Raw genomic sequence first — 72,089 nt, forward strand, 5'->3', positions numbered from 1 at the left:
CAAATGTGAATGGTCTGGAAAGGTATGAGCATTGGTGCTTCTACCATATTTCTTAGACCAGGGGCTCCCAAACCTTTTTGCTTCGTGACCCACTATTTGAGGCGTCTTCAGTCGCTAATTTCCTACAATTCTACACATTTTGACATGGCTAAAGCTGTGTTCTTATGCTCCAAACATAACACAATCAATGGTGGCTTGATTGCCTAGCTTTTATTTGGTTGATTTGTCAGTTCTCAAATATTATAGGCTATTATTTAAAAATATATAGGCCCATTATCTTCTCTACATACTTTATATCTGGTTTTAGTTGTTTAAGTTTACACTGAAAGCATTTTTCCATCCTAAAAATGTATTTAAAAAAAAAGGTATTAGAGTTTTTTGTTGTTGCAATGCACAAAAATTGTCATCCCGACCCACAGTTTGGGAACCACTGGCCTAGACTATACCTTACATATCTGCAAACATTGAAGGGTTAGAGCCAAGGGGAATGGGTAGGTAACTAGGTATCATTTAAATGACCATTGAACAGCAGTAAATTTTACAGATTACAACTTTAACTAATATCTGAACTTTGACCCCTATAACCTTTCCCCCCTGTAATATCATCAGCATCCGTGCAGTGGGTACGGCGACGGTGGACATGTGTCTGGTGTCCACGGCCGGAGCAGACGCTTACTACCACATTGGCACGCACTGCTGGGACATCGCTGCCTCCGCTCTCATTGTCAAGGAATCCGACGGAGTGATCATTGACACCGATGGTATATGATGTCTGTGACATTCTGTTCTGTCTTACACTAAACAGAATGGATGCTTAAATAATTTCAGCTTCTTGACTATTTAGAATATTTATTAACCCTTTACCCTCGTGGGAATTGGCCTTTATGGATAGGGCTAAATTGAAATGTTTGTTACAGAAAGAATATCAAAAGCATATTCATAACCATTGTAGCAATTTAAAGGAAACAGTTTGGAGATCATGGAAAAATTATTACACCATGTGGGTACACAACAGTTCACCTGACAAGACTGAATCCAAACATTACACTGTTGATTTTATGTGCATTTTACATTTACTGCCGCATTAACGAAATCTGAATATCATCTGGATACATTCAGTAACATGATGAGAATATTCCTGGACAATGTGTTGTAGGTGCAACATAAGACAAGAGAATGACAAGGGTTTGAGACAGAGGACTAACTGGTGTCTCCAAGTGGACACACACACACACACACACACACACACACACACACACACACACACACACACACACACACACCTACCTCTCCAAAGTGTGCACAGTTCCTAAGCAAATTCAATGCACTTTTATGACTCAACTTATAGAACGCTCTTAGAAAAAAGGGTTCCAAAGGGGTTCTTCGGCTGTCCCCATAGGAAACCCCTTTTTGGTTCCACATAGAACCTTTTTTGGTTCCAGGTAGAACTCTTTTGGGTTCCATGTAGTACCCTCTGTGTAAAGGGTTCTACATGGAACTCAAAAGGGTTCTACCTGGAACCAAAAAAGGTTCTCATATGGGGACAGCTGAAGAACCCTTTTAGATTCTAGATAGCACCTTTTTTTCCTAAGAGTGTACTTGTTTGAGCTCTCCTAGCTGTGCCGTTGAGGAACTAGAGTAAGCTGGTAGTTGTTTCATTTGGAACACAATCACCGCCATCACACAATTACTGTTGTTGTATACGCAATCCCCCAAAAAACAGTCCATTATAAATCATAATCTGTGTCAGGTGGGCATCATTTGAAAGCTTGTTCTGTTGCCAACACGACTAGCTAAGTTATAAAAATATGATCTTACAGTGTTAGGCTTTCACAAGGCATTTAAGAGAAACTGATTGTTTGGTGCTCACAGCAAGGAGTCATGAAATCAAATCAAATTTTATTGGTCGCATACACATGGTTAGCAGATGTTAATGCGAGTGTAGCGAAATGCTTGTGCATCTAGTTCCAACAGTGCAGTATTATCTAACATGTAATCTAACAATTCCCCAACAACTACCTAATACACACAAATCTAAAGGGGTGAATGAGAATATGTACATATAAATATATGGATGAGCGATGGCCGAACGGCATAGGCAATGTGCAATAGATGGTATAAAATACAGTATATATGTAAACATTATTAAAATGGCATTATTTAAAGTGACTAGTGATCCATTTATTAAAGTGGCCAGTGATTGGGTCCCAATGTAGGCAGCAGCTTCTCTGAGTTAGTGATTGCTGTTTAGCAGTCTGATGGCCTTGAGATAGAAGCTGTTATTGAGTCTCTTGATGCACCTGTACTGACCTCGCCTTCTGGATGGTAGCGGTGTGAACAGGCAGTGGCTCGGGTGGTTGTTGTCCTTGATGATCTTTTTGGCCTTCCTGTCACATCGGGTGCTGTAGGTGTCATGGAGGGCAGGTAGTTTGCCCCCGGTGATTCGTTGTGCAGACTGCACCACCCTCTGGAGAGCCTTGTCGTTGAGGGCGGTGCAGTTGCCGTACCAGGCTGTGATACAGCCCGACAGGATGCTCTCGATTGTGCATCTGTAAATCTTTCTTAGGGTTTTGGGTGACAAGACAAATTTCTTCAGCCTCCTGAGGTTGTATAGGTGCTGTTGCGCCTTCTTCTGTGTGGGTGGACTATTTCAGTTTGTCTGTGATGTGTACGCCGAGGAACTTAAAACTTTCCACCTTCTCCACTGCTGTCCCTTCGATGTGGATAGGGGGGTGCACCCTCTGCTGTTTCCTGAAGTCCACAATCATCTCCTTTGTTTTGTTGACGTTGAGTGAGAGGTTGTTTTCCTGACACCACACTCCGAGTGTCCTCACCTCCTCCCTGTAGGTTGTCTCGTCGTTGTTGGTAATCAAGCCCACTAATGTTGTGTCATCTGCAAACTTGATGATTGAGTTGGAGGCGTGCATGGCCACGCAGTCATGGGTGAACAGGGAGTACAGGAGGGGTCTGAGCACGCACCCTTGTGGGGCCCCAGTGTTGAGGGTCAGAGAAGTGGAGATGTTGTCTCCTACCTTCACCACCTGGGGGCGGCCCGTCAAAGTCCAGGACCCAGTTGCACAGGGCGGGGTTGAGACCCAGGGCCTCCAGCTTGATAATGAGTTTGGAGGGTACTATGGTGTTGAATGCTGAGCTGTAGTCAATGAACAGCATTTTTACATAGGTGTTCCTCTTGTCCAGATGGGATAGGGCAGTGTGCAGTATTGCATCATCTGTGGACCTGTTGGTGCGGTATGCAAACTGAAGTGGGTCTAGGGTGGCTGGTAAGGTGGAGGTGATATGGTTCTTGACTAGTCTCTCAAAGCACTTCATGATGACAGAAGTGAGTGCTACGGGGCGGTAGTCATTTAAATCAAATCAAATCTTCTTGTCACATGCGCCGAATACAACAGGTGTGTGGACCTTACAGTGAAATGCTTACTTACAAGCACTTAACCAACAATGCAGTTTTAAGAAAATGCCTAAAAAAAGTAAGAGATAAGAAAAACAAATAATTAAAGAGCAGCAGTAAATAACAATAGCGGGGCTATATACAGGGGATACTGGTATATTTAATTCAGTTATCTTTGCCTTCTTGGGTACAGGAACAACGGTGGCCATCTTGAAGCATGTGGGGACAGCAGACTGGGATAGGGAGCGGTTGAATATGTCCGTAAACACACCAGCCACCTAGTATGCGCATGCTCTGAGGATGGGGCTAGGGATGCCGTCTGGGCCAGCAGCCTTGCGAGGGTTAACACGTTTAAATGTTTTATTCACGGCGGCCATGGAGAAGGAGAGGGGGGGGCCGCAGTCCTTGTTAGCGGGCTGCGACGGTAGCACTGTATTATCCTCAAAGCGAGCAAAGAAGGTGTTTAGTTTGTCTGGAAACGTGACGTCGGTGTTGTGGCTGATTTCCTTTAGACCCTGCTACATACATCTCGTGTCTGAGCTGTTGAATTGTGACTCCACTTTGTCCCTGTACCGGCATTTCGCTTGTTTGATTGCCTTGCGGAGGGAATACCTACACTTTTTATATTCTGCCATATTTACAGACCTCTTTCCATGGTTAAATGCGGTGGTTCGCGCTTTCAGTTTTGCACGAATGCCGCGATCCATCCATGGTTTTTGGTTAGGGTAGGTTTTAATAGTCGCAGTGGGTACAACATCTCCAAGGCACTTCCTTATAAATTCACTCACAGAGACAGCGTATAGGTCGATGTTATTCTCTGAGGCTGACCGGAACATATCCCAGTCCGTGTGATCAAAACAGTCTTGAAGCGTGGATTCCGATTGGTCAGATCAGTGTTGAATGGTTCTAGTCACTGGTACATCCTGTTTGAGTTTCTGCCTATAAGACGGTAAGGAGCAAGATGGCGTCATGGTCAGATTTGCCAAAGGGAGGGCGGGGGAGGGCTTTGTATGCATCATGGAAGTTAGAGTAGCAGTGATCGAGTGTATTAACCCCGCAAGTACTGCAATCAATATGCTGATAGAATTTAGGTTGCCTTGTTAAAATCCCAAGCTACGATAAATGCAGCCTCAGGATATATGGTTTCCAGGTTATATAGAGTCCAGTGTAGTTCCTTGAGGGCCGTCTTGGTGTCTGCCTGAGGGGGAATGTACACAGCTGTGACGATAACTGACGAGAACTCTCAATGATGGCACCGACAGAGAAGGTCGCCTCGCTTTGAGTCCTTAGGAAACTATGCAGTATTTTTTTTTTTATGTATTAGTTCTTACATTGTTACCCCAGGAAATCTTAAGTCTTATTACATACAGCCCGGGAAGAACTATTGGATATAAGAGCGACGTCAACTTACCAACATTACGACCAGGAATACGACTTTCCCGAAGTGGATCCTATGTTTGAACCACCACCCAGGACAATGGATCTAATCCCAGAAGCCGACCCAAGACAACGGCACCGCAGAAGAGGCAGACGGAGCGGCCTTCTGGTCAGGCTCCGTAGATGTGCACATCGCCCACCGCTCCTGAGTATACTACTCGCCAATGTCCAGTCTCTTGACAACAAGGTAGACAAAATTCGAGCCAGGGTGGCCTTCCAGAGAGACATCAGAAATTGTAATATCCTCTGTTTCACAGAAACATGGCTTTCTCGGGATATGTTGTCGGAATCGGTTCAGCCACCGGTCTTCTCCATGCATCGCACCGACAGATAAACACCTCTCTGGGAAGAGGAAGGGTGGGGGTGTATGCTTCATGATTAACGACTCATGGTGTAATCATAACAACATACAGGAACTCAAGTCCTTCTGCTCACCCGTCCTAGAATTCCTTCCAATCAAATGCCGGCCATATTACCTCCCAAGAGCATTCAGGTGCGTGTGCTGCGGCAAATTTTCTTCACAATAAACAAACAGGTTCATTCTATTCAGAACACCCCAGGGTATGGCGCCATGTCATCTGGTAACTGTACATCAAACAGTGATCATTGACACTGGACTGTATATGACATGAGTTTTATGACATGGAAATGTGACGTGCACATTTGGACTCATGGCTTTTGGCTTGCTTGTATGACATCAAAATACATTGAGTCTTCTTAATTTACAGCATCACTCAGACAACATAACATTTGCAAAAGTTGTTCAATTACCAAGAGGGATGGGTAACTTCTTGTCGTGCACGGTGCTCAAATTCAGAATGGCTGTTAGTCAAAACCCATACAGAGCTGTGAAGCACAGAACCTATGGTCTGACGCTATGTATAGCATGTTATTTTTCCAGACACTACATTGCAATTTAGGCAGTTATAAGTTCCCAAATGTGCCATTTTCAACCCAATAATACAGGTATGAGTTTAAAAGGGCTCAGCATACATTACAGACAAAACGACAACAAAAAACGAAACATGCTAGTAAGGTAGTAGGAACTTAGGTGTGTTCAGAAACGCATAGCGCTGTTTAACACTAATGTTACAATGTCAATTCATGAGCCATATCTTTTCGACATCAATGTCAATTGTGAAGATGTTCAGATGTCTCCATCTTGTATCCACTGAAGTGTTACTCCTCTTCATCCCATCAGGCACTGTGTTTGACATGATGTCAAGGAAGGTTATCGCAGCGAACAGCTCGGCCGTAGCCAATCGAAACGCACAGGTGGTCCAGGCCTTCCCCTGTACCCATGACGGCGAGGATCCTAAAGCCAAGTGCACCTGTGGGACACCTAGCAACGGACACAGCGTTCAAAACAGACATTAGGCACGGCACTGCGTTCTCCTATTTTAGCCATTTAACAATGAACCACCATTGTTTTGGAGAGGTGCAACTTTGTGAAATAAAGACCAATTTAATTGAATATACAAATGTGTGGTTTCTCATCCTTGAGGTTATGCTGCCACCTACTGTTTGTATTTTACCTACATGTCTTACCATTGACATTGTGAAACTAAATTGTTATAATAACGTCACTTGGTGCACAATTCAATTAAACCTTCACTACATTTATGCAGTAATGCCATATAATGTCAATCCCATATTGGTCAAATAAAATCACAGAATGGTTTTGGGTACAGTAAAATTCTGCTACCATATTCAGGTAGATTACATTTTTTCAGAATAAATACAGACTCTGTTATAACGTTTAGGCTACACATTGAATTCTCCTTTTGGTTTTCTTTTGGTGAGGCCACCATTTCATTTAATGAATGCATTGATGCCTGCCTATATCAGATGGATGCCGAATCTGATCTCATTACATAAGACAGAGGGGTTAATTAAGGCATAAAAACGAAAGTAGGGTGGTTGATCAGGGTGGATGGATGGACGTGAAATGCAAACGTCTACAGACATGGTCTGTATAAGCATGTTTGGGATGGTCTGGATCGACTTGTACGACAGCGTTTCCCAGTCCCCACCAATATCCAGCAACTTCGCATAGCTTGAAGAGGAGTGGAACAACATTCCACAGGCCACAATCAACATCCTGATCAACTCCATGTGAAGGAGATGTGTCACGCTGCATGAGGTAAATGGTGGTCACACCAGATACTGACTGGTTTTCTGGTCCACGCACCTACCTTTTAATTAAAAAATAAATAAATAATAATCTGTGACCAACTGATGCATATCTGTATTCACAGTCATGTGAAATCCATAGATTAGGGCGTAATGCATTTATTTCAATTGACTGATTTCACTTTATGAACTGTATGAACTCAGTCACATCTTTGGAATTGTTACATTGTTGCGTTTGAAGTTTTGTTCAGTATTGCTAATGCGGTGCATTGGCGTAACACTGGCCAGTAAGCGGCAGCACATACCTGTCATTCGTCTTGTTGGGTAAACTAGTCAAGCATCTGAAGAAGACGATTCAATGCGGAAGTAGTGGCTTATTGACTTTTTCCAGCTCGATCTACTATCGGTGAGATTTTAGTCTCTTTTTTTTTCTCGATCATTCTTATGCTAGTTACAGTCTCTTCTTTCATATTCTGTGCACAGACTAGCTCGATACGTGTTGTGTGTTACATTTACAGATGGAATGGTTATAAATCCTCGCGTATAGCTCGAGAACTGTTAGGCTAAACCAATCTCGGATCAGTACTGTAAATCGTTTTTTAAATGGATAAACAAGGCTTTATCTGAAAACATTTGCAATGCAAACAGTTTTATTATAGAATATCGCTATTTGTTTTAATTATACCATCATTTGCCAATGTACTTTAACATTCATCCCATCAGTATAGGAACAATCCGTAGTTTTTTTCCTGTAGGGTTGCTATTTTTACAAAGGTCATGCTCTTGGAAAATGGAAATAGCAGGAGGATTTGCCTCAGGTTTCATAAAGCTCTTATTCTGATGGAATTGACAGCATGTTCAGCTCCATTGCTACAAGCACATACTGGACCCAGTATTGGGGTAGCTAGTTTATTTGCAAATTTCACCAACATAACCATAGTATGATCGATCAACTTTGAGGTGTTATTTTATCAATGTTTTATGTATTAAGCAAAACCTTTTCACTGTCTGTTCCACAGCATCCTTTTAAGGACATATTTCTTGGATCAAGGCACCCAACCATGACTGACCTTTGGCAGAATGCCATGGACCATGCTGTGGCTCTGGCCAGGAAAGCAGGATCGGTGAGTGTCTGTCTGTCTGTCTGTCTGTCTGACTTTGTGTCTGTCTGTCTGTCTGTCTGTCTGTCTGACTTTGTGTCTGTCTGTCTGTCTGTCTGTCTGTCTGTCTGTCTGTCTGACTTTGTGTCTGTCTGTCTGACTTTGTCTGTCTGTCTGTGTGTCTGTCTGTCTGTCTGACTTTGTGTCTGTCTGACTGAGTTTGTGTTTGAATTTGTGTCTGTCTGTCTGTCTTTGTGTCTGTCTGTCTGAGCGTGTGGTTGTGCTGCTTGTCTTGTGGTTTTTTTCACTGACCTTTTGGTTTCAGACAGAAGTTCCAGCATTCAACTGTGTATCTATCTGCTGCAGCTTGTAAGGGACGCAGTACAGAATGACATGAAGGTTATGTTGAAGAGTTCTTCTGTGGACCTTGTGACTAAAACTGACCAAAAGGTGGAGCAACTCATTATAGACTCTGTGAAGGAGAAATTCCCCACGCACAGGTACAATTACTTACTGTGGCTTTGCTTATATAAAGACATATCCTGGGACACACACACACTGGCACACTCCTTATAGCCTATGAAAAGGAGAAGGATTTTTACAGGTACATTACAGAACCTCCTGATCAGTATCTGGTGGTGTTCAATCAGATGTTATAAAGGTGATATTATACATGGTGTTCAGTAAGTGTTCAATCAGATGTTATAAAGGTGATATTATACATGGTGTTCAGTAAGTGTTCAATCAGATGTTATAAAGGTGATATTATACATGGTGTTCAGTAAGTGTTCAATCAGATGTTATAAAGGTGATATTATACATGGTGTTTCTAGATGATGCAGATATTTTAAAGGTGTTTCTAGATGATGCAGATATTATAAAGGTGTTTCTAAAGGATGCAGTTATTACATTTACATTTAAGTCATTTAGCAGACGCTCTTATCCAGAGCGACTTACAAAATGGTGCATTCACCTTATGATATCCAGTGGAACAACCACTTTACAATAGTGCATCTAAATCTTTTAAGGGGGGGTTAGAAGGATTACTTTATCCTATCCTAGGTATTCCTTAAAGAGGTGGGGTTTCAGGTGTCTCCGGAAGGTGGTGATTGACTCCGCTGTCCTGGCGTCGTGAGGGAGCTTGTTCCACCATTGGGGTGCCAGAGCAGTGAACAGTTTTGACTGGGCTGAGCGGGAACTGTGCTTCCTCAGAGGTAGGGGGGCCAGCAGGCCAGTGGTGGATGAACGCAGTGCCCTTGTTTGGGTGTAGGGCCTGATCAGAGCCTGAAGGTATGGAGGTGCCGTTCCCTTCACAGCTCCGTAGGCAATCACCATGGTCTTGTAGCGGATGCGAGCTTCAACTGGAAGCCAGTGGAGAGAGCGGAGGAGCGGGGTGACGTGAGAGAACTTGGGAAGGTTGAACACCAGACGGGCTGCGGCGTTCTGGATGAGTTGTAGGGGTTTAATGGCACAGGCAGGGAGCCCAGCCAACAGCGAGTTGCAGTAATCCAGACGGGAGATGACAAGTGCCTGGATTAGGACCTGCGCCGCTTCCTGTGTGAGGCAGGGTCGTACTCTGCGAATGTTGTAGAGCATGAATCTACAGGATCGGGTCACCGCCTTGATGTTAGTAGAGAACGACAGGGTGTTGTCCAGGATCACGCCAAGGTTCTTAGCACTCTGGGAGGAGGACACAAGGGAGTTGTCAACCGTGATGGCGAGATCATGGAACGGGCAGTCCTTCCCCGGGAGGAAGAGCAGCTCCGTGTTGCCGAGGTTCAGCTTGAGCTGGTGATCCGTCATCCACACTGATATGTCTGACAGACATGCAGAGATGCGATTCGCCGCCTGGTTATCAGAAGGGGGAAAGGAGAAGATTAATTGTGTGTCGTCTGCATAGCAATGATAGGAGAGACCATGTGAGGATATGACAGAGCCAAGTGACTTGGTGTATAGCGAGAATAGGAGAGGGCCTAGAACAGAGCCCTGGGGGACACCAGTGGTGAGAGCGCATGGTGCGGAGACAGATTCTCGCCACGCCACCTGGTAGGAGCGACCTGTCAGGTAGGACGCAATCCAAGCGTGGGCCGCGCCGGAGATGCCCAACTCGGAGAGGGTGGAGAGGAGGATCTGATGGTTCACAGTATCAAAGGCAGCAGATAGGTCTAGAAGGATGAGAGCAGAGGAGAGAGAGTTAGCTTTAGCAGTGCGGAGAGCCTCCGTGACACAGAGAAGAGCAGTCTCAGTTGAATGCCCAGTCTTGAAACCTGACTGATTAGGATCAAGAAGGTCATTCTGAGAGAGATAGCAGGAGAGCTGGCCAAGGACGGCACGTTCAAGAGTTTTGGAGAGAAAAGAAAGAAGGGATACTGGTCTGTAGTTGTTGACATCGGAGGGATCGAGTGTAGGTTTTTTCAGAAGGGGTGCAACTCTCGCTCTCTTGAAGACGGAAGGGACGTAGCCAGCAGTCAAGGATGAGTTGATGAGCGAGGTGAGGAAGGGGAGAAGGTCTCCGGAAATGGTCTGGAGAAGAGAGGAGGGGATAGGGTCAAGTGGGCAGGTTGTTGGGCGGCCGGCCGTCACAAGATGCGAGATTTCATCTGGAGAGAGAGGGGAGAAAGAGGTCAAAGCACAGGGTAGGGCAGTGTGAGCAGGACCAGCGGTGTCGTTATTATAAAGGTGCATGGTCTTTCTAGATGATGCAGTTATTATAAAGGTGTTTCTAGATGATGCAGTTATTATAAAGGTGTTTCTAGATGATGCAGTTATTATAAAGGTCTTTCTAGATGATGCAGTTATTATAAAGGTGTTTCTAGATGATGCAGTTATTATGAAGGTGTTTCTAGATGATGCAGTTATTATAAAGGTGTTTCTAGATGATGCAGTTATTATAAAGGTGTTTCTAGATGATGCAGTTATTATAAAGGTGTTTCTAGATGATGTAGATATTATAAAGGTGTTTCTAGATGATGCAGTTATTATAAAGGTGTTTCTAGATGATGCAGTTATTATAAAGGTGTTTCTAGATGATGCAGTTATTATAAAGGTGTTTCTAGATGATGCAGTTATTATAAAGGTGTTTCTAGATGATGCAGATATTATAAAGGTGTTTCTAGATGATGCAGGTATTATAAAGGTGTTTCTAGATGATGCAGTTATTATAAAGGTGTTTCTAGATGATGCAGATATTATAAAGGTGTTTCTAGATGATGCAGTTATTATAAAGGTGTTTCTAAATGATGCAGTTATTATAAAGGTGTTTCTAAAGGATGCAGATATTATAAAGGTGTTTCTAGATGATGCAGTTATTATAAAGGTGTTTCTAGATGATGCAGATATTATAAAGGTGTTTCTAGATGATGCAGATATTATAAAGGTGTTTCTAGATGATGCAGATATTATAAAGGTGTTTCTAAAGGATGCAGTTATTATAAAGGTGTTTCTAGATGATGCAGATATTATAAAGGTGTTTCTAGATGATGCAGATATTATAAAGGTGTTTCTAGATGATGCAGTTATTATAAAGGTGTTTCTAAATGATGCAGATATTATAAAGGTGTTTCTAGATGATGCAGTTATTATAAAGGTGTTTCTAGATGATGCAGTTATTATAAAGGTGTTTCTAGATGATGCAGTTATTATAAAGGTGTTTCTAGATGATGCAGATATTATAAAGGTGTTTCTAGATGATGCAGATATTATAAAGGTGTTTCTAGATGATGCAGATATTATAAAGGTGTTTCTAGATGATGCAGTTATTATAAAGGTGTTTCTAAATGATGCAGTTATTATAAAGGTGTTTCTAGATGATGCAGTTATTATAAAGGTGTTTCTAGATGATGCAGATATTATAAAGGTGTTTCTAGATGATGCAGGTATTATAAAGGTGTTTCTAGATGATGCAGTTATTATAAAGGTGTTTGTAGATGATGCAGATATTATAAAGGTGTTTCTAGATGATGCAGTTATTATAAAGGTGTTTCTAAATGATGCAGTTATTATAAAGGTGTTTCTAAAGGATGCAGATATTATAAAGGTGTTTCTAGATGATGCAGATATTATAAAGGTGTTTCTAGATGATGCAGATATTATAAAGGTGTTTCTAGATGATGCAGATATTATAAAGGTGTTTCTAAATGATGCAGATATTATAAAGGTGTTTCTAGATGATGCAGTTATTATAAAGGTGTTTCTAGATGATGCAGTTATTATAAAGGTGTTTCTAGATGATGCAGTTATTATAAAGGTGTTTCTAGATGATGCAGTTATTATAAAGGTGTTTCTAGATGATGCAGTTATTATAAAGGTGTTTCTAGATGATGCAGATATTATAAAGGTGTTTCTAGATGATGCAGGTATTATAAAGGTGTTTCTAGATGATGCAGTTATTATAAAGGTGTTTCTAAATGATGCAGTTATTATAAAGGTGTTTCTAGATGATGCAGTTATTATAAAGGTGTTTCTAGATGATGCAGGTATTATAAAGGTGTTTCTAGATGATGCAGATATTATAAAGGTTTTCTAGATGATGCAGATATTATAAAGGTGTTTCTAGATGATGCAGATATTATAAAGGTGTTTCTAGATGATGCAGTTATTATAAAGGTGTTTCTAGATGATGCAGATATTATAAAGGTGTTTCTAGATGATGCAGGTATTATAAAGGTGTGTGGTGTTTCTAAATGATGCAGACTATGTGGACTTTAATGGAGACAGTTTAGTAGGTAGTGTAACAGAGAGGGGGCGATCTAGACTTGTTCAATAAGAAAAACATTTTGCTACGTCAAATAAAAATGAGCGTTTCAGATTGTCCCACTCTGTTGCAGTCCGTTTCCTTTAGTGCCTTAATGATCTTGCACACAGAGAGCTGAAAAAACACTGGACGAAGCCGCCTCCCGCTTTACATAGAAACAAATGGAGGCGACTGGGGGTTTTCTTTTCCTGTGTGTAAGCGGCTTTATGAACATGACCTTGTTCTCCTTGTGTTGCAGTTTCATAGGCGAGGAGTCGGTGGCTGCTGGAGAGCCCTGTGTTCTAACTGACAACCCGACCTGGATTGTTGACCCGGTAGATGGTACCACTAACTTTGTCCACGGGTAATTTATGAAATTATTGTTATTTTCTCTAAAATGTGATAATCGCTTTGCGTCGATTTTAAATATCTTATCAAACACCTGATTTCCATTTAATCCTATCGTTATTTAGTATGCGCATTTGATCATCTGAACAAAACATTGGTTATCCTATTTAACACCTGTCTTTCTGAAATCCATGGCTTCCACAGATATCCATTTGTTGCCGTGTCTATTGGCTTTGCAGTCAACAGAAAGGCAAGTTTTCCTATTTAATCATTCAGAGTTTTTCTTAGCCTAGAGAACTCACGAGATGTTTCATTCTTCATACTTCATTTAAAATTGCCAAGTTTTCCACCCACACGAGTAAATCTGCAACATAATTATTGTTGACAACAGTACTCTTGAACAATTACGGTAATTTAAAACCAAACTCTTTTTTTTTTTTTGTCCTTGCATTCTGTGTTTCATAAATTAGATTTTTTTTTTTTTTAAATGGTCAACTGACCAGGAAGATCATCTATGTTTAAACCAGAATAATGTTGGAGATCAGTAATGTGTATTTATCACCAGTCATTAAAGGGGCTGTAAAAGTCTCTAAAATGTTATTGGATTTAGATTTCTCTTTTGGTTTTTTGAATTGTGGTCGATTGTGTACCCTAACCTCTTTCACGGTGTATACGGGGGTATTGAATCCCTGTTCAGATTGCCACTGCAACAAGACATTCCTTTCTTGTTTCCCTCAGCTGGAGTTTGGAGTGGTGTACAGCTGCATAGAAGACAAGATGTACACAGCCAGGAAAGGGAAGGGAGCATTCTGCAATGGACAGCTCCTTAATGTGTCGGACCAGAAAGGTTCAGTAGTTAGTTCAGCCAGTGCATCTATAGTGCTCTATAATACTAGTATTACTATGTCTCTCTGAATTCACTACTATTCATATTTTCCTTTACTATAGACCAGTGTTTCCCAATCTTTTATTTGGTGAGAAGCCACATATTTACATTTCCGTACTCCATTTGTGCTGAGTCCAGATTTACATTGTAGCCCTGCATTTAAACTAGTATTTCATTTTTGTTAAAATAAACATTACAATTCATAAGCATTTCAATTCATAAGCATTTGCAACATCTTTAGTACTTAACACAAATTTGTAAGCCTTTATACACATCATCATTCAATTCTGACCTACTTCCCTCCTCACACTCCCCTGCTTACCTTACCTCCCTGTCTCTCTTACCCTGTCTATCCAATAAACCTGAAATAGGAATGTCACTGAAGTGCTGCACTTTCTCATTGCAGAAATCAGCCAGTCTATCATTGCTACTGAGTTTGGTTCCAACAGAGACACAGAGGTGGTTGACAAAATCTTCTCCAGCATGAGGAAGATCCTGTGTTTACCCATCCACGGGTAAGAATGCCCTGGTCACATTTAGAATTACATCCACGGGTAAGAATGCCCTGGTCACATTTAGAATTATATCCACAGGTAAGAATGCCCTGGTCACATTTAGAATTACATCCACGGGTAAGAATGCCCTGGCCACGCTTAGAATTACATCCACGGGTAAGAATGCCCTGGTCACATTTAGAATTACATCCACGGGTAAGAATGCCCTGGCCACGCTTAGAATTATATCCACAGGTAAGAATGCCCTGGTCACATTTAGAATTACATCCACGGGTAAGAATGCCCTGCCACGTCTGGAATGTCATCCACGGGTAAGAATGCCCTGCCACGTCTGGAATGTCATCCACGGGTAAGAATGCCCTGGCCACGCTTTGAATGTCATCCACGGGTAAGAATGCCCTGGCCACGTTTAGAATTACATCCACAGGTAAGAATGCCCTGGCCACATTCCTGAATGGCATACTTCCATACTTCTTAGTAGGCTTTGCGTGGAGGCCAAGTATGTAATAGTTTGCTTGAAAGACTAGGATGGCATACTACATTAGCTGAGAAATGAGTATGGGACCACTCTGCATACTATTCAGGAAGTTTGTTTTCACATTTGGTATCCCAGAATGTATTGTATTGCTAGCGGAAAAACCTTCGTACCATCAGATAAGACTCTGCTCTGTGTGGGTAACTTGATGACACTAACCCTAACTTTGACGCTGGAAAAGCCTTGTGTTAGCAATAGTCTTGTCCAATAAGAAATGCTCGTTTTAGTTGTCCGTTGTAAAACATTTTGTTACGGTAATGAACACAACCTCTCTCTGTCCATCTTCCTAGGATTCGAGGCGTGGGCACAGCAGCCACAAACATGTGTCTGGTGGCGTCGGGTTGCGTGGAGGCCTACTACGAGATAGGGATTCACTGCTGGGACATCGCTGCCGGCGCCATCATAGTCACAGAGGCAGGGGGCGTCCTCATGGATGTAGATGGTACGTCACTATGTATCCCAGATAGCACATAGACCTCTGCCCAACATTTGGGCTCCTGAGTGGCGCAGGCGGTCTAAGACACTGCATCTCAGTGCTAGAGGCGTCACTACAGACCCTGGTTCGATTCCAGGCTGTATCACAACCGGCCGTGATTGGAAGTCCCATAGGGGCGGTGCACAATTGGCCCAGCGTCGTCTGGGTTAGGGTTTGGCCGGTGTAGGCCGTCATTGTAAATAACAATTTGTTTTTAACTGACTTGCCTAGTTAAATAAAGGTTACATAATTATTTGTATTTTTTTAAACATAGGCACCATGAACACATTATTTGTTACTTATATTTTTTTGATATATTCTTTTTACTTCTCTATTTTTTTACTTAACAAATATTTTTTCTTAAAACTACATTGTTGGTTAAGGGCTTGTAAGTAAGCATTTCACTGTAAGGTGCATGTGACAAATACAATTTTGATTTGATTTGATACCTCGGGAAGATGCGGTGTTGACGTCAGTTTGGCAAGATGAATGGCTACTTTCTAAATTGTACAGATCTACATTGCCAGGCAACAATGTTCTATTATGACGTCGCGTCCTCTTCACAATGTGTAAACGCCTCTCCATACTACATATTCCCAGCACATTTTGATGCGTCGCTCAAACGTTTGCGTGTTCTCTAGTAAAATGGGTGGTACCGTGTGGCGCTGACAACATCAAGAAGGTTGTGGGTTCGATTCCGGGATGAAGCACATATACACTTACTGTACTGTGTGTCGCTTTGTATGGAAGTATCTGCTAAGTGGTATTAATCACAGTATATAGTACTATTATGCACAATAGCACTCAAGATCCAATCACAGATCAGTATAGACTTCGATTAGTCCTCAAAAAACAATCGATTACCCAGATGCTGAGATTTGATCAGTTTGTAAAAATGAAAGTATTTTTTTGTTATTGTAATTTAGCAGTTGTATTTTCATCAACAGTTTTACTTTCACTAGTTTTACTTTCATTATCAATAGTTAATGAGATATAAGTTTCTTTACAGCTATAAAAAATGAATTGTTAATTTTTCTAGGTGGACCATTGGACCTCATGTCCAGAAGGGTTGTTGCTGCAAATAACAAGATAATCGCTGAAAGGATTGTCAAAGAGATTGACGCGTTTACCCCTCTGCGAGATGATGCACCTACAGAGACATAAGACTGAACAAGGAAAATTGCTATGTTTTTAGTCATATTCTTAGAAGAAAAAAAAAATGTGTTTTGTATTGCTTGTTTTATTTTTCCAAAGATATCACTGTTCTTGAACAATTCTGGTTATTTAAAAACAACCTTTTTGTCCTAGCATTCTGTGTTTTATACGTTTTTAATTCGTTCATTTTTAAATATTATAATTGTTTTATGTCAACTGACCAGGAAGATAATAATAATGTTTTAAGACAGTGTAATCCTGGAGATTAGTACTGTATATGTATCACCAGTCATGTATGTAAAACATTATTTTTTTTTTTAAATTGAGTTTAGATTTTTCCTTGGTTTTTGAAGTGTACAACTTAAGTATAGCATAGTGAAGAAATGGTCCCACGTTGCTCAGTTGGTAGAGCACGGCGCATTCAATGCCAGGGTTGTGGAGTCGATTCCTAAAAAGTATGAAAATGTATGCACTCACTACTTACTTGTAAGTCGCTCTGGATAAGAGCATCTGCTAAATGACTGAAATGTAAAAACTAAGTAAATTCAAGGTTTAATGCAGCTGAAAAAGGGGCTCTTGTCCAGGAGTGTGATGGGTCCGGATAGAACTATGTCCACTAAATGTTGCACCCTACTGGACTGCATTTTCATTTGAAATGTGCTGTTAAATGTGTATCCACTTGCATAATATAGTTCTGTACTTACTTAAAGCCTACAGTTTTATATAATTTTTTTATTACTTGTTAAAATCATGAATGAGCTTTCATGATGTCTTTATGTTAAGTCTTATAGCCAGGTTTTATACCTAGTACTGACATGCGTCCTCCTTTGTACTGACTGTGTCCACATCCTGTTTGTGCCCACATTTGTAGACGGATGTAGAGGATTAAAAGACACATTGTGACCAGATCCTCCGGAGGTGGTCGGACACGAGTAGTGAATATAATTTTTTTAAAGGAATATCTGTCAAATAATTTGAGTACAGGGAGGGACCATGGAAATCTGGTCACACCGCAGACACAGTGGATGGATGAGAGACACCTTTTAATACCATGTGTGAGCACAATCACAATGTGGACCAGTTCAGGAACAAGGACGCATGTTAGCGCCAGGTGTCAACAGCTTGCTTAGTTACCTGTGGCGGCAAGTAGCCTAGTGGTTAGATCGTTGGCCCAGTAACCGAAAGGTTGCTGGATCAAATCCCCGAGCTGACATGGTAAAAATCTGTTGTTCTTCCCCCTGAACAAGGCAGTTAACCCACTGTTCCCTGGTAGGCTGTCATTGTAAATAAGAATTTGTTCTTAACTGACTTGCCTAGTTACATTAAGGTTACCTTTAAAAAAAAAGAGCAGCGGCTAGCAACTCAGGTCCTCAAAGGCCAACATGTTCTTATGTTCCCAGTCGGCTGTAGACTGTTCATGGCCTTATGTCTTTACTAGTACAGTTATTATTTTGGAAAACTACAAATTGTGTTTCTCATTGGACAAGACCAGGTAGTCCCGCCCCCAGTTTCACTTAATTTCAAAACGTTTTCTCCCTACTGAAACCCACCCTGGGTGGTATTCACTAGACACCAGACAACCCTGCGTGGTATTCACTAGACACTAGACAACCCTGGGTGATGTCAGTAAACACCAGGCAAACCTGGGTGGTATTCACTATTCACCAGACAACCATGGGTGGTATTCACTAGACAAGACAGCCCTGGGTGGTATTCACTTCACCAGACAACCCTGGGTGGTATTCACTAGACACAAGACAACCCTGGGTGGTATTCACTATTTACCAGACAACCCTGGGTGGTATTCACTAGAAACCAGACAACCCTGGGTGGTATTCACTAGACACCAGACAACCCTGGGTGGTATAAAATAGACAACCCTGGGTGGTATTCACTGGACACCAGACAACCCTGGGTGGTAGTCATTAGACACTAGACAACCATGGTTGGTTTTCACTAGACAACCATGGGTGGTATTCACTAGAAACCAGGCAACCCGGTGTGGTATTCACTAGACAACCCTGTGTGGTATTCACTAGACACCATACAACCCTGGGTGGTATTCACTAGAAAACAGACAACCCTGGGTGGTATTCACAAAACACTAGACAACCCTGGGTGGTATTCACTAGACAACCATGGGTGGTATTCACAAGACACTAGACAACCCTGGTTGGAATTCAATAGAAAACCTGGGTGGTATGCAGTAGACAACAGACAACACTGGGTGGTATTCACTAACCACCAGAAAACCCTGGGTGGTATTCATAAAGCACTAGACAACCCTGGTGGTATTCCCTAGACACCATACAACCCTGGGTGGTATTCACTAGACAACCCTGGGTGGAATTCATTAGACACCAGACAACCCTGGTGGTATTCACTAGACACCATACAACCCTGGGTGGTATTCACTAGACAACCCTGGGTGGAATTCATTAGACACCAGACAACCATGGGTGGTATTCATTAGACACTAGATAACCATGGGTGGTATTCACTAGACAACCATGGGTGGTATTCACTAGAGACCAGACAACCATGGGTGGTATTCACTAGAAACCCTATGTGGTATTCACTAGACATCACACAACCCTGGGTGGTATTCACAAAGCACTAGACAACTCTGAGTGGTATTCAATAGACAACCATGGGTGGTATTCATGAGACACTAGACAACCCTGGTTGGAATTCAATAGACAACCTGGGTGGTATGCAGTAGACAACAGACAACACTGGGTGGTATTCACTAACCACCAGTCAACCCTAGGTGGTATTCACAAAGCACTAGACAACCCTGGTGGTATTCACTAGACACCATACAACCCTGGGTGGTATTCACTAGATGCCATACAACCCTGGGTGGTATTCACTAGACAACCCTAGGTGGTATTCACTAGACACCATACTACCCTGAGTGGTATTCACTAGACACCAGACAACCGTGGGTGGTATTCACTAGACACCAGACCACAATGGGTGGTATTCACTAGACAACCCTGGGTGGTATTAAGTTGCTTCCTCATGGCTTTGGAGGCTCTGGGGATATTGTATTGGGGAGAGTGGTGAAGATGTTGTCAAAGTGGCAAGTTACTAAACAAACGAGTTAGCCCATTCTGATGCCAGGGTGGTTACTGTCATGTGGAATTGAAACAGTACCAGCCAAATAAACCAACTTCTTATTTTCCTTGTTGGGGAAACCTGTGGTTGAGACAGAAATATAAGATTCTGAATCATTTGAATGCCTAAGGCAGACACAAGACACTCAAGCTGTGAAACAATGATCTGATTCAGAAACAAACTCTAGTACAACAGCAATCTGCCCACAGGTATTTTTCTGAGCATGAGAACCTCTTTCAGCAAACCTTTTTAATCCACTTTACTGGTGACCTTACTGTAGGAGTTATGACCACTAAAAAAATAATGGCCTTACAACAGTAGTGCCACTACAACAAAACATATTTTTTATATATACAGTACCAGTCAAAGGTTTGGATACACCTACTCATTCCAGGGTTTTTCTTAATTGTTACTATTTTCCACATTGTAAAATAATAGTGAAGACATCAAAACTATGAAAAAACACATATGGAATTAGTCCTGGGAAAACAAATATTTTCTAAACTCAGCAAAAAAATAAATGTCCCTTTTTCAGGACCCTGTCTTTCAAAGATAATTGGTAAAAATCCCCAAAACTTCAGACCATTGTAAAGGGTTTAAACACTGTTTCCCATGCTTGTTCAATGAACCATAAACAATTAATGAACATGCACCTGTGGAACGGTCGTTAAGACACTAACAGCTTACAGACGGTACGCAATTAAGGTCACAGTTATGAAAACTTAGGACATTAAAGAGGCCTTTCTACTGACACTGAAAAACATCAAAAGAAAGATGGCCAGGGTCCCTGCTCATCTGCGTGAACGTGCCTTAGGCATACTGCAAGGAGGCATGAGGACTGCAGATGTGGCAAGGGAAATAAATTGCAATGTCTGTACTGTGAGACTCCTAAGACAGCGCTACAGGGAGACAGGACGGACAGCTGATCGTCCTCGCAGTGACAGACCACGTGTAACAACACCTGCACAGGATCGGTACATCGGAACATCACACCTGCGGGACAGGTACAGGATGGCAACAACAACTGCCCGAGTTACACCAGGAATGCACAATCCCTCCATCAGTGCTCAGACTGTCTGCAATAGGCTGAGAGAGGCTGGACTGAGGGCTTGTAGGCCTGTTGTAAGGCAGGTCCTCACCAGACATCACCGGCAACAACATCGCCTATGGGCACAAACCCACCGTCACTGGACCAGACAGGATTGGCAAAAAGTGCTCTTCACTGACGAGTCGTGGTTTTTGTCTCACATGGGGTGATGGTCGGATTTGCGTTTATCATCGAAGGAATGAGCGTTACACTGAGGCCTGTACTCTGGAACGGGATCGATTTGGAGGTGGAGGATCCGTCATGGTCTGGGGCGGTGTGTCACAGCATCATCGGACTGAGCTTGTTGTCATTGCAGGCAATCTCAATGCTGTGCGTTACAGGGAAGACATCCTCCTCCCTCATGTGGTACCTTTCCTGCAGGCTCATCCTGACATGACCCTTCAGCATGACAATGCCGCCAGCCATATTGCTCGTTCTGTGCGTGATTTCCTGCAAGACAGGAATGTCAGTGTTCTGCCATGGCCAGCGAAGAGCCCGGATCTCAATCACATTGAGCATGTCTGAGACCTGTTGGATTGGAGAGTGAGGGCCATTCCTCCCAGAAATGTCCAGGAACTTGCAGGTGCCTTGGTGGAAGAGCGGGGTAGCATCTCACAGCAAGAACTGGCAAATCTGGTGCAGTCCATGAGGACGAGATGCACTGCAGTACTTAATGCAGCTGGTGGCCACACCAGATACTGACTGTGACCCCCTTCATTCAGGGACACATTCTTCCATTTCTGTTAGTCAGAAACTTGTTCAGTTTATGTCTCATTTGTTGAATCTTGTTATGTTCATGAAAAGTTTGCTGAAAATAAAGGCAGTTGACAGTGAGAGGACATTTCTTTTTTTTTCCCGCTGAGTTTATGTTCATGGTGTTAATCGTTTCTGCAAGCCATCTATGGAAGCCAGAGGGGATGGGTGACTTCCATTCTGTGAGGATACTTTTTTTGGGGGGGGGGGCTGCCACCATTCCAAACATCGGTCTGTTGTTCCTCATAGGACGATCGTAGAACAGTCCGAATAGCCAAAGAGAGCAAGTTCTGGGTCAGGTTCAATGGCCCTCTCATATACCTTTGAATACCAATCAAAGACGTTCACCCCGAAAAATTATGAAGTAGGGGGCAGAGCCAAGAAATATTATGTTAATGAACCCTCCGAGGCTTTACATTGGTCACACAGTGTGGAGACCTGGTCGGTAAACTCTATGTCATTTGGTTTTGGAGTAATGAAGTATATGCATGACTTTGTATCGTATCCATTGATATCTGGCATTGATGTAATAGGAGTGAATTGTAGACAGGGGCTTCTCCCCATAGATTATCTGAGATCTCAATATTTAACTCTTTTCCCCAGGTCTCCTTGAGATGACTAGTAGAGCCCTCTGTATAGTTTTTTATTTAACCTTTTTTTTTTAACTAGGCAAGTCAGTTAAGAACAAATTCTTATTTACAATGACAGCCTAGGAACAGTGGGTTAACTGCCTTGTTCAGGGGCAGAATGACAGATTTTTACCTTGTCAGCGAAGGGATTCGATATAGCAACCTTTCAGTTACTGGGCCGACCAGGGGCGAAAATCTGATATCAACTTTGGGGGGGACAATTACATGAAATTTTCTCAAGAGCAATTCCTGAGGGGGACACCAAAAGTAGTGCTGTAACACATAGCCTACATTGTAATATGGTAAATGTATATTGAGGAACCAAAGAAATAAGGTGTTTGCCGTACTTCTAACTACCGGTACCCAAAACTACACAACTACTCACAACAGCAATACCATTGCCTTTAACAAATCTTAGTTCAGTCACCAGTTTAAGTTGAGAGTTGGGGTATCCATGGCATTTTCGAATTATGTTCCTATTTTACAAGTTAAAAAAATGGAGAACCTTTCATGATGTTGCCAAACAAAGACTCAACAAACTTACCTGAGACTCCCTGTCTCTGCCAGTCTGTCCCTGCATATCTGTCCCCAACTCTGCTGTCTGTGTGCCATCTGTTGCCTGCTCTGCCTAATGACATCATTGTGAAACATTTCAATTAGAATTTCATTTCTTTCTTATGAACATTTTATCAACCAGTCTTTGAGATATTAGGCTACTAGGGTTCTTACTTTGCGTTTTGGTGTACTGAAAAATACTCTGATGTCTTTTATTTTTCTGCCATTTTTCTACCTGGCTGGCTGGCTACACACACACAGTGTGTAGGTTATTTACAGTAGGAGATGGGCTTCTATCATCTTATCTTTTAGCATTCTATTTGGGCTTCGATCTAAAAGGTAGCTAGCAAATATGAAACAGATTAAAATGACAAGAGTTGACAGCTGTGTGAGTTCACTATTTACACAACATATGCTGCAACCTTTTGTAATTTTAATAGTTTGTTTCATATTGGCTGGCTTCCAACAATAGCTGAATTTGCAAAGCTAGCGAGCACCAATTCAGTTTCAGTGGTGTTTGCTATAATCTTTGCTACCCGGGTTAAATAAAATAAATAAATAAAAGTTCCCTTGCGACAATTTAGCTTTTGCAACGAGACCATTAAATATATTTAAGACAATGGTAGAAGAGAGTGTAGTTCTGTTCAGTTTGGACTTCAGTTTATCGCTAACCTTATCACAGGGACTTTGAAGCACTAACTTACATCATCTGCATGCTGATCTCGGAATAAATTGACAATAGCAAAGATTCCATCTTTGACGAGGCCACATAAATGGAATAGGTACTAGCTAGCTTAATAGTTCATATTTGCGCGCTAGTTCTGCATATTCAGCTAGTGTGTGTGTGCGCGATTGACTGGCTTAACCTCACGTCAGTTACGTTCATTGAGTGCCTTTCAGACAGTGGCTACGACCCCTCTGTTACCTTGCCAGTGGATCAAACCATTGTGAGGAAAAGGGTGGGGGGGTCGCAATCTTTTGAAACTTAAAAACGCGCTATTAAGTGTCTATAATCAGCACAATTGCTTTCATTGCGTATTATTAATATTATTGAAATTACATAGTTATGTTTCAGTGATATATTGGGGGGGACAAATCATATTTTTCCCAGGATGGGGGGGTCGTGTCCCCCCCGTCCCCCCCGGGATTTCCGCCCCTGGGCCCGACGGGCTAACCACAAGGTTACCTGCTATAGTTGGAGAAAAGGAGACAGAAACTGTGAGACGAGGTGTTTTGAGTTAGGAGGGCGCTGTAGCAGATCATAAAATGAATGTTGTACAGGGAGGGTTTCAACATTTTGAATTTTCCCTTTGAAATTTATTCTTGAAATTGGAGAGATCTTCCAATTGTGGCCAGTCCCTTCTCCCTCCACTCAACAAACAACTTATCAGTCTGGTTTAAAATTCTTAAAACAACGTTGTTGCCTGTCAGATTGTTTGGGCACTCTGCTTTAGAGAAAAGCATCGCTGGAAGAGAACAATTTGTTGCAGTCTTGACTTCCATATTTATCCACAGGGGGGCAACCTTGTCCAATTTATCTGTGAAACCCAGTTGCTATTACGTTAATGCCCTAGCACTTGCAGCACAGTAATAATGTTTAAAGATGGGTAAGTCTAGGCCACCATTTCCCTTGGGCTTTTACAAGTGGGCTTCACAAATACGATGGGCTTTGTAACCTCAGACAAATGGAATGATTGTCGAGTCCAATGTTTTTAAAAATGAAGAGGTAAGAAAAATTGGAAGATTCTGGCAAAGATAAAGTAACCCGGGAAGAGAAACCATTTTTATGGCATTAATGTGCCCCATCATAGAAAGAGGCAATGTTCTCCAGTTCTCTATGTTTTGTTTTAGCTTTGCAACCAGCACACACTAGTTAACCTTGAGGATGAGCACCAGCACACTGTAGTTAACCTTGAGGATGAGCACCAGCACACTGTAGTTAACCTTGAGGATGAGCACCAGCACACTGTAGTTAACCTTGAGGATGAGCACCAGCACACTGTAGTTAACCTTGAGGATGAGCACCAGCACACTGTAGTTAACCTTGAGGATGAGCACCAGCACACTGTAGTTAACCTTGAGGATCAGCACCAGCACACTGTAGTTAACCTTGAGGATGAGCACCAGCACACTGTAGTTAACCTTGAGGATGAGCACCAGCACACTGTAGTTAACCTTGAGGATGAGCACCAGCACACTGTAGTTAACCTTGAGGATGAGCACCAGCACACTGTAGTTAACCTTGAGGATGAGCACCAGCACACTGTAGTTAACCTTGAGGATGAGCACCAGCACACTGTAGTTGAGCTTGAAGATGAGCTTTGGGTTTCTAGGATTTTTTTTGTCCAAGGTAAGTTAAGTGGTCATGCACCGCTTTAAATTGTATCCTCTCTAGCTCACTTGCTGTAATATTGCCTGAGAGACATATGAGATCACTTTTGCCCCAATTTAATTCTATAGCCAGATAGATTGACAAATGAATTGATTAGCTGTAATAGACTACGGACAGAAGCTACTGGGTCTGAGAGGCAGACTGCATATAACAAAATGTGGCTTTCTATCTACCTTAAGACCTATATATTAGGATAATCCTTATTTTTATCTCTAGGGGTTCAAAGGGCAACAGTGAAGAACAGAATACTGAGTGTGCAACCCTGCAGGACAAATCTATGTAGTTCAATGGGACTGGATTTGTCGCTATCGGTCAGAATAGAAGATGTTGGGCAGGCATAGAGCATATTTTGACCAAGGTGGCAAATGAGTCGCCAAAATCCATACCTAGTGAGTGCTTCGAACATGTATGACCGCTCTATTTGGTCAAATGTTTTTTTGAGCATCTAGCGACATAATAGCCACCTTGGAGACTTTCCCATGATTTTGCATACAGGATGTTATTAAGCAGCCTGCGTACATTAGAAAAAGAGAACCAGTCTGAGATAAACCCTGTCTGATCCGGATGAATAATGGTTGTTACATGCACTTTGGTGATTAACTGCTTTTTTTTTTTCTTTTTTTTTTTTACAGAATTGAGCAGTGCTATTGGTCAATAATTTGCAGGATCTTTTTCCTCTCTGTCTTTTTAAACAGAAGGCAGAGACTGTTATTTTTAACTGTTATTTTTCTGTTGAGTCAGTGATCCTCCTGAGTAAGAGGGGGACCATTAGGGCCTGCAGCCTTTCCAGGTGGGAAAGTTTTTATTGCTTCCATTTTTTTCCCTCTGTTGTGAAATTTGAGTCCAATTTTTTTTATATATTTTTTTTGCGCTATCATCAAGTTTTGGCAGGCTGATGGAATCAAAGAAGGCTGATAAATCAGAACTAGAAGCATCGGATCTGGAACAGTATAGCTCGGAGTGAAACTCTTTAAGGCAGTTGTTTATCTCTTTCGGATCTGTCAGCAACATGTCCACCCCAGACCAGATTTTATGGATCGGTCTATTAGCCTGTGCACCCTTTAGTTGTCTAGCCAACAAACCTTTCTGGTTTGTCCCTTAGTTCAAATAGTTTTTGTCTCAACTTTAACAGGAGGTTACTGACCTGAGAACCAAGAAAATAGTTGTATTCATATTTTACTTTAAAAACAATTGTTGTAGTCGACCTGATAGAGTGAAGTTCTGTATGCCTCTAAAGCTGTTTTTTTATCCAGTCACATGCCATTCCCTTTTTTTTTATGGCAGACTCATATAAAATAATATGACCTCTCATAACCACTTTAAAAGTTTCCCATAGTGTAGATACCACTCCTGTGTCATTAGTCTCGAGGAACTCATTCAACTTGGCTGTCATGCAGTCAATGAATGCTTGGTCTGCGAGCAACTGTAATTCATTTAAAAAAAAAAATTTTAAAGAAAGATTGCGGGACAATATAATTGGACTGTGATCACTTATTAAAATGGTATGGTATTTCAAATTGATCACATTGGGTATCAGTTTGTAATCTATTAGGAAGTAGTCGATTCTAGAATAAGACTTGTGAACATGAGAGTAGAATGAGTGAGTCTTTGTCTGTGGGATGTTGCAGTCTCTAGATGTCCACTAGATTCCTGAATAGGATTAGATTATTCAGAACCTGGACAGAGGTGATATTCTGGTTGAGTACGTGTAGACAGTCTGTCAAGATACGGATCAATTAAAATCGCCTCCAATTATTAGATTACTGGTAAATCTAATCAAAAACAGGAAGAAAGACGTTAAATGGAGCCACAGATGTTCAATAGGGTGACAGGGAAAGACGTTCAGCAACACCACAGATGTTCAATAGGGTGACAGGGAAAGACGTTCAGCAACACCACAGATGTTCAATAGGGTGACAGGGAAAGACGTTCAGCAACACCACAGATGTTCAATAGGGTGACAGGGAAAGACGTTCAGCAACACCACAGATGTTCAATAGGGTGACAGGGAAAGACGTTCAGCAACGCCACAGATGTTCAATAGGGTGACAGGGAAAGACGTTCAACACCACCACAGATGTTCAATAGGGTGACAGGGAAAGACGTTCAGCAACGCCACAGATGTTCAATAGGGTGACAGGGAAAGACGTTCAGCAACACCACAGATGTTCAATAGGGTGACAGGGAAAGACGTTCAGCAACACCACAGATGTTCAATAGGGTGACAGGGAAAGACGTTCAGCAACGCCACAGATGTTCAATAGGGTGACAGGGAAAGACGTTCAACACCACCACAGATGTTCAATAGGGTGACAGGGAAAGACGTTCAGCAACGCCACAGATGTTCAATAGGGTGACAGGGAAAGACATTCAACACCACCACAGATGTTCAATAGGGTGACAGGGAAAGATGTTCAACACCACAGATGTTCAATAGGGTGACAGGGAAAGACGTTCAACAACGCCACAGATGTTCAATAGGGTGACAGGGAAAGACATTCAACAACACCACAGATGTTCAATAGGGTGACAGAGAAAGACGTTCAGCAACACCACAGATGTTCAATAGGGTGACAGGGAAAGACGTTAATATTCACTCATACTACGATGTACCATGCAGATCTGTAGACATGGACGAGAGTTGAAAAGGGATATTTTTACGAGAGGAAATAGCATCACCTCCAGCTTTGGAAGAAAAGGGTAATTGATAAACTTGAGAAATCCAATTGGATCTCAGACGTCTCTGCTCGGTGTCTTTTATGTATGTTTCTTGTAGGAAAATGATGTCAGCACCAAGGGATTTAAAAGTGATTAATACCATACCACTCTTGCGCGTGTGTTTAAGACCGTGCTCGTTCCATGAGGCTACCATGACACCTTTAACATCTGACTCATTCCATTGATCATGTTCTGGCATTTACAGAGCATTCGGTAGGTTTTTCAGACCCCTTTACCTTTTTCACATGTTACGTTACAGCCTTATTTCTAAAATGTATTAAAACGTTTTTTGTTTTTTTTGTCATCAGTCTACACACAATACCCCATAATGACAAAGCAAAAACAGGTTGTTTGAATAAAATAAACAAAACGGAAATATCACATTTACATAAGTATTCAGACCCTTTACTCAGTACTTTTGTGAAGCACCTTTGGCAGCGATTACAGCTTTGAGTCTTCTTTGGTATGACGCTGCAAGCTTGCCACACCTGTATTTGGGGAGTTTCTCCCATTTTTCTCTGCAGATCCTCTCAAGCTCTGTCAGGTTGGATGGGGAGTGTCGCTGCACAGCTATTTTCAGGTCTCTCCAGAGATGTTAGATTGGGTTCAAGTCCGGGCTCTGGCTGGGCCACTCAAGGACATTCAGAGACTTGTCCTGAAGCCCCACTTGCATTGTCTTGACTGTGTGCTTAGGTTCACCTGTTGAAAGGTGAACCTTTGCCCCAGTCTGAGGTCCTGAGCTCTCTGGAGCAGGTTTTCATCAAGGATTTCTCTGCTCTGTTCATCTTTCCCTCGATCCTGACTAGTCTCCCAGTCCCTGCCGCTGAAAAATATCCCAACAACATGATGCTGCCACCACCATGCTTCACCGTAGGGATGGTGCCAGGTTTCCTCCAGATGTGACGCTTGTCATTCAGGCCAGGTTCAATCTTGGTTTCATCAGACCAGAGAATCTTGTTTCTCATGGTCTGAGAGTCTTTAGGTGCCTTTTGGCAAACTCCAAGCGGGCTGTCATGTGCCTTTTACTGAAGAGTGGCTTCCGTCTGGCCACTCTACCAGCCTGCGTAAAGGCCTAATTGGTGGAGTGCTGCAGAGATGGTTGTCCTTCTGGAAGGTTCTCCCATCGCCACAGAGGAAGTATTCAGACCCTTTGCTATGAGACTCGAAATTCAGCTCAGGTGCATTCTGTTTGCATTGATCATCCTTGAGATGTTTCTACAACTTGGAGTCCACCTGTGGTAAAGTCAATTGATTGGACATGATTTGGAAAGGCACACACCTGTCTATATAAGGTCCCACAGATGACAGTGCATGTCAGAGCAAAAACAAGCCATGAGTTCGAAGGAATTGTCCGTAGAGCTCCGAGACAGGATCTGGGGAAGGGTACCAAAACGTTTTTGCAGCATTAAAGGTCCCCAGGAACACAGTGGCCTCCATCATTCTTAAATAGAAGAAGTTTGGAACCACCAAGATTCTTCCTAGAGTTGGCTGCCAGGCCAAACTGAGCAATAGACCAAGGCTCTTCTCCCCCAATTGCTCAGATGTAAATAAGGTATTTATGTTGTTGTTTTTCTCAATAATTAAAAAAATTATTATGTGGTTGTTAAATGTTATTATGTGGTTTTGTGTGTAGATTGATGAGGATTTATTTTTTATTTAATCCATTTTAGAATAAGGCTGTAACGTAACAAAATGTTGAAAAAGTCAAAGGGTCTGACTACTTTCCGAATGCACTGTATATCCAAGGTAATTTCAAATAAAACATCTTAAACATGTACGAATGAAAATAAAACGTAAAACAGACCTAATACTAAGCTAGCAAGCAGTCGAACTTAACAGTCCTCTCCGCGGTTTTTGCTAAACAAATGAATACGTTACCGTTTATGAATAAACATAAAATCCACTGTTTGCTCAGTCAATATCCCAAAACATTTGTGGCGAGTGTTTTCACCCTTTCAGGGGGTGTCGTTTTGACAGCTTGCAGCCTCCTCGGGCTTCGTTTAGACTCTTGTCGTGTCTTCGTCTTTGTGATGGACATGTAGCTTGGCTGGCAAACGCAGACTGTACACCCTGAATTGCAGGAACACCCCAAATTGCGGGCTGTAGTTGCACACTATTGTAATAAACTGCATGCTTTCCCAGTCATAGTGGGAGGACCATACATCATACTATATTAAAGTGTGACTCCAAGTTTACTTCGATATGATGGTTATTATATCAATATTTGCACATAAAAGCATTTCCGCCACCATTTCTTGTATAATTTATTACAAAAAGCTCCCACCTTGTCTAGGATATTTTGTTTTGTTGACATTTTCCAAGTTCACCTCCAAATTTGCTGTTTCCATCAGGCCTGTCGTGAAATGTTTTATCCGACATGTACTTTACTCTCATAAAAAGGTTGGATGGAAACCTGGTTATTGTCTGGAAAAAAGCTTGGTTGATGCCTTACAAATATTGTATAACAGACAAGTTTAAGGAAGTGCACTTTATGATTCTACATAAGATACTGTATATTCATGTAATTCGATGTTGTCCAAGTTTTGGGATGTTGATGATATCTGTGTTTTCTGTAAAAAAATAAATAAATAAGGAAAAAATCTTACGCACGTGTTCTATAAATGTAAATCTGTGCTAGATTTTTTCCAAAACATTGCAGAGTACATTTTCATCTTTTGAAATACTACCCATGTTTTGACATTAAGGATATTGTATTTTACTATTGCAATGATGACAAGACCATAGAAATGATTGTGATTTTTTTTTGTTCTTGTTGCAAAATACTTTATACATAAACCAAAATTACAAATATTTCTGATCGAATTGAATCATCTTGTTAAAACATTATACCTAGTTTATAACAAAAATAATCATTATAATGAGATGTTTGTTAAGTTTTATTTGTTCGCAGGTAGCCTAGTGGTTAGAGCGTTGGTCCAGTAACTAAGAGGTTGTTAGATCAAATCCCCAAGGTAAAAATCTGTTGTTCTGCCCCTGAACAAGGCAGTTAACCCACTGTTCCTAGGCCGTCATGTTCTTAACTGACTTGCCTAGTTAAATAAAACATATTTAAGGTCTCTGGTTGTTTTGTTTTGCTGTAGACGTGTTTGATGTAGTGATGTTTGTTTTGCTGTAGACGTGTTTGATGTAGTGATGTTTGTTTTGCTGTAGACGTGTTTGATGTAGTGATGTTTGTTTTGCTGTAGACGTGTTTGATGTAGTGATGTTTGTTTTGCTGTAGACGTGTTTGATGTAGTGATGTTTGTTTTGCTGTAGACGTGTTTGATGTAGTGATGTTTGTTTTGCTGTAGACGTGTTTGATGTAGTGATGTTTGTTTTGCTGTAGACGTGTTTGATGTAGTGATGTTTGTTTTGCTGTAGACCTGTTTGTTGTAGTGATGTTTGTTTTGCTGTAGACGTGTTTGATGTAGTGATGTTTGTTTTGCTGTAGACGTGTTTGATGTAGTGATGTTTGTTTTGCTGTAGACGTGTTTGATGTAGTGATGTTTGTTTTGCTGTAGATGTGTTTGATGTAGTGATGCAAGTTATTGCTTGATGATCATTTTTATACCGAATATTTGTGCCCGATATTTGGAATTATAATAATAAAAATAAAATGTAAAAGACAGGAAGAGTAGCTAGTTTCTTCTTCGGTGGGGTTTTATGGCGAACTACACTCAAAAAGGTGTATTGCTGCCACCAACTGAACAGGGGTGAAAAACTCACAAACAGTCATTTCCATTACAGGGAAGGGAACATTATCTTAGGCCCCACAAACTACAAAAATAATTAACAAAATGAAATAAATAATATAAATTCCCACTCCTTCAGTCATTTGAAAACTCCAATAACCTGCTCAGGCCTCATCACTTATAAAACACATGATCCTTTGGCTTCTCCCTTCTGCAGACACTTGAAACATGCCTGAAATGCTCTGTCTCTGTAGTTTATATACCTCAACTGCACTTGAGTAGGGAGAGACTCCATATGAAAAAACTAAAGAACAGGTAGACTCTTCTCTTTTCTTCATTCACCCCACGATTCATCCAACGTGCATCAATCACTGCAAGAATATTTTTCATCTCTGCAACATCGACTTCCCATGAGACGCCAGATATCACCCCCTTGAGGGGCGCCCTGTTCCAAAGAGACACACAGGACGCAACACATTCCTTCTGATCCTTAGGAAAAAAAAGCCTGCCTCTCGTGATCCTCACAGCCTTAACTTTACCCAGCTCTCTCCACCAGTTTGGTTATCTCAAATGGATTCTTCAGCATTGGTAAACCGATCAGCGGCTCATCATCAACAAACTGTACTGCTTTTTCTATTTCTTTGAGGTTTATTGGCAGAACCCCCCCCCCCCCCACAGAGTCTCTCTGCACTGCCAAAGCTGACTCTCTCTCCTCTGTTCTCATCCTCATAGATCTTTGTGCTGCCTTTGACACTGTGAACCATCAGATCCTCCTCTTCACCCTCTCAGGGCTGGGCGTCTCAGGCTCTGCACATTGTTGGATTGCATCCTAACTGGCAGGTCGCTCTTACCAGGTGACGTGGAGAGGATCTGTGTCTGCGCCATGTACTCTCACTACTGGTGTCCCCCAGGGCTTGGTTCTAGGCCCTCTCCTCTTCTCTCTATACACAAAGTTACTTGGCTCTGTCATATCCTCACATGGTCTCTCCTATCATTGCTATGCGGATGACACTCAACCACTTTTCTCCTTCCCCCCTTCTGACACCCAGGTGGTGACACGCATCTCTGCGTGCCTGGCAGATATCTCAGCTTGTATGTCGGCCCACCACATCAAGCTCAACCTCAACAATACAGAGCTGCTCTTCCTCCCTGGGAAGGACTGCCCGCTCAAAGATATCTCCATCAAGGTTGATAAATCCACAGTGTCGCCCTCCCAGAGTGCAAAGAACCTTGGCGTGACCCTGGACAACACCCTGTCGTTCTCTGCACACATCAAAGCAGTGACTCGCTCCTGCAGGATCATGCTCTACAAATATCCATATCCAACATATATACATCGTATCCATAGAGTACGAGCCTACCTCACACAGGAAGCGGCGCAGGTCCTAATCCAGGCACATATCCTTTCCCGTCTGGACTACTGTAACTTGCTGTTGGCTGGGCTCCCCCCGCGTGTGCCATCAGAACCCTGAAACTCATTCAGAATGCTGCAGTCCACCTGGCTTTCAACCTTCCCAAGTTCTCCCATGTCACCCCACTCCTCCGCACACTCCACTGGCTTCCAGTTGAAGCTCGCATCCACTACAAGACCATGGTGCTTACCTACTTAACAGCAAAAGGAACTGCCTCTCCTTACCTTTAGGCTATGCTCAAACCCTACACCACCTCAGGTCTCTTGGCCCTCCAAACTCCCGCTCAGCCCAGTTCAAGCACGTCTCTGTCCTAGCACCCCAATGGTGGAACCAGCTTCTCCCTAAAGGTAGGACAGCAGAGTCACTGCACATCTTCTGAAAACATCTGAAACCCTACCTCTTCAAACAGTATGTTAAATAATCCTCTCCTCACCTCTCCTCACCACCACCCCCCCAGCTCTGACTACTGACTTTATTGAGGAAAAATGTACTTTCTATGCCTGTGATATGTGGTTGTCCCACTTAGCTATCTTAAGATGAATGCACTAACTGTAAGTCGCTCTGGATAAGAGCATCTGCTAAATGACTAACATGTCAAAAAATAACATCCCATTCCTTCAGTTCAGTTCAAATCACCTACAGGCTCAGGGGCGTGTGAGAGCAGAACATTCTTTGACAGGATTCCTTGTAAAGCCTCGCCTACCCCAAAAAGCTGCACTCACAATGATGCCAATTTTCTCCGATTTCTTCTCTGTTTGCGCTGTGCAGTTTATGATATTTGCAATAAACGATACAAAGTCCATCTTTTTAACGTGCATTATAATAGGCTATCGGGATTCCCTCGGTAGCCACGAAAATATTCACTGGTGCAGGCTCTACTACCATTGCATCTTCCACACTACTCACTCCTTCCAATCTTCTCACCACCTCCAGATAGGAGACATGCTGGCCAGTATTGCCACCTCTGTCTCCTTCACCTTAACAGCTTAACTTTACATGATATGTGAGAGACTCTTCAGAAAATGATTTGTAAAAATATATAATTTCTTCATTATCCACCATATGGGTCAATCGACGTGCACCGACCACTCCATCCAGCATACGGGTCAATCGACGTGCACCGACCACTCCTTCCACCATACGGGTCAATAGACGTGCACCGACCACTCCATCCACCATACGGGTCAGTCGCCGTGCACCGACCACTCCTTCCACCATACGGGTCAATAGACGTGCACCGACCACTCCTTCCACCATACGGGTCAATAGACGTGCACCGACCACTCCTTCCACCATACGGGTCAATAGACGTGCACCGACCACTCCTTCCACCATACGGGTCAATCGACGTGCACCGACCACTCCATCCACCATACGGGTCAATAGACGTGCACCGAACACTCCACCTACTTCCTTAGGTATTGCATCTGCACACACATCAGGCGCTACCCCAGAGATAACCCCCTTGATAGGTGCTCTGCTTCCAAGATCCACACGCCAAAAAATTATACTCCGATATCTTCTTGAGGCCAAAAAGAAGGCTTCGTCTGCTCCACAGATACACAAAAATATCTGTATAAGACCTCTTCTTGTGTCTCTGACCGACGCCACATCCATCCCAGATTTTCCTCGTCAAACAGATCACCCAGATAACATTGGTCATGGGGTCCCCAACACAATTTCCAATCCTCCTCTGTACGTTTTGCAACCTCAATTGTCCCGGCCATAATTCATCCGACACATTCCCATTCTTATTTTTCGACACTAGATGTCAGTGTGGCATCTCAAAAATCTATCTCCATTTAGGCTATCAATCTTAAATCTATCTTCCTGTTACGCTACTGTACCAAATAGTTTATTTAGCCGGCAGAATGCACAAGCGTTACATATTTTCTGAAGGCCAACATAGATCGTATGAAAATAGTTTAGTGTTTTACTGTCACATGTTCACAATACAGCAGGAGTAAAACAGTACAGCGAAATACTTAACTTGCCAACTCTTTCCCAATAATGCACAATAGAGGTGGTAGTATAGATAAGAAATACAAAAAAAAAAAGTGATATGCAAGAGAAACACGAGAATGCAGTTATATACAGGTCTGATATAGAGGTCTGATATACAAATCAAATCAAATGTTATTGGTCACATACACATGGTTAGCAGATGTTATTGCGAGTGTAGCGAAATGCTTGTGCATCTAGTTCCGGCAGTGCAGCAATATCAAACAAATAATATCTACCAATTCCACAACAAATACCTAATACACACAAATCTAAGTAAAGGAATGGAATAAGAATATATAAATATATGGATGAGCATTTTATAGCGGCATAGGCTAAGATGCAATAGATAGAATAGAATACAGTGTATACATATGAGATGAGTAATGCAAGATAAGTAAATATTTTTTAAGTGACATTATTAAAGTGACTAGTGTTCCATTTATTTAAGTGGCCAATGATTTCAAGTCTGTATGTAGGCAGCAGCCTATCTGTGCTAGTGATGGCAATTTAACAGTCCTTGAGATAGAAGCTGTTTTTCAGTCTCTCGGTCCCAGCTTTGATGCACCTGTACTGACCTCGCCTTCTGGGTGATAGCGGGGTGAACAGGCAGTAGCTCGGGTAGTTGTTGTCCTTGATGATCTCATTGGCCTTCCTGTGACATCGGGTGCTGTAGGTGTCCTGGAGGGCAGGTAGTTTGCCCCCGGTGATGCGTTGTGCAGACCTCACTACCCTCTGGAGAGCCTTGCGGTTGTGGGCGGTGCAGTTGCCGTACCAGGTGGTGACACAGCCCGACAGGATCCTCTCGATTGTGCAACTGTAAATGTTAGTGAGGGTTTTGGGTGACAAGCCACATTTCTTCAGAATCCTGAGGTTGAAGAGGCACTGTTGTGCCTTCTTCACCATACTGTCTGTGTGGGTGGACCATTTCAGTTTGTCAGTGATATGAACACAGAGGAACTTAAAACATTCCACCTTCTCCACTGATGTGGATAGGGGGGTGCTCCCTCTGCTGTTTCCTGAAGTCCACAATCATCTCCATTTTACGTCATTTAGCAGACACTCATATCCAGGGTAACTTACAGTAGTGAATGCATACATTTCATACATTTTTTATCCGTACTGGTCCCCCGTGGGAATCGAACCCACAACCCTGGTGTTGCAAACACCATGCTCTACCAACTGAGCCACACGGGACCACACGGGATCTCCTTTGTTGACGTTGAGTGAGAGGTTATTTTTCTGACACCACACTCCCAGAGCCCTCACCTCCTCCCTGTAGGCTGTATTGTGGTTGTTGGTAACAAGCCCACTAATGTTGTGTCGTCTGCAAACTTGATGATTGAATTGTAGGCGTGCATGGCCACGCAGTCGTGGATGAACAGGGAGTACAGAGGAGGGGGCTGAGCACGCACCCTTGTGGGGCCCCAGTATTGATATACAGGTCTAATATACAGGTCAGTGCAGTGCCAGACCCCTTATTCCAATGTGCAGGGTACTGGAGTGATTGAGGAAGGAATGTACATGTAAACAGAGGTAAAAGTGTCTGGTAGTAGGATAAACACTCAAGGTAATAATATAGTAGCAAAGAATGTTAATCACTATAATCAATCAATCAAATATGTCAGCAGCATATGTGGAGCGTGCACGGTGTGTGTGTGAGTGTCTGTGAGGTGTCAGCATTTGGTGTGGTGAGCGTGTGTGTGTGTGTGTGTGTGTGTGTGTGTGTCGCTGAGTGGTAGAGACCTGAGGATGGGCATAAACAGCATACATGACATCATATTTGTAAGAGTTGTGTTGTAATAATTTAAATTATTTTCAGTCAAATGGAGAAGGTCAATCTTTGCTACAAGATCTTGACTGTGAGGCAACTTAGTATTTTCTGCTCGTCAAACATACACTACATGACCAAAAGTATGTGTGACACCTGCTCATCGAACATCTCATTCAAAATGAATGGGCATTAATATGGAGTTGGTCCCCCCCCCCTTTGCTGCTATAACAGCCTCCACTCTTCTGGGAAGGCTTTCCACTTGATGTTGGAACATTGCTGCAGGGACTTGCTTCCATTGAGCCACGAGCATTAGTCAGGTACTGATGTTGGGCGATTAGGCCTGGCTCGCAGTCGTGTTCCAATTCATCCTAAAGGTGTTCAATGGGGTTGAGGTCAGGGCTCTGTGCAGGCAAGTCAAGTTCATCCACACCGATCTAAACAAATCATTTTTGTATGGACCTCGCTTTGTGCACGGGGGCATTGTCATGCTGAAACAGGAAAGGGCCCTCGCCCAAACTTTTTCCACAAAGTTGGAAGCACAGAATCGTCTATAATGTTATTGTATGCTGTAGAGTTAATATTTCCCTTCTCTGGAACTAAGGGGCCTAGCCCGAATCATGAAAATAGTCCGAGACCATTATTCCTACTCCACCAAACTTTACAGTTGGTACTATGCATTCGGGCAGGTAGCGTTCTCCTGGCATCTGCCAAGCCCAGATTCATCCGTCGGTCTGCCAGATGAAGAAGCGTGATTCATCACTCCAGAGAACGTGTTTCCACTGCTCCAGAGTCCAATGGTGGCGAGCTTTACACCACTCCAGCCGACGCTTGTCATTGCACATGGTGAACTTAGACTTGTGTGCAGCTGCTCGGCCATGGAAACCCATTTCATGAAGCTCCCTACGAACAGTTCTTGTGCTGACGTTGCTTCCAGAGACAGTTTGGAACCCGGTAGTGAGTGTTCCAACCGAGGAACAGACAATTTTTACGTGCTTCATCACTCGGTGGTCACGTTCTTTGAGCTTGTGTGGCATACCACTTTGCAGCTGAGCCGTTGTTGCTCCTAGACATTTCCACTTCACAATAACAGCACTTACAGTTGACAGGGGCAGCTCTAGCAGGGCAGACATTTTACAAACTGAATTGTTGGAAAGGTGGCATCCTATGACGGTGCCACGTTGAAAGTCATTGAGCTCTTCAGTAAGGCCATTCTACTGCCAATGTTTGTCTATGGAGATTGCATGGCTGCGTTCTCGATTTTATACACCTGTCATCAACGGGTGTGGATTAAATAGCCAAATCAACTCATTTGAAGGGGTGTCCACATACTTTTGTATAAATAGTGTATGACGCATCTCATCTGATCGAGGCAGGAAGTCTCATAGAGAGAGTGTCGAGAAAGAAAAGAAAGAGAGAGAGATAGATAGAGAGACGGACCATGAGGAGAATGATTGAAAGAATAAGAGAGAGATATAGAGACGGGGACAGAGTCGATAGAGACGGTAGTGAAACAAATGCATTGTTCACACAGTCGTTAGTGCCCAGACTTGGTGGATCGAGAGAAGCCTGTGTCTACTGCTGATGATACTATCTGCTCAATTGAGTGGGATTAGGATTTTTAGTGTGAAGGTGACTCCCCAAACCCAGGATTACGTCACAAATGGCACCCTCTTAACCACGTAGGACTCTGGTCAAAAGTAGAGCACTATTTAGGAAATAGTGTGCCATAGGGCTCTGGTCAAAAGTAGTGCACTATATAGGGAATAGGGTGCCATAGGGCTCTGGTCAAAAGTAGTGCACTATATAGGGAATATGGTTCCAGTTGGGACAAAACCCAGATATAGAGGGTGAGTTCTGGATGAGATTTCAGACATGAGGATACAGTGAGCAATCCCCAGTAAGCCACAGCTTTGAGAGAAGTCATTTTATCGATCAAATCATGGACAATTGGTGTAATAAAATAACTAATACAATGTTATTTTTGGGGGGGGGTTTCTAGAACGGTTCTGACCAGTGAGGGGTGTGTCCCTTTAACCTAGATTCATCCTCTGAAAACCTCACAGAAAAAAGTCCAGCGATCTTTTCCTGTCACTAGACTTTCCATTTATTTGTTCATTAATCATATACACTGAGGGTACAAAACATTAAAAACACCTGATCTTTCCATGACATAGACCGACCAGGGGAATCCACGTGAAAGCTTTTGATCCCTTATTGATGTCTCTTGTTAAATCCACTTCAATCAGCGTAGATGAAGGGGAGGAGACAGTTTAATGAAGGATTTTTAAGCCTTGAGACAATTGAGACATGGATTGTGTATGTGTGCCTTTCGGAGGGTGAACGGGGAAGACAAAAGATTTAAGTGCCTTTGGAACGGGGTATGGTAGTAGATGCCAGACGCACCGGTTTGAGTGTGTCAAGAACTGCAACGCTGCTGGGTTTTTCACACTCAACAGTTTCCCGTATGTATCAAGAATGGTCCAACACCCGAAGGACATCCAACCAACTTGACACAACTGTGGGAAGCATTGGAGTCAACGTGAGCCAGCATCCCCGTGGAAAGCTTTCGACATTTTGTAGAGTCCGTTCCCCGACGAATTGAGGCTGTTCTGAGGGAAAAAGGTTGCACCTCAATATTAGGAAGGTGTTCGTAATGTCTTCTTCTCTCAGTGTAGACGTAGGATCAACAATACACTCATTATTCATCAGTTGAGTCCTCCACTTTCCACAAGCAACAAGTATTGTATTGATCTGCTATAATGGATTCTTTATTTAACGCAACGGTACTGAAGACAATACAGAACCGTCGGTGTGTATTGGAGCGAAATGGGGGTAATGTGGTAGACACTCTGTACCATCCGCTTGGTGCACTAACAACTAGTACAAATAGGGTTAACCCACTTTGCAGTGGTTTGTAATGCGCATAGCAAATGCCTTGGGACAGGACGTCACTGCCGAACTGTCAGTCCGATATCTCAACCATTACGCCAAAAGGTGGCTGCAGAATTCACATCTGAGAAGCACTGCAGACTAGTGTGCATGGCGACAGGATCAATTCGATTATAATACATTCAATTCAGGAGATTAATTGAAATCGCAATTCGAAAAATTCGAAGTGCCAGTGCTTTTCAATTAGGATTTTTCACGAATTGTAATGGGATTGACCTCTTACTAATCCTAAACATTACTGTATAGGCTTATGTAAATAAACATTACTGTATAGGCTTATGTAAATAAACATTACTGTATAGGCTTATGTAAGTAAACATTACTGTATAGGCTTATGTAAGTAAACATTACTGTATAGGCTTATGTAAATAAACATTACTGTATAGGCTTATGTAAGTAAACATTACTGTATAGGCTTATGTAAGTAAACATTACTGTATAGGCTTATGTAAGTAAACATTACTGTATAGGCTTATGTAAATAAACATTACTGTATAGGCTTATGTAAATAAACATTACTGTATAGGCTTATGTAAGTAAACATTACTGTATAGGCTTATGTAAGTAAACATTACTGTATAGGCTTATGTAAATAAACATTACTGTATAGGCTTATGTAAGTAAACATTACTGTATAGGCTTATGTAAGTAAACATTACTGTATAGGCTTATGTAAATAAACATTACTGTATAGGCTTATGTAAGTAAACAGTATTGTACCTCTTATTCACCTCTTTTTTATTTGATTTATTAGGATCCCAATTAGCCTTTGGCATCAAAGTTTCCAGTAGTGTTGCATGGTTGCATGTAAGACCTCCCACCATGCCGAGTGATGCTCCGTATCCCTCACTGCTATTGGAAGTGAATCACCTGGCTAGACTGTCATGACTTTTTAAAATGTATTTATTTATTTTAACCTTTATTTAACTAGGCAAGTCAGTTATTAAGAACAAATTCTTATTTACAATGACGGCCTACGAAAAGGCAAAAGGCCTCCTGCGGGGACAGGGGCTGGGATTAAAAATAAAATAAAAATATAGGACAAAAACACACATCACGACAAGAGAGACACCACAACACTACATAAAGAGAGACTAAAGACAACACAGCATGGCAGCAACTCATGAAAACACAGCATGGTAGGACCACAACATGGTAGCAACACAACATGACAACAACATGGTAGCAACACAACATGACAACAATATGGCAGCAACACAACATGGTAGCAACACAACATGACAACATCATGGCAGCAACACAACATGACAACAACATGGTAGCAACACAACATGACAACAATATGGCAGCAACACAACATGACAATAACATGGTAGCAACACAACATGGCAGCAGCATGACGGGGCTCCACTCTATCCGTCTCCCGGGTCCAGGGTCCCAGTACACACCCTATTCCCTATACAGTGCACTGTATGTTTGATCCAAAGTATATAGGACATTTAGGACTCATCCCTCATTGTACCACTGACCTAGTTCCAGACAATGAAGAACACCCTCCTCTACACTAACGCTTCTGATGGGGAAACAGGGACCCCACCACAGTGCCCCCCCATCCACCACAGTGCATTCCCCCCGTTAAAACACAGATTGTCCCTGGAGTAAATTTACCCAGCTGTGCATTAGCCGCCGCACTCCACTCGCTCACCCACACACATACAGTACACACTTGAAAACACTTAGGAGAGGCACACACACATGCACAGAGAGAGAGAGAGAGAGAGAGAGAGAGGCACACAGAGAGAGAGAGAGAGAGAGAGAGAGAGAGAGAGAGACACACACACATGCACACAGAGAGAGAGAGAGAGAGAGAGACACACACACATGCACACAGAGAGAGAGAGAGAGAGAGAGAGAGAGCACACACACATGCACACAGAGAGAGAGAGAGAGAGAGAGAGAGGCACACAAATCACTCATCTCTGTGACCACACAGAAAAAAAACACACGAACAGACACACTCACTCCACACATCCCCACACATTGACTGGTCTCAGCTTCGGCATGCAGTGAACTGGGCCACAGCTGCATGCGTACACTCAATGGCAGGTTTATGCTGCCATTGACAATGCCGAAAAATGGCAGGTTCAAACAGCCTGCTGTCGCCTGTGGTCCCCTTTGAAAAGCGTGGCGGTGGCGGAGCCCGAAATCAGAAGTGATGAGGTCCCTTTGTTACACTTAGTGGTTCCCCCCCACATGAGAGACCTCACCATGCTAGAGCACTCCACCCCAATGGACTGAGAGAGAGAGAGAGAGAGAGAGAGAGAGAGAGAGAGAGCTCTGAAAACTCCCACATCTTCAAGGGGTCTTTTTAAATTAGCCAGTGACTAAGAGCTTAGATGCATGGGGCTTGTTATGTTACTGGAGACGGTCCCTGGGCCAACCCAAAGTGAGGTAATTATAGTGTGATACTGGGTGGAGAGACTGTGGCTAATGGGGTGTGGACTGGATGCCGAGCTGAACTGATGAAGGGCTGGGACTGGAAGCTTATTGAGTGTGTGAGCATGCAAATGTACATTTACATTCAAAGACGCATGTGTACACACACAGACACATGTAGACCACACACACACACACTCATACAGACACTCACACAGTCTTGGTCCAGGAGGCTCCACTGTGTATGCTGAATAATTGACATGCGGTACAATTATAACTGAATGCCAGCTAGGGTCATCACAACAGCTGTCACCATTCAAATGGAATCAAATCATTTCTAATTGACGATAGAAAACCCATAGACCCGTTCTGTATGACTGACTTCCACTCTGAAGTTAAAGATTGTATTTAACAGAAGCTCTAAATGCAGCATATAGATACAAATATTACATCTTATTTTAGGTTATTTTAGCACTGGTATAATTGGTCGAATTAGCAGGAAAGAGTTTCTACAAGGAAGTGAGAAAGTTGCTGTTGACCAGTGCTATGCGGCGCTCCTTGTGGACGGGGACTTTAATCCAGGGAAACTTAAATCCGTTTGACCAAATTTCCACCTGCATGTTAAATGTGCAACCAGAGGGGGAAAAAAACTCTAGACCACCTTTACTCCACACATAGAGATGCGTACAAAGCTCTCCCTCGTCCTCCATTTGGCAAATCTGACCATAATTCTATCCTCCTGACCCCTGCTTACAAGCAAATATTTAAGCAGGAAGCACCAGTGACTCGGTCAATAAAAAAAGTCAGATGAAGCAGATGCTAAGCTATAGGAACTGTTTTGCTAGCACAAACTGGAATATGTTCCGGGATTCTTCTGAGGGCATTGAGAAGTACACCACATCAGTCACTGGTTTCATCAGTAAATGCATCGATGATGTCGTCCCCACAGTGACTGTACGTACATACCCCAACCAGAAGCCATGGATTACAGGCAACATCCGCACTGAGCTAAAGGCTAGAGCTGACGCTTTCAAGGAGCGGGACTCTAACCCGGAAGCTTATAAGAAATCCCGTTATTTCCTCCGACAAACCATCAAACAGGCAAAGCATCAATACAGGACTAAGATCGAATCATACTACACCGGCTCTGACGCTCGTCGGATGTGGCAGGTCTTGCAAACTATTACAGGCTACAAAGGGAAGCACAGCCGAGAGCTGCCCAGTGACACGAGCCTACCAGACGAGCTAAATTACTTCTATGCTCGCTGCGAGGCAAGTAACTCTGAAACATGCATGAGAGCATCAGCTGTTCCGGATGACTGTGTGATCACGTTCTCCACAGCCGATGTGAGCAAGACCTTTACACAGGTCAACATTCACAAGGCCGCAGGGCCAGACGGATTACCAGGACGTGGACTCCGAGCATGCGCTGACCAACTGGCAAGTAAGTGTCTTCACTGACATTTTTAACCTCTCCCTGTCTGAGTCTGTAATACCAACATGTTTCAAGCAGACCACCATAGTCCCTGTGCCCAAGAACACTACGGTAACCTGCCTAAATGACTACCGACCCGTAAGCACTCACGTTTGTAGCCATTAAGTGCTTTGAAAGGCTGGTCATGGCTCACATCAACACCATTACCCTAGAAACCCTAGACCCACTCCAATTTGCATACCGCCCTAACAGATTCACAGATGATACAATCTCTATTGCACTCCACACTGCCCTTTCTCACCTGGACAAAAGGAACACCTATGTGAGAATGCTATTTATTGACTACAGCTCATCGTTCAACACCATAGTGCCCTCAAAGCTCATCACTAAGCTAAGGACCCTGGGACTAAACACCTCCCTCTGCAACTGGATCCTGGACTTCCTGGCGGCCGCCCCCAGGTGTTAACGGTAGGTAATAACACATCCGCCACGGTGATCCTCAACACGGGGGCCCCTCAGGGGTGCGTGCTCAGTCCCCTCTTGTACTCCCTGTTCACTCATGAATGCACAACCAGGCACAACTCCAACACCATCATTAAATTTGCAGATGACACAACAGTGGTAGGCCTGATCACCGACAACAATGAGACAGCCTATAGGGAGGAGGTCAGAGATCTGGCCGTGTGATGCCAGGACAACAACCTCTCCCTCAACGTGATCAAGACAAAGGAGATGATTGTGGACTAAGGGAAAAGGAGGACTGAGCACACCCCCATTCTCATCGACGGGGCTGTAGTGGAGCAGGCTGAGAGCTTCAAGTTCCTTGGTGTCCACATCACCAACAAACTAACATGGTCCAAATGTTAAAACTGCATTGTTGGTTAAGGGCTTGTAAGTAAGCATTTCCCTGTAAGGTCTACAACTGTTGTATTTGGCGCATGTGACAAATAAAAGTTGATTTGATATTCAGTAACCAGTACTACAGTATGTGGTTGATATTCAGTAATCAGTACTACAATATGTGGTTGATATTCAGTAACCAGTACTACAATATGTGGTTGATATTCAGTAACCAGTACTACAATATGTGGTTGATATTCAGTAACCAGTACTACAGTATGTGGTTGATATTCAGTAACCAGTACTACAGTATTTGGTTGATATTCAGTAACCAGTACTATATGGTATTTTATTTATTAAGCGCTTTGAAATGCATCTCCTGTAAGAAATGTGCTCTATAAATAAAGTTTACTTAATTGATTGTTTGACTCATGGTTGAGTGTGGACAGGTGTGTGGGCTGAGTTGTTAATTGTCTAATGCGTTTTAGCTAGCGTACATAAAAGCAATCTATCACGGCACTTCAGCAACTATACTAAATGACTGGTCTAGTATGTGTGACTATACAGTACAGTATGTATTTATATTGGACAGTGGGTTTGCAGGTGTTAAACTAGGCTATTAAATGACTGAGGGGTATACTAGCCAGTTTCAGTTAGCTTCAAATTCCAGTTTAGGCTTCATCCGTACTATGACGGAGTGTGTTGCTCGTCCGCCTGCCGCTAACTCTAGCAGGCTTGTAACTGCGTGTGCACGTCGCACGTGGCTAGTAGAACACAAAACTCTTTATTGAGACAATGCTGAAACATCAGCCCATGGGCGAAACAGTGCCGCATTTTCATTTTTTGCCAAAATCAACATGAAAGAAACGTTTTCTTGCAAGTTCAGCAGGCTATGCTGTTAAATAATCTATTAGAAGTGCAGTTTTTTTCATTTATTAACGTTAAGGCTGTCTTTGATCTGATTTAATTACGCTTATCAATGCACAAACACCTTTTTCCCCACCTATCGATACAATTATTTTATATAAATTTCACATGCATCCTTCCATTACTAAATGTGTAACGCGATAGATATTTTAAATTGACTATTTTTAACAACGAAAAAACATTTGATTAATAAAATATTTAATCAGTCGTCATCCTCAAATGAATGATCTTTGCGAGAGAGAGGGAGGGAATCTGATTTAATTCATTCAGGGTAAGTGGAGCGAGCACTGAGTTAGCCTGCCGTTGAGCAGGTTGAATCTGAAGGATTTGTTGCTGTAGAAACGTACCTGGCTAAAAGGTGAGCCACTTTCGTATGACCGGTTATACCGAGTTGAACTCAGAATTGACCAAAGTTACCTCGTTAACTGCTAAAACCTGCCTCGTAGTATAGGGCTCTGGTTTAACATGTGTGTGTGTTGCTATATGTGTTTATATTGGAGTATTGGGTTTGCTGGTGCATTCCATGGTGATGTGGGTAAGGGCTAAAGTGAGCTTGTCAGATCCACTCCGGGCCTGTGGAGTTAAACTCCTAATGGGCTTTGTCATATGCTAATGATAGCCCACAGCCAGGGCAGGCCCTGCCCACAGCTGCTGCACTCTGACTGGGAGGACCGGGACGGGAGGGAGGGGGAAGGGGGGGGTCTCCCTTTGCCTCTCATCACCCAGGCTGCGTTCCAAGTCGCACCCTATATTTAGTCTATTTAGTGCACTGCCCAATAGTCAAACGCAGTGAACAATGTAGGGAATAGGGTGCCATCTGGGATGGAGCCTCCGCTGGTGGACAGGAAGAAGGGATTTTTATCTTACCTTTATTTAACAAGTCTGTTCAGAACAAATTCTTATTTTACAATGATGGTCTACCCGTCCCTTAACCCGGACGACGCTGTCACAATTTTGCACCACCCTATGGGACTCCCAATCACTGCTGGTTGTAATACAGCCCGGGATCAAACCAGGGTCTGTAGTGATGCCTCTAGCACTGAGACGCAGTGCCTCAGACCGCTGCGCCACTCGGGAGCACTTGACTGATCCATGATGATTAATCCTTGTCGTTTATTGACAGCCGATTGGCATCCCTCCTGACCGTGGCGATGCGTCTCTGTCCGCAGACAAAAAGAGTAGTCAGTCCAGACATTTACCTGAATAAACACTCCGTCATTCTGGACCTCACACGTTACACCTTCACGTGTGCAGGGTACAGAGCAGATTATCCCTGCTGAAATGAGATCTTGTCTTCTTTTGAACATTGATGCCAGCACAGAGCAAAGCTATGTTTTCCAGAAGAAGAAAAAAACTGACTGCTATCTTCTCGTGTATCTTCTTGTCTAATAGATTTTTACTATCCATTACACCTCTGATCTGCCCATTAATGCATTCAACTGTGTAAAGATGGTTGGTTGAAATGAACACTCCTCCTTATGAACACTCCCCCTTATGAACACTCCCCCTTATGAACACTCCTCCTTATGAACACTCCCCCTTATGAACACTCCTCCTTATGAACACTCCCCCTTATGAACACTCCTCCTTATGAGCACTCCCCCTTATGAACACTCCCCCTTATGAACACGCCTCCTTATGAACACTCCTCCTTATGAACACTCCCCCTTATGAACACTCCTCCTTATGAACACTCCCCCTTATGAACACATCCTTATGAACACTCTACCTCATGAACACTCTTCCTTATGAACACTCCTCCTTATGAACACTCCCCCTTATGAACACTCCTCCTTATGAACACTCCTTCTTATGAACACTCCTTCTTATGAACACTCCTTCTTATGAACACATCCTCTGTATAAACACTCATCCTTATGAACACTCCTCTGTATGAACACATCCTTATGAACACTCCTCCTTATGAACACATCCTCCTTATGAACACTCCTCCTTATGAACACATCCTTATGGATACATCCTTATGAACACATCCTCATGGATACATCCTAATGAACACTCCTTCTTATGAACACATCCTTATGAACACTCCTCCTTATGAACACTCCTCCTTATGAACACTCCCCCTTATGAACACTCCTCCTTATGAACACTCCTTCTTATGAACACTCCTCCTTATGAACACTCCTCCTTATGAACACTCCCCCTTATGAACACTCCCCCTTATGAACACATCCTTATGAACACTCCTCCTTATGAACACTCCTCTTTATGAACACTCATCCTAATGAACACTCCTCTTTATGAACACTCTTCTTTATGAACACTCATCCTAATGAACACTCCTCTTTATGAACACTCCCCCTCATGAACACATTCTTATGAACACTCCTCCTTATGAACATATCCTCCTTATGAACACTCCTCCTTATGAACTCCTTCTTATGAACACTCCTTCTTATGAACACATCCTCTGTATAAACACTCATCCTTATGAACACTCCTCTGTATGAACACATCCTTATGAACACTCCTCCTTATGAACACATCCTCCTTATGAACACTCCTCCTTATGAACACATCCTTATGGATACATCCTTATGAACACATCCTCATGGATACATCCTAATGAACACTCCTTCTTATGAACACATCCTTATGAACACTCCTCCTTATGAACACTCCTCCTTATGAACACTCCCCCTTATGAACACTCCTCCTTATGAACACTCCTTCTTATGAACACTCCTCCTTATGAACACTCCTCCTTATGAACACTCCCCCTTATGAACACTCCCCTTATGAACACATCCTTATGAACACTCCTCCTTATGAACACTCCTCTTTATGAACACTCATCCTAATGAACACTCCTCTTTATGAACACTCTTCTTTATGAACACTCATCCTAATGAACACTCCTCTTTATGAACACTCCCCCTCATGAACACATTCTTATGAACACTCCTCCTTATGAACATATCCTCCTTATGAACACTCCTCCTTATGAACACATTCTTATGAACACTCCTCCTTATGAACACATCCTCATGAACACTCCTCTTTATGAACACATTCTTATAAACACATCGTAATGAACACTCCTCCTTATGAACACCCCTCCTTATGACCACTCCTCCTTATGAACACATCCTCATGAACACATCCTTATGAACACACCTCCTATGAACACTCCTCTTTATGAACCCTCTTCCTTATGAACACATCCTCCTTATGAACACTCCTCATTAAAACACTCCTCATTACAAACACTACTCCTTATGAACACTCCTCCTTATGAACACATCCATCTTATGTGCACTCCTTCTTATGAACACTCATCCTTATGAACACATCCTCCTTATGAACACTCCTTCTTATGAACACATAGGGTGTTGATAAGGAGGAGTGACACATTTAATGGGTGGCAGGTAGCCTAGCGGTTAGGAGCATTGGGCAAATAACTGAAAGGTTGCTGGTACAAAACCCAGAGCTGTCTAGGTAATACATCTGTCGATGTGCCTTTGAGCAAGACACTTAACCCTAATTATGACTGAAATGTAACGTGAGTGTACTTTTGTATGTATGATACTGAGTATTCTGTGTGTGGTGTGTTTTTAATCTAGACAACGTTTGTGTGATGTGTATGTTTTTATTGATTCTATGGAACCCAGGACTCTGACAGCACTGACAGCATTTACCTTGCATCACACCTGATTTAAAGAGATAGGTCACCTTTTTTTAAGTTCACTATCTCTTTAAATCTTCTTTTGTATCCTTTCTCTTTGTGGTATGTTGAGTTGTCACTTTGAAGGCACTGAAACCTAAGCTGTCTGAAAGAGGCTTGAACACCACAGCTTGAGGCCTAGGTATTATCCAGTGCAATAAGAAATTAAAACATGGCAGCTTCTTCTGAGTCTACACAATAGGCCTGGATCTTCTTCTGAGTGTAAACCATAGGCCTATATCTTCTTCTGAGTGTAAACAATAGGCCTAGATTTTATTCTTAGTGTAAACAATAGGCCTAGTTCTTCTGAGATTAAACAATAGGCCTAGATCTTCTTCTGAGTGTTAACAATAGGCCTAGCTAGATCTTCTTCTTAGTATAAACAATAGGCCTAGATTTTCTTCTGAGTGTTAACAATAGGCCTAGATCTTCTTCTTAGTGTAAACAATAGGCCTAGATCTTCCTCTGAGTGTAAACAATAGGCCTAGATATTTTTCTTAGTGTAAACAATAGGCCTAGATCTTCTTCTGAGTGTAAACAATAGGCCTAGATCTTCTTCTGAGTGTTAACAATAGGCCTAGATCTTCTTCTTAGTGTAAACAATAGGCCTAGATTTTCTTCTTAGTGTAAACAATAGGCCTAGATCTTCTTCTGAGTGTAAACAATAGGCCTAGATCTTCTTCTGAGTGTTAACAATAGGCCTAGATCTTCTTCTTAGTATAAACAATAGGCCTAGGTCTTCTTCTGAGTGTAAACAATAGGCCTAGATCTTCTTAGTGTAAAAAATAGGCCTACATTTTCTTCTTAGTGTAAACAATAGGCCTAGATCTTCTTCTGAGTGTAAACAATAGGCCTATATTTTCTTCTTCTGAGTGTAAACAATAGGTCTAGTTCTTCTTCTGAGTGTAAACAATAGGCCTAGATTTTCTTCTTAGTGTAAAAAATAGGCCTATATTTTCTTCTTAGTGTAAACAATAGGCCTATATTTTCTTCTTAGTGTAAACAATAGGCCTATATTTTCTTCTTAGTGTAAACAATAGGCCTAGATCTTCTTCTGAGTGTAAACAATAGGCCTAGATCTTCTTCTGAGTGTAAACAATAGGTCTAGATCTTGTTCTGAGTGTAAACAATAGGCCTAGATGTTTTCACAATACAGATCCTCTGACACAGTAGACTCATGGTCATGTTCAGTAGTGCATATCGTAGCAAAACCTTTTATCAAGGTTCTTATTGGACAGCTCCAGGTACTCCCTCTCTTCTCCAGTCAGTTTTTTCCTTTCAGTGACTGAACACAATCCAGGTGTCTGTTCAACTAGCCTTTTGAGTCAGTGAGCCAGGAAATTGGTGTTGTTCTCTGACTGCAACTCTAAACGGCACTTTTCAATGCTTTCTTACAAAAGCCTTTTGAGGTCAAGGTACTTGCATTGGCGAGTTATATGTTTTATTTATTTTTTATTTCACCTTTATATACCCAGGTAGGCCAGTTGAGAACAAGTTCTCATTTACAACTGCGACCTGGCCAAGATAAAGCAAAGCAGTGCCATAAAAACAACATCACAGAGTTACACATGGGATAAACAAACGTACAGTCAATAACACAATAAAAGAAATCTATGTACAGTGTGTGCAAATGTAGTAAGATTAGGTAGACTTTAAAAGGTAGACAAAAAATAGAGCTAAGGAAATAAACACACACAAACAAACATTACTAGTTTATACAACACTGTCTCGCTCTCTCTCCGTGGACACTCTGTCAATATGAAATCTCTCTCGGTTCCATTCTGGAATGTGCTTTGTCTTCTGTGGTCAATTCCATTCATAGATCCACCACAACAAATTTCTATCATGAATACTGAAAACCAAATGAATTAAAAACTCAATAGTTTCATGAGTTATTCACATTATTTATAAATGATAGAAATCCACAAAGGCATATTCAACAATGCAGTCTATCTGAAAACTAACCTCACGTCCAGCCGGTGTGTCTGAACTACACATTCACCCCCCCCCCCCCCCCCAGCCCCCCTACCTCCGCAAAATGAAAGCAATGGTCAATCCATTCTCCTTGGACAGGGTTGCGGGGTGAATTGATTTAGTAATCCATTTTAATTGGAGACGCTCTCCCTCTTCATGCTTGGCTTGCACGGACTCGCGTTCTATCTCCCATTTTTTTAACAGCCGCGAAAGAATGGGAGACGAGAGGTTAAACAGATGCTTTATAAATCTGGTGGATTTTAAAGCATTTCTATCAATCAAACTGGTGCTGGTGGAGCCAGGTGGTGGTTGTGTTCACATTAAGTGATCATACAGCAGGATACCAAAGGGAAAAAATGGACTGAAACAGAGAGGGGCTACCTGGGGCATGTTCAGCGGGACGCAACCTTTTGGAGCATTCAGATAGAAATAGGCTATGTAGAACAACCATGCCTCTCTCAAATGTCGAATAAGGAATCACATCTGCTCTATTCATGGCATTTCTATATGCATCGTTCGACAACGTTTGGCAACTGAACGTGGCCCTGGACCAATAAGAAACACACATTTTTGTTTTCCAAATGAATACGACACCACTGAATGGTATTATTAAGGCCTCTTGTTGTTTTGTAGAGAGCAAGTGCCTCACTGCTTAACAGTCTGACCTAGAACAGAGTGGAAGGAGCCCGTTTCATCATTCATTTAATCATTTCAATTAGAATCAATGACAAGCGATACACTTCTTGGTAATTGAGTGGACACAAGAGTGCCTTTCAAGTCATACCACTTCAGCAGACTTAACGTTTTTCCCCGTTTGAGCTTCTATCCCACACTAACACATGCTGAACATGTTCTGCTGGCAGTGTTACCTGCTAGACCAGACCCAGACACATGACTTGACCATTTGTGGAGGTGACAAAAGTGGAGGGACAGTCTCACACTTTTCAATAATGATTTGGCAGACTGTTTATTTGTTCAACAGTGTGACCAGTAGGTGACCAGTAGGTTATATATAGACAGCCATGGTCATTTCTTACTTTTCTCATTTCTCACTTTGATTGATCACCGTTCATCAAGGCCAGGGGAAACTATCATGTATTTGACTTGATCCTCGTAACCTCTCTCCTCAAAATGTCATAGGGAAGTAAGAAGAGGAAACAACAAGGAAAGGAGAATACAAGGAAATGGGACGCAAGAAATGGAGGAGAATGGACTATTGACATTCACCCCAGGTAAGATGCTTTCACCTTTCTAGTCCTTTTTGATCAACACTCAACTTATGTTGCTGACCAGAAATCACTACTCTCTCCTCTTCTATCCTATCATCTCTCCCTTCTGCTCAATCCTTCTCCTTCCTGTCTCCTGATTCTGCCTCTTTCAACCCTACTCTCCTCCCTTTCCGCATCCTATGACTTGCACTGTCCCCTTTCCTCCCGGCCCGGCTCGGCCCTCCCCTCCTGCTCTGTGGCTGAATGACATTGCGAGCTTACAGAACAGGGCTGCGGGCAGCTGAGCAAAAAGAAGGAAAACTAAACTTCTAAGGGGACCTATCATCCTTTCACTCCCTCCTCTCTACCTTCTCTTCTTCTGTATCTGCTGCTAAAGACACTTTTTATCACTCTAAATGTCAAGCTTCTTCTTCTAAATCCTAAGAAACTCTTTTCCACCTTCTCTCTCCTTAATCCTCCACCATTCCCCCTCCCTCCTCCCTCTCTGCAGACTTTGTCGACCACTTTGAAAAGAAGGTTGACGACATCCACTCCTCATTCATTCAACCTATTGAGTCCACTGGTCCCACTCACACAGAACTAACCTACGCCTTGACCGCTTTCTCCCCTTTCTCTCCAGATGACATCCTACGACTATTGAGGTCTGGCTGCCCGACAACCTGCCCGCTCGACCCCATCCCCTCCTCCCTTCTTCAGACCATCTCTGGAGACCTTCTCCCATTCCTCACGTCCCTCATCAACTCATCCCTGGCTGCATCCCCTCTGACTTCAAAAATGGCCCGAGTCTCTCCCCTCCTCAAGAAACCAACACTCAGCACATCTGACATCAAAAACTATAGACCTGTATCCCTTCGTTCTTTTCTTTCCAAAACAATTGAGCATTGATCTGAGCACTGTGTCAGAACGATCTTCTTGACCCTAACCAGTCAGGTTTCAAGACGGGTCACTCAACCGAGACTGCTCTTCTCTGTGTTATGGAGGCTCTCGGCACTGCCAAAGCTGACTCTCTCTCCTCTGTTCTCATCATCCTAGATCTATCCACTGCCTTCTGACAACGTGAACCATCAGATCCTCCTCTTCACCCTCTCAGGGCTGGACATCTCAGGCTCTGCACACTGTTGGATTGCATCCTACCTGGCAATATGCTCCTACCAGGTGACGTGTAGAGGATCTGTGTCTGCACCATGTATTCTCACTTCTGGTGTCCCCCAGGGCTTAGTTCTAGGCCCTCTCCTCTTCTCTCTATACACCAAGTCACTTTGCTCAGTCATGTCCTCACATGGTCTCTCCTATCAATGCTATGCGGATGACACTCAACTACTTTTCTCCTTCCCCCATTCTGCCAGGCACGCATCTTTGCTGTTTAGTTCATTCACAAACTTCATCTGAAAGTTTAAGTATTGATTATTTTAAACCCAAGAACATGTTTTAGAACAGTAAGAAATATGAAGTATGAAATATGCTAACATGATTTCCATTGCTAGCTAGATAGCTAGCTAAAACAGTTTCCTAGTAACAAACATCTTAAGAAGATTTGTAAGAAGATATTTGAGAAGTTCGTATGAAAATTAAGATATTGTTGAGGAAGTTCAGTTACGAACTATCTTATGAACTTCTTATTTTTTTCTTAAGAAGCTTCTTAAGTTTTTGCATAAGAAGTGTTTTGTGAATCTGGGCCCTGGTCTCTTGGCCCAGCCCACCTACGGGAGGGCAGCTCCCGCTCAGCACAGTCCAAGCTCGTCTCTGTCCAGGCACCCCAATGGTGGAGTCCCTGCCTATCTTCTGAAACCACCTGAAACCCTACCTCTTCAACAAGTATTTTAAATAATCTCTCTCCTCATCTCGACCTCCCTCCCAAATGATAATAAATAAAAATGATAATTCCTGAACCAACACTTGCATTTAACTCGATTCTAGGAATTGAAAGTATTTTTTGAGATTTTTGTTTTAAGCCTATTCGAAACCTTAACCCTTACCATAACCATTCAGAGTTAATGCCTAAACTTAAGATTAAACACTTTGAAATGTGACTTTTACAACAACTTTGAAGTTTGACATGGATGTCTAATTCTGAAGTGAGACTGTGAGAGCTAAACTCATAAAAAAAGAAACATCCTCTCACTGTCAACTGCGTTTTTTTTAGAGCAAACTTAACATTTTAAAATGTTTATATGAACATAACAACATTCAACAACTGAGACATAAACTGAACAAGTTCCACAGACATGTGACTAACAGAAATTGAGTAATGTGTCCCTGAACAAGGGGGGGGGGGGGGGGGGGTCAAAATCAAAAGTTATAGTCAGTATCTGGTGTGGCCTCCAGCTGCATTAATTACTGCAGTGCAGTACTGTGAGGCCACCAGATTTGCCTGTTCTTGCTGTGAGATGCTACCCCATTCTTCCACCAAGGCACCTGCAAGTTCCCGGACATTTCTGGAAGGAATGGCCCTAGCCCTCACCCTCCGATCCAACAGGTCCCAGACGTGCTCAATGGGATTGGCATCCGGGCTCTTTGCTGTTCATGGCAGAACACTGACATTCCTGTCTTGCAGGAAATCACGCACAGAACGAGCAGTATGACTGGTGGCATTGTCATGCTGGAGGGTCATGTCAGGATGAGCCTGCAGGATGGGTACAACATGAGGGAGGAGGATGTCTTCCCTGTAACGCACAGCGTTGAGATTGCCTGCAATGACAACAAGCTCAGTCCGATGATGCTGTGACACACCGCCCCAGACCATGACGGATCCTCCATCTCCAAATCGATCCTGCTCCAGAGTACAGGCCTCAGTGTAACGCTCATTCCTGATGATAAACGCGAATCTGACCATCACCCCTGGTGAGACAAAACCGCGACTCGTCAGTGAAGAGCACTTTTTGCCAGTCCTGTCTGGTCCAGCGACGGTGGGTTTGTGTCCATAGGCGACGTTGTTGCCGGTGATGTCTGGTGAGGACCTGCCTTACAACAGGCCTACAAGCCCTCAGTCCAGCCTCTCTCAGCCTATTGCAGACAGTCTGAGCACTGATGGAGGTTTTGTGCATTCCTGGTGTAACTCGGGCAGTTGTTGTTGCTGTCCTGTACCTGTCCCGCAGGTGTAATGTTCAGATGTACCGATCCTGTGCGGGTGTTGTTACATGTGGTCTGCCACTGCGAGGACGATCAGCTGTCCATCCTGTCTCCCTGTAACGCTGTCTTAGGCGTCTCACAGTACAGACATTGCAATTTATTGCCATGGCCACATCTGCAGTCCTCTTGCCTCTTTGCAGCATGCCTAAGGCACATTCACACAGATGAGCATGGACCCTGGGCATCTTTCTTTTGGAGTTTTTCAGAGTCAGTAGAAAGGCCTCTTTAGTGTCCTAAGTTTTCATAACTGTGACCTTAATTGCGTACCGTCTGTAAGCTGTTAGTGTCTTAACGACCGTTCCACAGGTGCATGTTCATTAATTGTTTATGGTTCATTGAACAAGCATGGGAAGCAGTGTTTACACCCTTTACAATGAAGATCTGTGAAGTTATTTGGATTTTTACAAATTATCTTTGAAAGACAGGGTCCTGAAAAAGGGATGTTTCTTTTTTTGCTGAGTTTAGTTGCAACGAGAAGCAATTGCTTCCCTTCTGGATCTAAAACCTTCCCCCCAACATTCTGTAGCAATCTTTTCCAAATAATAATTGTACCGAAATTATATAAATAAATCTGCCTACCCTCCCTGTGTGTATAATCTACTGAGTATAGTATTAATTCAATAAATCTTCTTTCTCCTGCTCCTGCTTCTCCTCCTCCTCCTCCTGCTCCCCTCCCGCTCCCGCTCCACCTACAACTCCTGCTCCTGTTTCTGCACCCGCTCCTCTCGCTTCTGCTCCTGCTCCCATCTCCCCCTTCTCTTCCTGCTCCTCCTTCTCTTCCTCCTGCTCCTCCTCTTGCTCCCGCTCCTCCTCCCCCTCCTCTTCCTGCTCCTCCTCTTCCTCCTGCTCCTCCTCCTCCTCCTGCTCCTGTTCCTACTCCTCCTTTTGCTCCTGCACCCCCTCTCCTTCCCTCCTCTCTCCTCCTGCTCTCTGCTGACTCAGTGGGGCTCTCACTGTTTCTCTATCCCTCCCTATTTCTCTCTCTATCCCTCCCTCCCTCTCTCGCTCTCTCTCTCTCTCTCTCTCTCTCTCTCTCTCTCTCTCTCCCTCTCTCTCTCTCTCTCTCTCTCTCTCTCTCTCTCTCTCTCTCTCTGTGGAGTTATTTCACCCTGGGTGACCTAGCATCTATGAGATTTAAGGCCGATCTGACTTGGACTCTGAACCTGTGCCAACACAGTTTCAATAAGCTGTCGTGAGTGTTTTCGAGCCACTCTCTCTCTCTCGCTCTCTCTAGCAGCTAGCAGCTAGACTCCTCCAGGGTTCCACTCTGTTTCATGGAGCTCTGGAATTCCTCTATGTCTGTCTCTAAGAATTGGCTTTAGCACTGGCTTTAGTGGCTTTAGTACTATACAACTACTAGTACTGGCTTTAGTAATATATATCTAATAGTACTGGCTTTAGTACTACACTACTACTAGTACTGGCTTTAATACTATAAGCTAATAGTACTGGTTTTAGTGTTTTACAACTTCAAGTACTGGCTTTAGTGTTTTACAATTACTAGTGCTGGCTTTAGTGTTTTAACAACTACTAGTACTGGCTTTAGTGTTTTAACAACTACTAGTACTGGCTTTAGTGTTTTACAACTACTAGTACTGACTTTAGTACTATACAACTACTAGTAGTGGCTTTAGTACTATATATCTAATAGTACTGGCTTTAGTACTACACAACTACTAGTACTGGCTTTAGTACTATATATCTAATAGTACTGGCTTTAGTACTATACAACTACTAGTACTGGATTTAGTGTTTTACAACTATTAGTACTGGCTTTAGCACTATACAACTACTAGTACTGGCTTTAGTACTACATATCTAATAGTACTGGCTTTAGTACTATTCAACTACGAGTACTTGCTTTAGTACTATACAACTACTAGTACTGGCTTTAGTACCGCACAACTACTAGAATTGGCTTTAGTGTTTTACAACTATTAGTACTGGCTTTAGTGTTTTAACAACTACTAATACTGGCTTTAGTATTTTAACAACTACTCGTACTGACTTTAGTGTTTTACAACAACTAGTACTGGCTTTCGTACTGTACAACTATTAGTACTGGCTTCAGTGTTTTACAACTATCAGTACTGGCTTTACTGTTTTAACAACGACTAGTACCGGCTTTAGTGTTTTAACTACCACTAGTACTGGCTTTAGTGTTTTACAACTACTAGTACTGGCTTTAGTACTACACAACTACTAGTACTGGCTTTAGTACTATACAATTACTACTACTTGCTTTAGTGTTTATATTTTTTAGTACTGGCTTTAGTGTTTTAACAACTACCAGTACTGGCTTTAGCACTATACAACAACTAGTACTGGCTACAGGGTTTTACAACTACTAGTACTGGCTTTAGTAATTTACCACTACTGGTACTGAATTTAGTACTATATAACTATTAGTACAGGCTTTAGTGGTTTACAACTATTATTACTGGCTTTAGTGTTTTACAACTACTAGTACTGGCTTCAGTGTTTTACAACTACTAGTACTGGATTTAGCACTATAGAACTATTAGTACTGGCTTTAGTGCTATACAATTACTAGTACTGGCTTTAGTACAATATAACTATTAGTACTGGCTTTAGTGTTTTACAACTATTAGTACTGGCTTCGGTGTTTACAACTACTAGAACTTGCTTTAGTGTTTTACAACTATTAGTTCTGGCTTCAGTGATTTACAACTAATAGTAATGGCTTTAGTAATTTACCACTACTGGTACTGAATTTAGTACTGTACAACTATTATTACTGGCTTTAGTGTTTTACAACTATGAGTACTGGCTCTAGTGCTTTATAACAATTAGAACTGCCTTTAGTGTTTTACAACTATCAGTACTGGCTTCAGTACTATAAACAACTAGTACTTGCTTTAGTGTTTTAAGAACTACCAGTACTGGCTTCAGTACTACAGATCTATTAGTACTGGCTTTAGTGTTTTACAACTACTAGTACTGGATTTAGTAATATACAACTACTAGAACAGGATTCAGTACTATAGAATTATTAGTACAGGCTTTAGTGGTTTACAACTATTATTACTGGCTTTAGTGTTTTACAACTACTAGTACTGGCTTCTGTGTTTTACAACTACTAGTACTGGATTTAGTACTATAGAACTATTAGTACTGAATTTAGTGCTATACAATTACTAGTACTGGCTTTAGTACAATATAACTATTAGTACTGGCTTTAGTGTTTACAACTACTAGAACTTGCTTTAGTGTTTTACAACTATTAGTTCTGGCTTCAGTGATTTACAACTAATAGTAATGGCTTTTGTGTTTTAACAACTACTAGTATTGGCTTTAGTACTATACAACTACTACTACTTGCTTTAGTGTTTTATATTTATTAGTACTGGCTTTAGTGTTTTAACAACTACTAGGACTGGCTTTAGTGTTTTAACAACTACTAGTACTGGCTTTAGTACTATACAACTACCAGTACTGGCTTTAGTTTTCACAACTACTAGTACTGGGTAGAGTGTTATACAACTACGAGTACTGGCTTTAGTATTTTACAACTACTAGTACTGGCTTTAGTACTATGCAACTACTAGTACTGGCTTTAGTGTTTCCAACTACTAGTACTGGCTTTAGAACTATACAACTACTAGTACTGGCATCATTACTATACATCTAGTAGTGCTTTCTTCGGTGTTTTACAACTATTTATATTGGCTTTAGTGCTTTAACAACTACTAGTACTGGCTTTAGTACTATACAACTACTGATAGTGGCTTCAGTGTTTTACAACTACTAGTACTTTCTTCAGTGTTTCACAACTAATAATACTTGCTTTATTGTTTTAAAAACTATTAGTACTGACTTTATTATTTTAACAACTACTAGTACTGGCTTTAGTACTATACAACTACTAGGACTTGCTTTAGTGTTTTACATTTTTTAGGACTGGCTTTAGTGTCCTAACAACTGCTAGAACTGGTTTTAGTGTTTTAACAACTATTAGTACTTTCTTTATCGTTTTAACAACTACTAGTACTGACTTCAGTGTTTAAACCACTATTAGTACTGGCTTCAGTGTTTTACAACTAAAAGTACTTGCTTTAGTGTTTTACAACTGTTAGTACTTGCTTTCGTGTTTTAAGGACTACTAGTACTGGCTTTAGTGTTTTACAACTACTAGTACTGGCGTTAGTGTTTTACAACTACTAGTACTGGCTTTAGTACTATACAACTACTGGCTTTAGTACTATACAACTACTAGTACTGGCTTTAGTACAATAGACCTATTAGTACTGTTTTCAGTGTTTTATAACTATTAGTACTTGCTTTAGTGTTTTACAACTGTTAGTACTGGCTTTAGTGTTTTAAAACTACTAGTACTGGCTTTAGTACTATACAACTGCTAGTACTGGCTTTAGTGCTTTACAACTACTAGTACTGGCTTCAGTGTTTTACAACTACTAGTATTGGCTTTAGTACTATTGAACTATAAGTACTGGCTTTAGTGTTTTACAACTAAAAGTACTTGCTTTGGTGTTTTACAACTATTAGTACTTGCTTTTGTGTTTTAAGAATGACTAGTACTGGCTTTAGTGTTTTACAACTACTAGTACTGGCTTTAGTACGATACAACTAATAGTACTGGCTTTAGTACTATACAACTATTAGTACAGGCTTTAGTACTATACAACTACTAGTACTGGCTTTAGTACAATACACATATTCGTACTGGTTTCAGTGTTTTACAACTATTAGTACTTGCTTTAGTGTTTTACATCTATTAGTACTGGCTTTAGTGTTTTACAACTAAAAGTACTTGCTTTAGTGTTTTACAACTATTAGTACTTGCTTTCGTGTTTTAAGAACTACCAGTACTGGCTTTAGTACTATACAACTACCAGTACTAGCTTTAGTGTTTTACAACTACTAGTATTGGCTTTAGTACTATATAACTATTAGTACTGGCTACAGTGTTTAACAACTACTTGTACTGGCTTTAGTACTATACAACTGCTAGTACTTGTAAGGGTGTTTAATTAACTGTGTTTCCAACTGCGCAGTTTATTTACAAAAAACCCACCGGAAAACATAATAATAAAAATCAATAGTTAACATAACCCGACGCACACCAGAACAGACATACACATACACTTACAATAAACAATCACCGACAAGGACATGAGGGGAAACAGAGGGTTAATTAAATACACAACATGTTATTGATGGGATTGGAACCAGGTGTGATGAAAAACAAGACAAAACCAATGGAAAATGAAAAATGGATCAGCGATGGCTAGAAGGTCGGTGATGTCGACCGCCGAACACAGCCCGAACAAGGAAAGGGAACAACTTCGGCGGAAGTCGTGACAGTACTGGCTTTAGTGCTTTACAACTACTAGTACTGGCTTCAGTGTTTTACAACTATTAGTGCTGGCTCCAGTGTTTTACAACTATTAGTGCTGGCTCCAGTGTTTTACAACTATTAGTGCTGGCTCCAGTGTTTTACAACTATTAGTGCTGGCTCCAGTGTTTTACAACTATTAGTGCTGGCTTCAGTGTTTTACAACTAAAAGTACCTGCTTTAGTGTTTTACAACTATTAGTACATGCTTTCGTATTTTAAGAACGACTAGTACTGGCTTTAGTGTTTTACAACTACTAGTACTGGCATTAGTACTATTGAACTGTAAGTACTGGCTTTAGTGTTTTACAACTATTAGTACTGGCTTCAGTGTTTTACAACTAAAAGTACTTGCTTTAGTGTTTTACAACTATTAGTACTTGCTTTCGTGTTTTAAGAACTACTAGTACTGGCTTTAGTGTTTTACAACTATTAGTACTGGCTTTAGTGTATTACAACTACTGTTTCAAAATGTAGTACTGTGCAACTATTAGTACATTGCTTTAGTGTTTTACAACTACTAGTACAGGCTTTAGTGTTTTAACAACTACTAATTCTGGCTTTAGTGTTTTACAACTACTAGTATTGGCTTTAGTACTATACAACTACTAGTACTGGCTTTAGTGCTATAGAACTACTAGTACTGGCTTTAGTGCTATAGAACTCTTAGTACTTGATTTAGTGTTTTACAACTACTAGTACAAGCTTTAGTGTTTTAACAACTACTAATTCTGGCTTCAGTGTTTTACAACTACTAGTACTGGCTTTAGTACTATACAACTACTAGTACTGGCTTTAGTACTATACAACTACTTGTACTAGTTTTAGTAATGTACCACTACTAGTACTGGCTTTAGTACTATACACCTAATAGTATTTGCTTTAGTACTATTGAACTATTAATACTAGATTTAGTGTTTAACAACTACTAGTACTGGCTTTAGTACTAAATAACTACTAGAACTTGCTTCAGTGTTTTGCAACTATTAGTACTGGCTTCAGTGTTTTAACAAGTACTAGTACTTTCTTCATTGTTTTACAACTACTAGTGCTGGCTTTAGTACTATACAACTATTAGTACTGGCTTCAGTGCTTTAACAACTATTAGTACTGGCTTTAGTACTATACAACTACTAGTACTGGCTTTAGTACTATACAACTACTAGTACTGGCTTCATTTCTGTACATCTACTGGTACAGACTTTAGTACTCTACAAGTACTAGTACTGGCTTTAGTACTATGCAACTACTAGTGTTTGAGTTAGTGTTTTACAACTATTATTAACAGCTTTAGTGTTTTTACAACTACTAGTACTGGCTTCAGTACAATACAACTACTCGTATTAGCTTTAGTACTAAACAACTACTAGTACTTGCTTTAATACTATACAACTACTAGTACTTGTTTTAGTGTTTACAACTACTAGTACTTGCTTTAGTACTATACAACTACCAGTTCTGGCATCAGTAGAATACAACTACTAGTACTGGCTTTAGTACTATACAACAACTAGTACTTGCTTTAGTGTTTTACAACTACTAGTACTGGCTTTAGTGTTTAACAGCTATTAGAACAACTATTAAATACACCTCTGCTGTTTTCAACCAAGATCTCAGCGATCACTTCCTCATTGCCTGCATCCGTAATGGGTCAGCGGTCAAACGACCTCCACTCATCACTGTCAAACGCTCCCTGAAACACTTCAGCGAGCAGGCCTTTCTAATCGACCTGGCCCGGGTATCCTGGAAGGATATTGACCTCATCCCTTCAGTAGAGGATGCCTGGTTATTTTTTTTAAATGCCTTCCTCACCATCTTAAATAAGCATGCCCCATTCAAGAAATTTAGAACCAGGAACAGATATAGCCCTTGGTTCTCTCCAGACCTGACTGCCCTTAACCAACACAAAAACATCCTGTGGCGTTCTGCATTAGCATCGAACAACCCCTGTGATATGCAACTTTTCAGAGAAGATAGAAACCAATATACATACACAGGCAGTTAGAAAAGCCAAGGCTAGCTTTTTCAAGCAGAAATTTACTTCCTGCAACATAAACTCAAATTAGTTCTGGGACACTGTAAAGTCCTTGGAGAATAAGAACACCTCCTCCCAGCTGCCCACTGCACTGAGGATAGGAAACTCTGTCACCACCGACAAATCAACTATAATTGAGAATTTCAATAAGCATTTTTCTACGGCTGGCCATGCTTTCCACCTGGCTACCCCTACCCCGTTCAACAGCACTGCACCCCCCACAGCAACTCGCCCAAGCCTTTCCCCATTTCTCCTTTTCCCAAATCCACTCAGCTGATTTTCTGAAAGAGCTGCAAAATCTGGACCCCTACAAATCAGCCGGGCTAGACAATCTGGACCCTTTCTTTCTAAAATTATCTGCAGAAATTGTTGCAACCCCTATTACTGGCCTGTTCAACCTCTCTTTCGTGTCGTCTGAGATTCCCAAAGATTGGAAAGCAGCTGCGGTCATCCCCCTCTTCAAAGGAGGGACACTCTTGACCCAAACTGCTACAGACCTATATCTATCCTACCCTGCCTTTCTAAAGTCTTCGAAAGCCAAGTCAACAAGCAGATTACCGACCATTTTGAATCCCACCGCACCTTCTCCCCGCTATGCAATCTGGTTTCAGAGCTGGTCATGGGTGCACCTCAGCCACGCTCAAGGTCCTAAACGATACCTTAACCGCCATCGATAAGAAACAATACTGTGCAACGTCATTCATTGACCTGGCCAAGGCTTTCGACTCTGTCAATCACCACATCCTCATCGGCAGACTCAATAGCCTTGGTTTCTCAAATGATTGCCTCGCCTGGTTCACCAACTACTTCTCTGATAGAGTTCAGTGTGTCAAATCGGAGGGCCTGTTGTCCGGGCCTCTGGCAGTCTCTATGGGGGTGCCACAGGGTTCAATTATTTTCTCTGTATACATCAATGATGTCGCTCTTGCTGCTGGTGAGTCTCTAATCCACCTCTACGCAGACAACACCATTCTGTATACTTCTGGCCCTTCTTTGGACACTGTGTTAACTACCCTCCAGACGAGCTTCAATGCCATACAACTCTCCTTCCGTGGCCTCCAACTGCTCTTAAATACATGTAAATGCATGCTCTTCAACCGATCGCTGCCTGCACGTGCCCGCCCATCCAGCATCACTACTCTTGGCGGTTCTGATTTAGAATATGTGGACAACTACAAATACTCACACCAAACATCTCCAATCCAAAGTTACATCTAGAATTGGCTTCCTATTTCGCAACAAAGCATCTTTCACTCATGCTGCCAAACCTACCGATCCTCGACTTCGGCGATGTCATTTACAAAATAGCCTCCAATACTCTACTCAATAAATTGGATGCAGTCTATCACAGTGCCATCCGTTTTGTCACCAAAGCCCCATATACTACCCACCACTGCGACCTGTACACTCTCGTTGGCTGGCCCTCGATTCATACTCGTCGCCAAACCCACTGGTTCCAGGTCATCTACAAGACCCTGCTAGGGAAAGTTCCCCCTTATCTCAGCTCGCTGGTCACCATAGCAGCACCCACCTGTAGCACGCGCTCCAGCAGGTATATCTGTCTGGTCACCCCCAAAGCCAATTCCTCCTTCGGCCGCCTCTCCTTCCAGTTCTCTGCTGCCAATGACTAGAACGAACTACAAAAATCTCTAAAACTGGAAACACTTATCTCCCTCACTAACTTTAAGCACCAGCTGTCAGAGCAGCTCACAGATTACTGCACCTGTACATAGCCCATCTATAATTTAGCTCAAACCACTACCTCTTACCCTATTGTATTTATTTATTTATTTTGCTCCTTTGCACCCCATTATTTCTGTTTCTACTTTGCACTTTCATCCACTGCAAATCTACTATTCCAGTGTTTTACTTGCTATTGTCACGTCCTGACCAGCAGAGGGAGTAATTGTATTAGTTTTGGTCAGGACGTGGCAGAGGGTTTGTGTTGTGTGTAGGTTCTAGGTAGGTTTTCTATGTGTAAGTTGGGTGCTGGACTCTCAATTGGAGGCAGGTGTTTCTAGTTGCCTCTGATTGGGAGTCCTATAAACAGGTGTGTGTTTTTCTTTGTGGTTGTGGGTAGTTGTTTGTGAGCACTGCTTTTGTTTAGCCTGCCACACTGTTCTTGTCGTGAGTATTGGTTTTTCCTGTGGATGCTTTGCTCGTGTTTTATTAAAAAGATGAGTATCCACATTCCCGCTGCGTATTGGTCCTCCCTTCAACACAACGACATTATTTGTGACAGCTATATTGTATTTACCTCGCCATCATGGCCTTTTTTGCCTTTACCTCCCTTATCTCACCTCATTTGCTAACTTTGTATATAGACTTATTTTTCTACTATATTATTGACTGTATGTTTGTTTTACTCCATGTGTAACTCTGTGTTGTTGTATGTGTCAAACGGCTTTGCTTTATCTTGGCCAGGTCGCAATTGTAAATGACAACTTGTTCTCAACTTTCCTACCTGGTTAAATAAAGGTGAAATAAAAATAAATAAATAAAATTAGTACTTGCTTTAGTGTTTGAACAACTGCTATTTAGTACTATACAACTACTGTTACGGTCGTTAGTGTTTAATAACTATTAGTACTGGCTTTAGTACTATACAACTACTAGTACTGGCTTTAGTTTTTTTACAACTATTAGCACTGGCTTTAGTACTATACAACTTTTAGTAATGGCTTTAGTACTGTGCAACTACTAGTACTAGCTTTAGTACTATACAACTACTGGTATTAGCTTTAGTACTAAACAACTACTAGTACTGGCTATAATACTATACAACTACTATTACTTGCTGTAGTGTTTTACAACTACTAGTACTGGCTTTAGTATTGTACAACTACTAGTTCTGGCTTTAATACTATACAACTACTAGTACTGGCTTCATTACTGTACATCTACTGGTACTGGCTTTAGTACCATACAAGTATTAGTACTGGCTTTAGTGTTTTAACAACTATTTGTACTGGCTTTAGTGTTTTACAACTATTAGTAAAGTCTTTAGTACTATATAACTACTAGTACTGGCTTCAGTACTGTACATCTTCTGGTGCTGGCTGCAGTACTATACAACTACAAGTTCTGGCTTCAGTACTATACAACTACTTGTACTTGTTTAAGTACTATACAACTATTTGTACTTGTATAAGTACTATATAACTACTAGTACTGGCTTTAGTGTTTTACAACTATTAGTATTGTCTTTAATACTATACAACTACTCATACTTGCTTTAGTGTTTTACAACTACTAGTACTGGCTTTAGCACTATACAACTACTTGTACTGGCTTTAGTACTATACAACTGCTAGTACCGGCTTTAGTACTATACAACTATTTGTACTTGCTTTAGTGTTTCACAACTACTAGTACTGGATTTAGTGCTTTAACAACTATTAGTACTGGTTTTACCACTATACAACTACTGGTACTGTCTTTAGTACTGTACAACTACTAGTACTGGCTTCATTACTGTACATCTACTGCTACTGGCTTTAGTACTATACAAGTACTAGTACTAGCTTTAGTACTATACAAGTACTAGTACTGGCTTTAGTACTATACAAGTACTAGTACTGGCTTTGGTACTATGCAACTACTATTATTTGCTTTATTGTTTTACAACTATTATTACTGGCTTTAGTGTTTTAACAACTATTTGTACTTGCTTTAGTGTTTTACAACTATTAGTAAAGTCTTTAGTACTATATAACTACTAGTACTGGCTTCAGTACTGTACATCTTCTGGTAATGGCTTTAGTACTACACAACTACATGTTCTGGCTTCAGTACTATACAACTACTTGTACTTGTTTTAGTACTATAGAACTTATAGTACTGGCTTTAGTGTTTAACAACTATTAGTGCTGGCTTCAGCACTTTACAACTACTACAATTGGCTTTAATGTTTTACAGTGTTTAACAACTATTAGTACTGGCTTTAGTACTATACAACTACTAGTACTGGCTTTGATACTATACAACTACTCGTACTTGCTTTAGTGTTTTACAACTACTACTAAGTACTGGCTTTAATACTATACAACTAGTAGTACTGGCTTTAGTACTATAGAAATACTAGTACGGGCTTTAGTGTTTTACAACTACTGGGTTTCTAAACACATGATACTAAAAGAGGGAGTGAGGTGTGGAGCTGTGTTTGTGTGTGTGTGTGCACATACGTCTGTGTAACAAAACACACACATTAAGGCAGGAACAATTCCTTTTCCCCTAAGTTATTGCTCGATCTGAAAATGTAGTAGAAAGTAAAACATGGCGATTCCTCAGAGAAGGCACTACTTGAGTCTTTTTCAAAGCATATTTTATGCAAATATCCTCTACCTTTTTCCCTCTTTTATGTAAAATAACAATTCCTTTCCAAGCGCAGCGTGCCGGCAACAGGGAGTAGCCCTATTTTCTACTTCCGATCAGCAGTTTTGTGGGAAATCCTGTGTCGATGCCTGGCGGACATTTTTTTTTTTTTCACCAGGAATATCTCAATTGGAAAGAGAGAGAGAGAACTCGACGACTGAGGCAAATTTGTCAAGTGAAAATACTTTTCCATATAATTTATTTATTTAAAAGTCTCCAGACTGAAATCTATCTCTTTGTTTACAAATCTGAGGAATTTATAACACATTGTATCTTTGTTGTCTGAGGACGCTGAAGCTAGTTAAAATGGGCGCTCATGTTGTGGAATATATCCTATCATTGTGACCACCTGTTAATACACTGAGAGGGAGTAAACTACAAGTTTGAGAACAAATTCCATGTTTACCTTGTTAAGCTTCAACTCCATCTAAACAGGCTAGCAAAAATGCAGTGTAGCCTATCGTAACCCTAGCATCTACCGTTGAAACACATTACTACAGGACTGGAAATTGTCCCATTGTTTTGTTTTTCTCCCCTTTTTACCAGTGTCATTAATTAACACCTTACACTGATCATCCTCCTCCTTTTCGCTCCCTCAGCTAGCACCCACCACTTCGGCACCGTGGCGAAACCGAAGCAAGTAGGACCCCTGATATGAGATTTTCCAAAATAGGCCTACACAGGTATATTGGAAGGTGACTTGGCATTCGCTTGGTGCTCGCTTGGCAGAAGGTGAAAACAAGAGCATTATGAATTCCTAATCCCTGTTCCATTATTCATGGCTATAACAACCACAGCACACAAAGGCTGGTGAGAAGAGAAGAGAGCTCACTTCCAAATCCTCCTCGCCCGCATCTCTGTGTGGGTAACCTCAGCATGCTTCAAATGGAGGCGGAAATTTGTCAAATGCATACATTATCATCTGAAAATAAACCTGCCGCGCACCGGCGCCGCAATGGCAGTGAAGAGCGGCAGAAAAAGAGAACAAAAAAATTGAGGAATAAGAGAGGAGGGTAACAGTTCATTTTAAGGGGTCCTTATTACATCTGTAATCACACTGTAACAAGTATTATAGTTAATTGTAATAACTCATAGTTACACTGTAATAACAACATTTAACTGGTGGTTATTGCAGTATGGTGTAACAGCAAATGCGTGTTACCATGCTTGTTACAAAGTGGCAAGTTTCCACAAAATTCACAAATTTAGTGTTTAGTTTCTTCTCAGATGTACTATCCGATTCAGTAATAACTGTCACAAAGTTGTAATATCTTGTGGACAGATGTGCTGGGTGTCCAAGAGTACAAAGTTTGGAGGATCAGTAGGCCCTTATTACCTACCCGTGAATGCACATTCTTCAAAATCTCGACTCAATGTTGTTGCTAGCACTAGCCACCAAAAAGTGTACGATCTGGGTTAACTTGGTTGAGTTTACAAAAACAGATCAGACGTAGGTCAACCTCACTGACTGGGTCTACCCAGATTATAATTTAAAAAAAGTTAAGCTATTATGACAACCTGAATTTGCTTGCCACCCAAGTGAGAGGATAGACCCACAACTACATGTAATATCTGCCTAAGTACAATGTAAATTACTAGGTGTTACACAGGATTTAACTAGTTAATAAAATCAAGTGTATCTTGAGGGGTACTTACTGGTAATGAATGTGCAGTTATACAGTACATTACCCATTCTGACAACCTGGCCCTTATTTTAAGGCTTCCGGGAAGCGCCATCCAAGTGGGAGGATAAACACACTTGTATATTTATTACTCATTAGCAAGTGAAAATACCTACAAATAAAATATGAGCTTCTACTTTAGTCAACTATATTGCAACATGTAAACATTTCTTAGAAAACAATAACGATTTTTATTATTAATAAATTGATTAATTATATTAAACAAGGATATAAGCAGTACATCAATAACGCACATCTGTAGCCTGGATCATTGTATCTCAACTCCAGTCCTGGAGTATCCCCAACAGTACACATATTTGTTGTAGCCCCGGACAAAATACGCCCTGACTCAACTCATATAGGGCTTGATGATTAGTTGACAAGTTGAATCAGGTCTGTTTGTCCGGGGCTTCAATCCAAATGTGTACTGTAAGGGGTGCTGGAGAACTGGATTTGGGAAACACTGGCTTAGATAGCTAATTTAGAACAACGGAACTGTCTTTTTTACCCCCCTTTTTAACATTACAAAATGGAAATAACTGTCTCTGTCTTCATCTATTTCGTTCCTGTTAGCATTTTCCCATCCTGGAGTCTGAGACCTTGTAGGAATCTGTGGTAGAGAAGAAGAATATAAGACAATTTAGCAAAAATCACCCTAGTTATCATCATCATCATGATTTCTGTACTTTAGGGATATAGATAGGCCTAGATAGCTACCTAGCTAGCTGTTTTGTTATCCCGCTAGCAATTATGGTGCTTGCTAACACTAGTAAGTTAGCTAGTGTTTAGCTACACCGAAAATAAGCTAGCGTTACTCATAGTGGTTGACACAAGTAGCTAGCTGGCTAGCTAATGTTAACATGCTAGGTATGTATCACGTAATGCCCTTGGGGTACGGATACCCTGAGAACAAAGCTCACTGAAGATAAGACCATTGAACCCAACGTTAGCTAGCTGGTTAGCTAGCGAGTAGCGACCATATCATAATTGCCAACCTTAGGTAGCTAGCTAGCTAGTCAAGGTTGCAAAACTAGCTAGCTACCTAGCGTGCTAGTTTTGCAACCTTGACTGCAGCTAGCTACCTAGCGTGCTAGTTTTGCAACCTTGACTGCAGCTAGCTACCTAGCGTGCTAGCTAATCTCAAACAACTCCACAGATTGCACGGAAAGTCTATTCTGTAGATGGTAACTAGCTAGCTAGCAAGCCTAGTTGGTAGACCAAACAAAAACGCCAGCTAACATTTTCTAGTTAGCTACAGTTAGCTAGCAAACGTGGTTTGAGCGGGCCGAAATATGGTGTGGTCCGTGCTATCCGGGATCCTTGGGACGTCCCTACCCCATTGTAGTTTAAAATGGTAAGGGTTAAGGTTAGGTTTAGGTAAGGGTTATGGTTAAGGGTAGGGTTTATGATCCCGGATATCACTAACCAATATGGTAGCATTCATTGTTACACATCTGTCATTACAGACTGCAATTACGACCAGTTATATGTTGTTATACAGTGTAACTATGAGTTATTACAATTAATTACAATACTTGTTACAGTGTGGTTACATATGTAATAACGACCCCTTAAAATGAACTGTTACCGAGAGGAGTGATAAATAAGAAGCAAAAAGAGACAGACTAAGAAGAGATTCAGTATTCTGTAAAACGAGGAGCTGAGTGAAGGAGATAATAATGAAACCCTTTATCTGTCCCTTAAAGGCACGGATTGTCATACGTTCATATTCTGGGCGTAGCTGCCATTGACGTGGCATAACCGTGCCATTTTCCCTGACGCCGCTGTGGGGGTGCGATGAAGAGAGGGTTAAAAAAAGACTTGAAAGAAGAAGGGAAGACAGTATTTCAGGTCACAGCGGGTGTTTAAAGAGCAATGAAATATCACACACTAACAGGGAGGGCATGAAAAGAGGATGATGGTAAAGAGGGGGGAGAGAGGGGAATGGAGGGGGAGAGAAGGGAGGGGGAGTGGAGGGACAGAGGGGAATGGAGGGGGAGAGAAGGGAATGGAGGGGGAGAGAAGGGAGTGGAGGGACAGAGAGGAGAATGGAGGGGAGAGAGGGGAGTGGAGGGACAGAGAGGGGAATGGAGGGGGAGAGAGGGAAATGGAGGGGAATGGAGGGACAGAGAGGAGAATGGAGGGGAATGAGGGGGGAGAGGGGAATGGAGGGGGACAGAGAGGAGAATGGAGGGGGAGAGAGGGTAATGGAGGGGGAGAGAAGGGAGGGGAGTGGAGGGACAGAGAGGAGAATGGAGGGGAGAGAGGGGAATGGAGGGGTAGTGGAGGGACAGAGAGGGGAATGGAGGGGGAGAGAGGGGAATGGAGGGGGAGAGAGGGAAATGGAGGGGAATGGAGGGACAGAGAGGAGAATGGAGGGGAATGAGGGGGGAGAGGGGAATGGAGGGGGAGAGAGGGGAAGGAAAGGGAGGAGAGGGCGGGGAAGAGAGGGGAGGGGAGGGAGGGTATAGTTCACTACTTTTGACCAGGGCCCCATATTGACCAGGGCCCTGTATTGACCAGGGCCCTATATTGACCAGGGCCTTATATTGACCAGGGCCCTGTATTGACCAGGGCCCTATATTGACCAGGGCCCTGTATTGACCAGGTTAGAGCACTATGTAGGCATTATAGGGAACAGGGTGTTATTTGGTACACTGTCAGGCAGTGAGGTGGCTGCCCCTCCTCAGACGATTGTTTGTGTCTGTGTGTGTGTCTGTGTGTGTGTCTGTGTGTGTGTGTCTGTGTGTGTGTCTGTGTGTGTGTGTGTCTGTGTGTGTGTGTGTGTCTGTCTGTGTGTGTGTGTCTGTCTGTGTCTGTGTGTGTGTCTGTGTGTGTGTCTGTGTGTGTATGTGTGTGTGTGTGTGTGTGTGTGTCTGTCTGTGTGTGTGTGTGTCTGTCTGTGTCTGTGTGTGTGTGTCTGTGTGTGTGTCTGTCTGTCTGTGTGTGTGTCTGTGTGTGTGTGTCTGTGTGTCTGTGTGTGTGTCTGTCTGTGTCTGTGTGTGTGTGTGTGTGTGTGTGTCTGTCTGTGTGTGTGTGTCTGTGTGTGTGTGTGTGTGTGTCTGTCTGTGTGTGTGTGTGTCTGTCTGTGTGTGTGTGTGTGTGTGTCTGTGTGTGTGTGTGTCTGTGTGTGTCTGTGTGTGTCTGTGTGTGTGTGTGTGTGTCTGTGTGTGTGTGTGTGTGTGTGCGCGCATGT

At 42.1% G+C, this 72,089-nt stretch overlaps 2 protein-coding genes across 3 annotated transcripts; both read left to right on the plus strand.

The window, feature by feature from the left end:
- Positions 1–377: 377 nt before the first annotated feature.
- Positions 378–6,320, plus strand: LOC106597408 (inositol monophosphatase 1). Its single transcript, XM_014188604.2, has 2 exons — positions 378–761; positions 6,048–6,320. The coding sequence occupies exons 1-2, from the start codon at positions 641–643 to the stop codon at positions 6,221–6,223; spliced, it is 297 nt and encodes a 98-aa protein (XP_014044079.1). The 5' UTR covers positions 378–640; the 3' UTR covers positions 6,224–6,320.
- Positions 6,321–7,338: 1,018 nt separating this feature from the next.
- impa1 (inositol monophosphatase 1) lies at positions 7,339–17,434 on the plus strand. Of its 2 annotated transcripts, none has more exons than NM_001279172.1 (9): positions 7,339–7,385; positions 7,999–8,103; positions 8,446–8,579; positions 13,071–13,175; positions 13,364–13,409; positions 13,898–14,006; positions 14,452–14,560; positions 15,386–15,537; positions 16,610–16,790. In NM_001279172.1, the coding sequence occupies exons 2-9, from the start codon at positions 8,041–8,043 to the stop codon at positions 16,732–16,734; spliced, it is 843 nt and encodes a 280-aa protein (NP_001266101.1). In that variant the 5' UTR covers positions 7,339–7,385; positions 7,999–8,040; the 3' UTR covers positions 16,735–16,790. The 2 variants fall into 2 exon arrangements, with proteins under 2 accessions (NP_001266101.1, XP_045570281.1); XM_045714325.1 differs by lacking the exon at positions 7,339–7,385 and adding an exon at positions 7,857–7,879 and having other exon boundaries at positions 16,610–17,434.
- Positions 17,435–72,089: the final 54,655 nt, after the last annotated feature.

The sequence above is a fragment of the Salmo salar genome, chromosome ssa03, assembly GCF_905237065.1.
Source record: "Salmo salar chromosome ssa03, Ssal_v3.1, whole genome shotgun sequence".
NCBI lineage: Eukaryota > Metazoa > Chordata > Actinopteri > Salmoniformes > Salmonidae > Salmo > Salmo salar.

Bases quoted from the DNA above. Each gene is read 5' to 3' on its own strand.
- LOC106597408 (XM_014188604.2), top strand. From the start codon at position 641: ATGTGTCTGGTGTCCACGGCCGGAGCAGACGCTTACTACCACATTGGC. The intron at 762-6,047 runs GTATATGATGTC...TCATCCCATCAG, and splicing joins AGTGATCATTGACACCGATG to GCACTGTGTTTGACATGATG.
- impa1 (NM_001279172.1), top strand. From the start codon at position 8,041: ATGACTGACCTTTGGCAGAATGCCATGGACCATGCTGTGGCTCTGGCC. The intron at 14,007-14,451 runs GTTCAGTAGTTA...TTCTCATTGCAG, and splicing joins TAATGTGTCGGACCAGAAAG to AAATCAGCCAGTCTATCATT. The intron at 15,538-16,609 runs GTACGTCACTAT...TAATTTTTCTAG, and splicing joins CGTCCTCATGGATGTAGATG to GTGGACCATTGGACCTCATG.